Raw genomic sequence first — 72,089 nt, 5'->3', positions numbered from 1 at the left:
TTGATAATTGATTTATATCAAGGCTCATGAATAAAAAATTAATTGTTATATTAAGTATATTAAATATTGAATTGGTGGGGGACGTTTGGATTAAAATCATAATTAAAGAATGGATTTGTATTCATGTATAAATGTACTTTCAAATTCCTTTTCTAAACTTGGAAATGTAAACCAAGACTTTTGTATTTAAATTCAAATGGTAAATTTGACAAAACCAAAACATGTGTTTGCATTGTGTATTCTTTATGCTATTGTTTTAGATTTTGGGTTGACTAGTGTTGACCAGTATAGGACGTCTACTAGAAGCTTGGGGGTTATGTGATTGTGACATCATGATGATGGTTTAATCTCGATCTTTATAAACCCAACCATGGTTATGTGATGAAATGCTCTATGTATTTTTTGTAATTACTGATTGTTATAGTTGTGATTCTTATATATGAGACACTTGACTTAACCATTATTTTTGGTCATCGATCAGTTTACCTTGGTTATTTTCTAGTCGCCATGATGGGACTATGATGTGGATTTATTCTTGATGATGTCATGATGTGACATGTTTAACTCAACCATTTTTGGAGTCTTCGATCAGTTTGATTGAGATATATTTTGGTTATTGAGAACCATTGGATACTTTGATTATCAGTGATACTTCAGTTGCCAATAGAGAGCTATTGTGTTCATGATTTTCTATGGAAGTTTGCTCATGGAGAATTGATGCTTTTATGCATATTTGATGATTTTATGGATTATCTTTTGTGATTTTGAGATTTATGAGTCCATCAGCATTAGGGTAGGATATTTGCATGTAGTGATGGGAAGTGGCTTGCAGTGTGGGCCGAGGCCCTAAGAGGCTGCCAGGGTAACTCGTTGTAAGTTGGATTAATAAGTGATAACATTCACACCTAATACTAACTGAATGAACCTAAAAAGATAAGTGTTTTGTTCTCACCCATGCCTTGAGTGCTTGTACAGGCTAGGATGGGAGTAGTGAGACGCATGGTTGCGACCTTGCATTCCGTAGTATGCCTCGTCAGTATGAGAGGATACTAGTGGCTGCATGAAATTAGTATGGACCCGTGGAGTTTAGCTAACTGCCATGGTAACTTGTACGTGATAATTGCGATGACACTTTCCTGCTTGCATAGTAGGTTCCTACATGTCATTGTATGCCTCTGGCAATTAGATGTCAGGTTTTGTGTGATGGAACCTTTGAGTTAGTATACTTTTAGGATTCCTAAACTTATAGAGATTTGTGCTATGTGATTTTGATAGCTTGTTTGGGACTTGAGATTATCTCCTCAGCACGGTGGGAGTGGACCACTTAGGTACCACGTGGTCGAGTGGTAGTGTATTTTCCACTCTTATCATTTTGAGATTTATTGAGAGATCATGGCTGTTGTGTTCTTCATGATGGTGGATATGTATCCTTTTTCATTGATGATTAGCATATGTTAGATGATGTTATCTTATGTTTTTATGTGCATGTTAGATTACTTTCTACATATGATGTTGTATATATTAGGAGTGACATTCCTATTATGTTAGTACTAATGATCTCTTCGGTGATTTGGAATGTTACGCATGAAGGGATGGCTAGGATACACGATGGTCTAATGATGCTATTAATGGTTGGGAGGAACCGTGCACTTAGTTTATTATGTTTGATCTTTATGATGGATGTATATGACTTCTATGATGATGTAACATGTATATCATGTGTTTATCTTTACTTTGATGTATCATGGATTAGAATAGGATGATGTAACTTATTCTATGCATGTATATTCTTTTGAGCTTTTCATACCCTTTGACATGTACAGTGGATGATTGAGTATTTGAAATGTAATGTATAAACATGAACTTATCATTATTATTTCAGGTGGATGTTGTACTAGATGGATTCATGTATGTTAGATGTTAGTAGATGTAAACCAACATTAAGGGATCTTTAAATAATGTAATCTGTTATGTATGTTATGTTTACTTTCGGATGGATATTGCTATTGCTTCTGTTATTGTGCATTAGTTATATGTGGTATTTACTTTCATGGAAAAAAAAATAAACACTGCTAAACTTAGTGAAATTCTAGGTTAATTCTTTGGATCCCTTGGTGGGGCATTACAAATTAAAAACCTTTTATATTGGAAAATAATCCATTTTCTGAATTTATCAAAATAATGCCTAGTTTTGAATGTCCTTTTCAGTTATCTTTTATATTATTTTATTTACTCAAATTGTATTCATGAATATAAATGATAAATATGTATTTAAATATATATCAGTCATATAGCTGTGTATTTTTTATTTTTTATTTTTTAAAAAAATTTTCTAATGTACATATGTTATATTTTTAATTTAAAAAATTAATAAAGTTATTTTCTTTCATGGTTCTTATAGGGGTGGGTTTCAAGGACTCATACCCCTACGGTGAGGCAATTTTTTTGGAACCAAATATATGAAAATTCGAAAAGGATGAAACATATTAAATTTTATTTGTATCTTAGGATTAATGTTTGATTTAATGTAGACTTGTGATTTTGTTTACCTAGATTCATGATAGATAATTTGTCTTTGAAAGCAATGTTAACCATTATTTTACATTTGTATTAAAATTTGAAAACAAAAAATTATAACTTGGAAACAATAACAAAATTAGTGATATTTCTATATAATGTCATTAAGACAGAAAAAATAGAAGAATTAAAAATTTTTAAATAAATATTGATTATTTATACTTTTAAAATAATAATAAATTATTTCAAAAAATATTTTTTATCATCAATTATACTGTCATTGGCTCATTTAATGTATACAACTATTATGGAAAATAATTTTTTGGTTAAATAATATTGGAAAAATATTTACATATATATATGTATATATATATATATATATATATATATATATATATATATATATATATATATATATATATATATATATATATATATATATATATATATATATATATATATATATATATATATATATATATATATATATATATATATATATATATAAGAACTTCAATTATATATTCAAGGTTTTGGCATCAAAGTATAAAAATCAATGTGTAATAGCTTTTTACTAACTTCTCATCCATTCACCAATATTTAACCAAACAATAATTTACAAAACAACTATTACTTATATTTGTATATGAACAATAAATGAGAATGCATTGTAAAAAATTAATAATTTTAAATGAACAACTGAATTGCACCTATTAAATATAATTTCTTTTTTTTTTAATTAGTAAAATGACAAAGCCATATATATTGAATAAAATAGAATAGAATAGTTTATTCATTCAAATGGGAACTAGTAGAAAAGGAGAAGAAAATCATCATTCTTCCATGAGACATAATTCCTATACATGAATACAAAAGTAAACGAGGCATACCCCAATTATCTTAATCTTTTATGAAGGTTTCTATCACATTCCTTTTAGTATTAGAAAGTTGTTCCTTCCTTTACATTTTTACATAATTTAAGATCCCTTTTTTGGCCTTTGCAAGTCTACTTTGTCATATATTTTATTTTCACATCGAGAAGTAAATTCTATTAGATAAGATCTTACTTTAAGTTTTCTTTTGTAGCTTAAAAAAAACCTTGAATATTTTCATGTTAGCATTAGTACTAAAAACCAATAAATATAGTATAGGTGTTGTAATTTTACTTGCAAGTTTTGTTTATAGTTTATTGGGATTACTATAGTAAATATATTTCTTGTTTTATTACTAGCATCCTTATCTTGGACTATTATTTAAAATTTAGTTAGGTCTTTCTTTCTTTTTCCTTTTTCTAAGGTATTAATTTGTAGGTTTGAATTCCATGGATATTTTAATTCTAGATGTCAATTTAATTCATATTACATAAGTTTGTATTGGTTAGGTACTAGTCTTTCTCAAATTCATTGAACAAGCTTATTTATTAGTTGATGTTTTTTATTTTTTATTTTTCCATAGATGACTCAAAATATTGTTATTATAATCTCTTCAAGTTTATCCTCTAAAATTATATATAATTATATCCTATTATTAAGCCACTAGTTGGTTGTGTGTTTTTTCCTTTAAACATTTAGATTTATTCTAGCATCCCCTCCAGTGTCCAATTTTTTTCAATGAATCAATTGTCTTAAATATAAGTTTTACTTTAGACAAGAGCCTACAACTCAACTATAAATTGTGAGTGTGTCATTGTCGAGGTCTTGGGTTTGAGTATACTCTAGCTTAATCTTAACAATAATAATAAATAATCTAGACTTCGATTGATTACAATCAAATATATAAGCTTTGATTTATTAAATTTTCCTTTACTGATTTTAAAATCTATCTTGAGTTACTAAATCAAATTTGGTTTTACCTTAATTTTGGATATATATATATAAATAGGATTTATTGTCTTTTTTCAAAAAAATCATTTGAATTAATTATTTCTATTTGACATGATTTTTATCTTCTTTCCATTTATTCTAAAAATTGATTCAAGTATGTTTTCCTTGGATAGGATTTTTCAATCTTAATGCTACTTCCCTATTTCACTTCTAATATGATAAGAGAATAACCATGAAAAAATACAAGTTTGAAGATGGACTTGAATTAGGACTTAAAATTAGTTTCAACATATTACTAATATGTGTTAATGGTTGATTAAAAGCTCTAGAAAGGAATGCTAACTAATGTCAATGTTTATCATTAGGTTTTCTAAAAAATGATTTATTACATTTTATCTTAATTTTAGATTATGTGTAAGAATTTAAATCATTGGAAAATTTTGTACAATATATAGAGGTTCTCAATTATCTTAATTTCCAAGTGCTATACATATAATTCTAACTACATAATTATAGAAATCCTTATAAACTTTAGAATGCTACTATGAACATCATTTTTATTAATCATCTCATATCTTCCTTTAAATTTTAATAGTAATGTATCTTTATTTAGTCATCTGACATTGTCAGGGGAGATGTTGATTCATCATTTTCTTGCTCTCTTGCAATACATTGGCTTAGTAATTTCAACATGCTAACATCCAATGTAGAGTTACTATAATAGGCTTAAACCTCATCTTTTTCTAGATATATGTCCATCCAATTGCTACTACTACTAGGTGAAATGTGAAAAAATATTAATAGATAGGCAAGATTTATTTTGATAATAGGGAACCATTTCACCAATCTACTAGAATAAAAGGATGAAATAAAAGGATACGATGGAATAAGCACCCTTTTATCAATGGGAACATCATATTTCAATGGTCTATAAATATATATATCATTTTGAATGCACATAATTACTTTGTCAATATCTCGTAAGCATTCATGCTTGAATAATTATTTACATAGATTTGAAATATAAGGTTTATCTTGTTTAAGTAAACAAGTCATTTCCACAAACATGGTAGCAATGTCATTAAGGACTCTATACTAGTTAGTATTGTTTATGAATTCCTTGCCTAATTTTTTTTAAACTTCCCTCTTAATTTGATAATAAGTGTTTTGCAATATCAAGGAGAGATGCGTATTTGGGTTTCTCAATTTAAGAATTACAATGGTTATTAACCATTACCCCTATTAATATCTTATTTTAATTTCTCATCTATCTTAGTTTTAAGGGTGTCATTTTTAACTCTTTACTTTGAGAGAAAGTTGAACAACCCAATTCAATTATTATGAAAATCATGGATTCCAAAAGTTAAAAAATATTATTATTTTTAAAACAAAAAGTTAAAATATTACGCAATAGATATGGAAACCAATATTAAGATTTCTATATTACAAGAGGAAGCCATAATAGATAGAATACTTTCCCTTTTATTAATATGGTGTAGATTAAAAAAAATTTATAATCTATCCAAGGTATTCACAAAAAGATCATGTATTACTAAGTGTTAGAGGTATATACAAGACTAAAGTGGAAATGATCTATCAATGCAGCATAGAGGACAAACTTAAATCAAACATAAAATAGAAATGTGCTAGGCTATGGTCTATTATAATACAAAATGGCATAGCCCATAGTCAATATCATCGAGACAAGACTAAATTCCTAATAGCAGAGTGCTCAAACTAATCTATAACTAATATATATGTCAATACAACTATCATAAGAGTATTACAAAGAGACTAATACAAAATTAATTTTTCATAAATATCATCATGTAATCTTTTCCTCCTTTACATCAAATTCCAACAACCTAGATAGGAGAAAAAATATTTTTTTTTTCTTTCTAGATTTGTTGACGTTGGGGAGATAGAACTCCAACTTTCTTAGATTAGAAAAATCTACCTCTAACTCTGCATGGAACCAAAGAATCTAACATAGTTGAAGAGATAGACCTTCTTCTAGTCTTCTACTATGTTCTACAATCTTAGAAAGAATTGGATGTTCACATTCATCTTTGACCATGCACCATTGAATTACTTGAGGTCCATCATCTGAAAATGGGATGTCTAAGAACCTTGGCTTGAAGAAGGCTGGTACGATTCTTTGTCATATAATCTCCCACAAAAAAATTCAAAATCCATATAAATACTAAAAATAGCTTTCTCAAGACTATCCAACCAAGTTTTGGTAAACAATTTATTGCAGAGGGAGATTATATCCCACTGACTTAGCATTGCTCTAGCCATACAAGCAATAAGGGTTCCAATAATTGAACTATTAGTATGCCCAAGTGAATTCATTGTTAAATACATTTTCACCTATAGCCCTACTCATTGCAAACCTAGTCATATCATCTACATGGTTAAATAATCTATTCCATCTCTTAGGTTTAACAAATCTCTAAAATCCATAGTTCTGTCTTCAAAGGCAAGGACAAAAGTAACAATATATTCCATGCTAAAACCAAGTAGGGTGCTAACAAAGGTAGATAGACTAATAGGGGACTAGAGTGCGAAAGATTCTACTAACTTAGAGAGATGAACGAAAGGGTTCAGAAGATGGCAAAGAAAATACAAAGGATTAAGATACCTAAAAAATAATAATTCATAGTTAAATCTAAGAGGGGCAATATCCTAGTGGAGGAAATATTGGTAATGATATAGAGATGGTTATTTTGAATGGTTGAAAGTTCATTTTCATTTCTTGACTCAATATAATCAACTCTTTACCAACTACTAGATTTGAAATAGTATTAGTCATTGAATGTTGAGATAGAATTGCTTATAGTCATTTTTTTATATCCATCTTTTATTTCTACATATTCCATATTTTCTTAATAGGAATATATCATCCAATGTTCTCTAAGAATCAACCTACCATACTTATAATATGTATCTCATCTTCTCTAGACTTGATACTATGTTGATATCTTCTTAACCCATTCTCATTTCTTAATAAAACAAATTCACATGATTGATTGATTAGGAACATAGAGTAAAGTAAAAATGAAGTAGAAATCTTGGTTAGTTAAAGAGGAAAATGGTTATTCTTAGGTTGGGTAAATTTATTATCCTCAAACCACTAGTTGAATTTTGTAAAGGAAGTATAAATAGAGATAAACTCTGGAAGATGAAAAAGATCTCGAGGACTAATAAGACTCTAGGTTGACTTAAGTAAAATATCCTTACCATTCACTCCCATATTAGCTAGTTGATATACTTATTTATTATGCTCTTGGTATATATGTTGTATTTTTGTCTCCTCGAACTTATCTATGAGAGTAAGGATGTTTCCCAATTTTGAGTTGATTTTCCAATTATAGGCATTTTGTTTTCTTATTGCATTTAAGATTATGTTGGAGTGCCCTATACTTAAACTATCTTTCTTATGCCAAGGTCCAAACTTAGATTAAGTCCCTCTATTAGGGCCTCTATTTCTTCTATATTTTTCAGTTCAATTCCTAATGGTTTGGTGCATTTTGCAATCTAATATTTAGTTTATGAGTGAACAATCCATCTTAGCCCTACTTTACAAAGGTTTCCTTTTGATGCTCCATTGAAGCTCAATTTGATCTATCCTAGATTTTAATGATGTTTTTGAAATTTTTTGTTATATATTTGTTCAATTCTATAAATGGTCCTTCTTAATTGATTGTGTTTCTAAGATTATTATTCATAACTTTTGTAACGCTTGCTTCTACTTTGTTGAGAAAGGAGGAGATAGTCATTTCATATTCCTTTAATTCTTTTGTCAATTTTCTGCCATATTTCCCATAAGACTATAGAACAGGCAATGTTCTATAATTTACTATATACATTCTTATTTCCTAAATTAGGCTAGCTATCTAAATGAGTCTTTTGATTTTTAGGTAGATTTATGATCTAATTGAGTTTTTTACATAGCTAGTTTCATCTTTCCTTCGTAAAGGAGTATTGATATAATAAATGTTCTATGTATAGTTTGAGTCTTTTTTCCATAGGGGGCACCTTGAAGGGCCTTAAAATCCTATTGTTGTAAACCTATCCACTATAATTATTCTTTTTGGTGTCACAGCTAGGAAAAATATGTATGCCTTAGGAAAACATATCAAATCCCAACATAACTTAAGGGGTGTGTTTATCTTTTTCCATCTTTGGGAGTTTATTATGAGGTCATATTCTTTTTTAATGTTGTAAATCCCATCCTTGAAAGCTCCCCAAATTAGTTTATCTTTTTTTTTTTTGTGATTGGTTTGTCTCTACCTAAGAAATTTTTTAAGGCTCTTTTTCTTGATTATTTAAATTGATTCCTTCTACTAATTTCCATATCTAGTATTCTTTACCCTCTTCTTTGTATGTTTCTTATCTTGACACATGTAAATGCCCCAAAAATTTACAAGTGTATGATTAATATTGTTTAGAAGATTATCATTATCATGGGTAGGAAGTCCATATGATCAATTTCCCCATAATAGGGCTTCCTCTCCTTTTCCTCTCCAATTTTTCATTTTTTTGTCTATTCTTTCTTGGATGTTACTCCAGGCTTTAGATCCCTTGGCACTTTTTCCAAGATGGATTCTAGATACTTAAAAGGGAAGAAGCCTTTCCTATAGCCCATAATATTACAAACATCATCTTCCAAGTTTATAGGTGTGTTTAAAAATAATATTTTTCACTTCTCAATGTTGATCATTTAACTTGATGCTTCCATATAAGTCTATATTATTGATTTATAATTTCTATCTTCTTATGTTGACCTTTCCCCAGCTAGAATTATGCTATTTTTGAATTGTTGATGTGTTATATTAGAGATTTTATTTTGTTATAGTTATTCCTATAATATTTCTTTCTTCTTGTATTTTTTAACTTATGTACCAAAATTTTCACCCATGATGATGATCAGAGGAGGTTAGATGAGATCCCCTTGTCTAATTCCTCTAGATATGTTGAAGAATCTTTGTAGAGATCCATTTATGAGAACATATATTTTAGGGGTGGTGGTAGAGGTGAAGATATGGTTTATCCATTGACATGATAAACTAAAAGCTTCTAGTGTCTTACACACAAATCTACTCTACTTTATATACTTTTTGAATATCTAATTTCATAAGAATACATTCTTCTTTATTATTTTGAGTAGGTTGAATTTTTTTTCGGATGATAATAATCCCATCTATGATAGATCTACCTAGAACAAGACCAATATTCTCTTTTGATATAAGTTTTGTGAGAATATTTTTTAGTTTATTGTCTAGTGCTTTTGATTAAATTTTATATATTGTGTTGCAACGTGAAATTGGTCAAAAGTTCCCAAGTTCCTCAGGATTAATGTTAGAAAGGCATGATTAATTTTTCTTGAAAGTGATCCTAAATTTCTTGACACTTCTATAGGTTTCCAAAGGCCAAATCATAATATATCACAATAATTTTGGAAAAAGAAAGCTTGGAAGCTATCTAGGCTAGGAGATTTATCTAGATTAAGGCTGAATAATGATTTCTTGATTTAGATTCTATTTTTAAAGGATTTTTTAGTAATTTCTTATCCTTGGGTGTCACTTAATGTTTAGTAATTTTTTATCCATGGCTGTGATTATTTTTGAGATAACTTACCATTTCTTCCTATGCACTTAGATTAGAGATTTCATAGTTGTTTACAATATTCTTATTAAAATCTACAACCACTTGGATTTTTTTTTGTGGATTCTTCTTTGTAATTTCCTTCCTTATTTTTTTTTTAGTAATTGTATTAAAAAAAAAATTTACTCGTGTTTTTATGGAGACACTTTGTGTTACAATGCCCTCCAACTAGCCAAGTCTCTCTCCTCTTTTGTTTCCAAAATTTTTCTTTCTTGGCTAGTATATTTTCTTGTTTATCTAATAATTCTCTTTTTTAATATTATTTTGATTATGCAATCCTTTTTTAACTATTTCTTGATTTATTTTCTTTAGTTCTTCTTCATTTTCTAATCTATCTATAAATATATTATTGATATGTTCCTTATTTCATGATATTTTCTTTAGGAAAGTTTAATTTGGACACAAAAAATTACATTTTGGACCCTTCAAAACTACTTTATTGCCACCATTGTTTGATGTTCCTCATAATTTTTTTAATCTAAAAACTACACATTTTCTCATTTGAAAGGGTTTCTAGTTGGCTTTTGTTCTTCTTCAAAATCTACTCTAGGTGGAAAGGGATCTAATCCAGCGTTTGGAACTATTGTTTAGTGGAATTTTTCATTCTGATATCTTAGATAACTTTTGAAAATATTTCTTTCTATCCAATATGGAATATTACATAAGCCTGTACTTCTATTGTTCCATGTATATATTTCATTGCTTGGTGAGACATCTATTATACCATTCTTTTCAAACCACTCTCTAAAGTCTTCTATTACTCGTGTTATCATTTGGGATCTGCCATACTTGTCTCCTCCAATACAGGAGTTGTCTATGTGATTGATTTCAATAATGCACTAATTTCATTCCATTTATCTCTCTTTTCTATAGTTAGAATGGGCCCATATACATTCATGAGGGTCAATTGAATATTGGTTGTGAAATTTTTAACTCTTTTCCCCATCTAATTATTATTGGTGATTGATTTGGTAAATTTTATTTTCCATGGATTCCATACAATAAAAATACCTCCCAATGCTCAATTATGTTCTACTAGTTCTATGTAAAAATTTCCCAATTTCTTTCCTGTTTAAATTCCTTTTTGTTAATTTAATTTGGACTCTTTGATTAAGATTAATTCACAATAAAACATGGATAAATTATAATTTAATAAGAGCTTCTAGCTAGGGGCATTTAGTCTCCTAGAATTCCATGTTGTTATCTTCATTACTCAGTAGAAAGGAACTTCCCCTTACCTACATTAGAATTTTTTTTATTCTTCTTTTGGTTCTTTTCTTTTCTAATGACTAGTCTATATTCAATAAGAGTACTTCCTCCTCACTTCATTTTTTTATTTCCACATATCTGACCCTCTATACCATCATGGCTATTTGAAATGCCTAAATTATCTATGTGGTTACTAGAATTTTTAATGCGGATGGATATTGGTTAATCTCGTATGGCCTATTCATCCTTCTCCAACTCTTGCAATGTATGAAACCCCAAATTCTTCCCATGAGTATCTTTTCTCTGTCTCATTCCCTCTCTTTTCCCCTTTGTCTATACTATTTTGTTTATCTACTGGTCTTGTTTCCATAAGCCTACTCATACATGTCTACCTACATTGGAATAAGAGATCCCCTATTTCTCTCTTGCTTACTATTAGTTTCTAAGTTTGGAACTCTCTCTAACTCCTCAAATGTGTCTTTCTCAATCTTGAGGAGGAAATTCTTGGTAAAATTTCCCTCATTCTACAAGGATGAATTCTCGAGGATGAATTGCAAGGATTTCCAAATACCCTAGGGGAATAAGATAGTTAGAGTGATGAGTAAAAAAATGAATTATAATTTATCATTGATGAGTCATGATACGAAGGTAAAATTTATGAGATATTACAAGGCACCATCATTATTATAATCTTTAGGGGGTGATAAAGGATATCATGAAGGAAGTTGATTTTTTTCTAAAGTTATATCAATATGATAAATTTGTTTCAACTGGTGTGTTTCACCATTAGCTTCAACCTTCAAAGATCAACCCACCTAATACTAAATTTGATGATGAATTAATGAGGATATTTGGTGAGGATCTTCCTTCCAACTTTGAAGTGTGTAGAATGTTAGAATAACCACCAATGTTCTCCTTCAAGATTTATCACATAACTTAACCACCTACTATGTTCTATAACTCTATAGGTTGTATTAGACATTGATAGGTTGATCTTCTGGCACAAGGAAAACTCTAGCTTACAACAAGTGGTATTAGAGAATGTTCATTGGTATGAATATCCTAAGGTAATGTAAGGAGGGGGGTTGAAACTTTCCCCTCTAAGATTTTTGACATGGATTAACCACCTCCTGTGATCTATAAGTCTAGTGGTTATATCTAGCATTGATACATCAATCTTTAGGTGTAATGATAACTCTATCCTATAACATAAGATTAATGAGATTCTTCGTAAAGAATGACAAGTATTTCCTAAAGCTAAATATGTATAAAATCCTACAAGAAGAGAAATTGAAGAACAACTTAGGTTGGTTCTATGGTGGGACTTTTCATTTGATCAACATGGGGAAATATTTGATGGATAAATTTTTAGGAAATCCTTTATTTTGAGAATGCACTTAATGATGCACACAAAGATGCATGGTTTTTGTTATATAGAAAATTAAATCCTCTAATTGAAATAATAAATGTGCTTGATCACAATATGCATCCCTCCTTGACCATACAATCAAAAAATAGAGAATTCACCATTAATTACAACAACCTGAAGTTTGCTTCTAAAGTTTTAAAAGAAAAAAAATTATTATTTCTATTATGGAGGCTTGGAAAAGAAAAATTACATTTGGATTGACCATAGACCACACAAATTGCATCAACTATTTATCTTACATGATAATATTTCTGAGTTGAAGTTTGAGGTATATAATCTTTTTGGAGTATAGGGATAAATTTGTGAAATTGAGAACTATCATTGAAGTCATTTTTCTCTTCAACATCTTGAGAAACCATGTTTGATAAAGTGTTTACATTAGTTTGTTCTATGTCACCACTTTAGAATTCTTGGATGTAATTGGAGTACATTTTACCTTAACCATTTGGTTCAAGAGGCTTAGATTAGGTTTCCTTTTCAAATTGGTTAGAGTAGCTATCTTCTTGTTGAGCCAGCAAGTTTATTTTCTTGAAGTAATTTTACTTGAGCTTTGTTTGAGTGGAATTTTAGTTTCTTGGCTTAGTTTTCAATAGGGATTCAGTATTTAGGTTATTCTTGAGTCATTTGACCCAAGTTTTCTTTTCCTGATAGTAGTTTCTTAGATTTCTTTAGTTTGGGAGTCTTGATTGGTTAGTCAAGTTTAGAGGGATACCAAATTTGTGAGAAAGGTAGGGTGTTAGAAAACACACTTTGGTGTTTCTCCCAGTGGATTTGTTTGTTATATTTCTTGGATTCATAATAACTTTGTCTTGAACAAACCTACATTAATACTAAATTTGGATTTAATGTATTCATTGGGCTTGAGTATCTAAGTCTTTCAGTTATAATTTTTTACTTAAACTTAATTTGACCCTTGGTTTGCATCATGCACTTTCCTAAGTCACACTTGATTTCAACCATAGTCCTAAGTCCCTGGTGATTTTTTTTTGATGAATAGTTACCTTTTCTATTAATAAAATATACTCAGTTTACAATTCACAAAAAAAGGGGCCAGGGGATACAAGACTACCTCGTGAAAGAGTTCAATTGGATGAAGCTAGACTAAAAACATGGCTATAGCCAGAATTAGAAACTATTCATATAAAAAAAACATATAAGGCATCCTCAAGCTACCAAAGTAGTGCTAGCCAAGGGTGGTAGATCATCTTTATCTTGAAAACCCCAATCATCATTAGGATTGGGTGGTAGGTTGGGAATAGTCCAACCATCATCACTAGTAGTAGCAATAGTGGTAGCCTCCACATCTTTAACCTCTAGCCATAGAACTGAAATCACCATGTCTAGGCAAGGCAACTTCCCTGAGTGTGCATAATGGGAAGCAAGAGGAGGAGCTAGGGACCAACCAGTACCACCATGGGGTGGGGAAGCTAAGTAATGCCTCCATCCGTCATCACCACCACTATGAGAGTGGTGGAGGGAAGCCTAGGAGTGTGAGGTGTACAAGTGGCTGCTAGAGGAGAGGTGCTAAGGATAGTGGCTGTGGGGTGTTGAGGTCTTTGATGAGGCATCTAGAGGAACTTTTCTGTCAGTACAAGGAGCATTGCTCTAGTGATTGAGCAACTCCTATAGGTGAGCATCTTTGAGTGCAACTTTATTAGCTTGCACCTAAATCTACATAATTACATTATTACAAATGCATGCCTTAGCATACATAGTAATGTTAATACCCAAAAAATTGTGTGAAAAGAACAATATTACTATCTTTCCATAGAGAAAAGAGGATCTCCAGCCTGAAGGTATGCTAAATCTAGGTGAACTTCTGAGGAAATCTGAGAAAGTCACCCAATAAAATCATATGCCAAGAGAAAGACTTAGGTCTAAATGGCTTGAAAAAATCATGAATCCAATGCCAATAATTTTGAGCATGCTTGCCTAACCAAAAAAATGCAAGAAAGACTCTGGTTTTCCACAAAAAAGGTGTCTAGGGTAAAGAACCCTAATGTGTTTGAGCCAAGGCACTAGGGGAAGACCTTGGGAGGCCGGGCACCAAGAAAAATGTGCAATATTGGGTTTAGTTATAGAATTCCATATGGTGTCAAAGCATTTTCTCCATTGAGAAAGGGAAGATTGCAAATGCCATTTGTGGTTTAGCATATCCACCATGGGAAGATGAGGCGAAAGCCATCTGTAGCCCAAACTTGGCTTATAATTAGAAAAATGAGTGGTAGGAAACTACCTCCAATCAAGCCACCAAGGGTGAATAGACTAAATCACCACTTTATGAACTAAGTGCTGGAGATGAATTCTAGAATTGCCTCTTGAATCTAGGGATTAATAGCCTCCCAAGCTTTCTAGATGCTCTTGATGACGAAGGATCCCTGAATGACCATAGGATCATGCATAATGAGAAAGGTTTGGAAACCAATACCCTTCCAAGAAAGCCTATTGACAGGGAAGCTAGAAGAAATGCGATGTCGAACTAGAATCTTCCAAGCTTCATCTCCTGCGAGAGCCCTAATAATCCATTTTGCACAAAGAGAAAGGCATTTTCTCTAAGTGGAAAGTGAGCCAAGACCACCAAACTCTTTTGGGAGACAACAAAAATCCCAGGCCACTCTATGAAAGCCATGGTGATTAGAACTAGAGGCCTAGAGAAAATCCCTAAGCAATATTTCCAGCTTCATGTAAGAAGCTTTGGATGGAGCCCAATAGGAGGAGTAATATACATGATTGGCCACAAGAATCTTAGAGTAGATCTAGAATTTTCCTGTGAGGGAGAGTTGCTTTGTTATCCAACAATCGAGCTTTTTTCTAATCTTAGTGAGCACAACATTCCAAATTTTCATAGGCAACACCTGGAATACAAAAGGAATGCCAAGAAAGTGGAAGATTTCTCCATGAGTAGTCCATTTTCACTCAAACTAGCTAACCCAAGGTGGAGCTAGCAAAAATGACTAGCAGAAGTAGAGTATTTTATGCCATTGAATAGCAGAACCAAAAGCTTGACAAAAGGTGTCTAGGCAACTTAAAGCATTATTGTTGTTTTCTTCATCCTCTAAAAGAGTGAGAAAAGAATCATTAGTGAAGTGTCCATTGACTAGTTGGGAGGATGATTCAAGCAAGGAAATGTCATGAACTAGTCCTGAGGACATAGAATGCATAGGTAAATATCCAAAACCTTCTACAGCAAGGACACAAAGTGTAGGAGCTAGTGGAAAACCTTGTCTGATGGAATGAAAAAGACCAAAAGCCTTTGATTGCAAAGTGTTTATGGTAATGCAAGAATTAGCATCCCCAAAGAGCATCTCCATGGATGGGAGGAAGTTGGGGCCAAAACCAAAAGCTTGGAGCATATATCCAAACAGAAGGGCCATTTAATGCGATCATAGGCTTTAGCAAAATCTATCTTTTAAAAGATGACCTTCTAGTTGGACTTGTGAGCCCATTCTATTCCCTCCTAGATAGCAATGATGTATCGAGAATGTATCTAGACTTGATGAATCAAATTTTCTCTAGTCACACAATTAAGAGCAACATATGCCTAATTTTGAGAGAGAGTGCCTTGGCAATGATCTTGTAGGACACATTTAGAAGGGTAATGGGTATCCAATTACATATATCCTCTGCATCACAAACTTTAGGTATGAATTTGATATTTCCTTTTTTTATAATGGCTCCTAAGCTTTTAGAGTCATAGGCTTCAAGATAAACTTTGTGTAGATCAGGACCTATATGCTCCCAGAGGTGTTTGTAGAATTCACAAGGGAACCCATCACACCCAAGGGACTTGTCATCCACCATCGAGTAGAATGCCTATTTAAGGTCTTAGAGGGAAAGAATTTGCTCATAGAAAGAATGTTGCTCAGCTGCTAGATGGTTTGGAGTAACATAAATACAATTTCTAAGAGCTTCCTCCTGAGCAACCAAATTTTTGTGTGAAGCAAACACGTTCTCATAGTGAACAACAAATGCTTGCAAGATGGTGAGGAGACTAGAAAAAACAAAATTTCCTTGTTTGATTTTTTTAATCCCAACATTGGTATGATGAGCATGAAGATCCTAAAAAAATTCCTTCGAGCCTATGTCGCCAATCTCCAACTAGTGGAGATGGGCTTTGATTTGGGCTCCCTGCACAACATAATTATTAGTAATTTGTTTGTCATGGTGAAGCTTGGCAAGCTGAATTTGCAATTCCACATCAAAGGGATTGAGGGTGAGGGCCTTAGAGGGTTTTTTGAGGGCAAGCATGCTGGCTTCATATGATATTTTATAGAACATAGCCAATTGTTGCCCATAAATGTGCAAGAACTGAGCAGTTCTAGTAATGGCATCATTCCACCATTAAATTCAACCCCTTTGAGAATGTGAAGATGGCTCCAAGTTCCAAATACGTAGGATGTGCAAAATGGTGGAAGCATGCATCAAAATAGATGTGGTGATGAAGAACTAAGACTTGGCCACCTTTGGCATAGTTTTGTGCCAAGAAATGACAAAATAAATGGGATAGTGGTTTGATAATGTCACATCTGGTAGGGGAATGTTAGGCAAATCTTTATCCTTAGAAAAAGAGAAAAAAGATTGTGCAGTGATCATAGCATAATCAAGGCATTTTAATATGTGGTCAAAGTTAGATCGAAATTTGGACCAAGTGTGTTAAACCCCACTTAGTATTGGGATCAAAAAGCCCCAATTTATTGTGCATGTAATGCTAGGCTTGTCTTTCCCTAGCTATCTAGCAAAAAGGTAGAATGCCATCTTTGTTAGAGACCACTTCAACCATATTAAAGTCCCCACACATAACACATCTGGGATCTTTCCACAACATCATTGGAAGCATAAACATTAATGACTTGAAAAGAATGATTGTTAATGGAAAGAAAAAGCCAAATAATTCTATGTGTAGGGTTAGAACCATGCAAAATAATAGCAGAATGCAGGTGAGGTGATAGGGGAGTAACTACACCACCTTAGCCAACTTTGTGCTAGGAAGGAAACATCATGCCATCTTGTCAAATTACGCGGCATTCCAAAGCAAGCATGAAACCAAAAAAATTAACTTCTTTTGGACAGAGAAAATCTAAATTACCAAGTCTATGACGGACATCTCGAACATAGTACTTTCTGGGTAGGTCTATGAGACCTTGAACATTCCATGATAGGAAGTTCATGAGAAATCTTCCATATCATCTTTGTCCTCAAGAGAGGAGTAGCTATTTTGCAAGAAGTTAGAAACATGGTTGAAGTCAAATGGAGAACCCTCTAGACTTACAACTCAACATTTCACCTCTGGTATCTCTGCATGTCCAGCAGGACTGCGAGAATGTTGTGTCATTGGTGGTGCTATGGAAGAGTCAACCATAGGAGTTTGCATCCTAGCCAAGGTAGAAACCTTGGCAATTACCTTAATCCCCTGTGAGCTAGCAGGGTTTGAAACCTGCCAAACTCAAGAAGCAGGTCCTTTGTCTGTTGCTTCCATCCCTACATTGGCCAGAATTGATGCACCTGTAGGGATAGGAGGAATCATGATGACCACACCATAGGACTGCTTGGGGGGCAAGGGATTTGAGGGAGCCTTGCCCTTACATGCAACAATAACCCATTTTTCTTTTTTCCCTTCGGCCTATTTGACAGGCACCACTTTAGGTGTGGGCTTGACCCTAGGCATAGCATGAGGGTAGTCATTGATCTTGTGCTCCATGGACTGGCAACTATAATAGGTTTTGGGGGAGGTTCAAGTAAAGAACCTTCTAAGAGAAGGTTTTAGTCCCAATCTAAATTTCCACATAATCCTTGAGATCCTTGGAAAGATCCACCTCTACATAAATGTGTCATTCTGAGCAAGCATTGAAGAATTTCTTAGGCTCCTTGGTGATAACTTTGCCAAGGGCTTTGGCAATAAACTCAATGAAAGGCTAGCATGATAGGGGTAAACCTGGGAACTCAACCCATATAGGAACCCTAAGCTTTTTATCATTTGAGACTGTGAAGTCTCATGACCATTTTTGAAATACAAGGAAGAATGCACAAACCATGGTCCATTGTTAAAGACCGTGTCTACTTGTGAGGGGTTAGCGAAGAAAAAAAAAAAACCTTTGGTCAGGTTTTGCACAATGTCAAGGCAGACTCCATGAGGATTCTAGCTCTTCTTAACCCTTTCTCGGAGCATAGCTTCAAGGGGAGTCCTACCCAAAAAATAACAAAAACTTAACCTATTAAGGTGTGTTGTTCTAACCAATCACATGCAGCTTCAAATTATTGCAAAGGAAGGATAATGTTAGGATTACCTCATGAAAAAACATTGGGACAAACTTGCGCCGACATTTGTTCTATGGAGGCACCATGGCAGACTGAAGCAGCAATGTGAAGACTAGAAACAACTGGTTCACCACTAGCTGAAGCCATTATATCCTAGCCTAGAAAAATCTCTTAGTAAATGTGGAGTGACAAGTGGAGCTAATAGAGGGAAAGTTCAGATGAAAAGCTATACACAAAAAACTAAAAGATCGCATGAAGCAAGAAACCCTAGCAGATCAAAGAAAACCCCATTCTACAAAATTTTAACAAGCCCCCCTGGTGATTTTAACTTTTTTTTTGATGTATTTTCATAAGTCCCTACTTGTTTCCACTTTATGTTTGATTATTTTTCCAAAGCCCCTAGCTATTTCCACATTTTAATTGATGGTTTACCTTAATTTTATAGTGGTTTCCACCTTTTTGTTTGATGGTTTTTCCTACATGTGTAGTTGCTTATAGTCCATTATTAACAAGAGATCTCAATTACAAAACCACCTACCTCTCCTTAAGTACAATGGATGTTTCAAAATTTCAAAATTTATTGTGAGATTGTGAAACATGATCAAATTTCAAAGATTTGATAACACCAAATAATTTGTAAATAAAAGAGAAAAAAAAAAAAAAAAACTCAAAGAGAGAGAAGTTGATAAAAAATCAAAAGAAAAATAAATTCAAAAATTCAAAAACTACAATAAAAATTATTTAAAATTGTGATGAGATCAAATTTTCCCTCGAGCTTACAAATAGTAGGTTTTAAATTGTGATGAGATCAAAATTTTCGTCGACTTTGCAAATAGTGGGTTTTAAATTAGCTGGAGATTAAATTTACCCTAACTTTCAAAAAAATGGTTTAATTTTAAAAATAAATAAATTGCTTCATGCACTATTGTGCTGAAATTATCCAAATCAGATTGGTTTTAACAAATATGAAATTAAAATAATAAGAAATAAATTATATATGCTAATAAAATAAATATTTTTCAATCAAACTCACATTGCCCAATTAAGTTATTTTTATTCGAATTAAGTGGCAAGTTTGTTATGATTTTCTATGTCTAATTGCAATTATTATTCAAAATTTTATTATAATTTACAAGTGGTGGTTTTTGTTGTAGGTTAAGACGATGAGGTAGCATAATGACATTATTTCTAATTGGTCCATGGTTGCCATCAAATTTTCCTATTGTTCTATTAGGCGGTGGCTTCTTCCATAAGTGTTCTCTTGTTATTGGCCCAAGTATCATTGATCATTATCAAATTCTTATGGATTTGAGTGTAGTGCCTGCCCTCGTTCACATTTTTCTAGATACATTGTTGTTACCATGGTTGAACTTTATTAGACTAGCATTGTTTTGAGACTATCAGATATTGTGCTAAGGATCCAGTTTATATTTGATGAGATTACTTAGACTCTACATTTCATGGATGCCTGATGATTATTACATTGCTTTCAGTTATTGATGATGATTAGATTAGATGGTTATTATCACATGTGTTTTCTTATGGATACTTACCCCATACTTGCATGTGTATGGTGTGCATGTTTGTTCTTTTATTGTATGGCATTTATGATGTGGTTAAGAAAGGGAGTCATAGTCACCTGCTACTCAGGATCTACATGATGCACCACTTCCTGCCATTGCTTGTTTAGATTAGCATATATATATATGGTATGTACATGCATGGTTTTTATGCAGTTTGCAAGTACTGGGTATCGAGTTCGCTGAATTAAGTGGCAAGTTTGTTATGATTTTCTATGTCTAATTGCAATTATTATTCAAAATTTTATTATAATTTACAAGTGGTGGTTTTTGTTGTAGGTTAAGATGATGAGGTAGCATAATGACATTATTTCTAATTGGTCCATGGTTGCCATCAAATTTTCCTATTGTTCTATTAGGCGGTGGCTTCTTCCATAAGTGTTCTCTTGTTATTGGCCCAAGTATCATTGATCATTATCAAATTCTTATGGATTTGAGTGTAGTGCCTGCCCTTGTTCACATTTTTCTAGATACATTGTTGTTACCATAGTTGAACTTTATTAGACTAGCATTGTTTTGAGACTATTAGATATTGTGCTAAGGATCCAATTTATATTTGATGAGATTACTTAGACTCTACATTTCATGGATGCCTGATGATTATTACATTGCTTTCAGTTATCGATGATGATTAGATTAGATGGTTATTATCACATGTGTTTTCTTATGGATACTTACCCCATACTTGCATGTGTATGGTGTGCATGTTTGTTCTTTTATTGTATGGCATTTATGATGTGGTTAAGGAAGGGAGTCATAGTCACCTGCTACTCAGGATCTACATGATGCACCACTTCCTGCCATTGCTTGTTTAGATTAGCATATATATATATGGTATGTACATGCATGGTTTTTATGCAGTTTGCAAGTACTGGGTATCGAGTTCGCTGAATCGCCAGGATGAGCGTACCCTATTGCACTATCTCAATTGTAAGAGAGGGGAGATAAATTCTTAAGTCCAAATCCTAAACCCTTAAACCATTTATCCTAGAAAGGTAGGACAAGTATTAGAGATATTTTACCTTCTAAATTTGTTGGATGACATAATTCATGATTTTTAACCTTTTAGACTGATTTTGTATGGATTGTTCTATGATGGGTTTTCATATTTTATCTTGGAGGTCTATGGTGAATTTTCTATTAATTAAGTCATTAAATTAAAAGATTTAATGAATGATTTAATTATTTTGGAAGATTAAAATAATGTGATGATATTTTGATATTTTATTTTCAATTAATTAAATGGGGAATTAATTTAGAAAAAGAATTAAATAAAAGAAATTAAAATTAATAATAATAATAATAAAATAATAAATAAATAATAATAATAGAATTAATAAAAGAATTAAAATAAAAGTTATAAGTCTACCTAGGAGTAAATGCACCTCTTGATTGCAACTATGTCAACAACATAGGAGTTAGCCCACAAATTAAGCACATTGCGTCTACAACCTTGTGACTCATCTAGAAGGTTGGAAAAGACACATGCTTAGTTCTCAACACCTTCTAGTTGTTTCTAGAGACATTCTAGGTGCTTCCTGAGAGTTCTTTATATTTAGGCACTCTTACAAGCTCGAAGAGTGTGTTTGGAGGACCCAGGAATGTTGGAGAAGGAAGGAGCTTGCTCTGCGAAATTCTAAGGAGAAGTGATTTAGCATCAGTGTCTAGGTAGACACTTGTGATTTTGGCTTATGATATTTCGCTTCTTACACTTCCTGTCTTCTTTGTCTCTTCTGAATGCTTTTTCTGAGGATTTCTTGTGTTGAATATCTTGGTTGTATGCATTCTTGTTATGGGTAGTTAAATTCTATTTGAGGAAATTATGGGACTAGGGTTTTTAGATGCTATGGACAAACCTATTTAAAATAATTGATGGGTAAATTTTGAGAACAATTATTTTATAGGGAAATTCTTAAATTATAAATTTAGAAAGCCCTTCTTGTTTAAAAATTATGTATATGTTTCTTTAAAAAAAAAATACATATATGTTACAAATCTGCACACACACACACACACACACACATAATTTTGTAGCATTTATTAAAAAAATATGCAAACATATATACATACATACATACATACACATATACATATACATATACATATACATATATGTGTGTGTGTGTGTGTGTGTGTGTGTGTGTATAGATGTATATATGTGGCATTTATTAAGAAAAATTGCAAACATAAATATATATATACATACATACATACATACATACATACATACATACATATACATATATACATACATATATATATATATATATGTATATATATGTATATATATCTATATATATCTATATATACATATATATACATATATACATATATATACATATATACATATATACATATATACATATATCTATATATACATATATATACATATATACATATATATGCATGTTTATTTTTAAAAATGCTAGTTGTTGTTTTTGAAATGTGTCACAGAGAAAATGATTAAAATAAAATCGTTTTAATAAAAGAGAAATTCTAATGTGCATTTATTAAAACATTTTTTGAAAATGTTTTTAAAAGAAAAAAAAAAATTGAAATTTTGGGGGCCGATGAACCCGCGCCCCTGTATTCACTGCCTCGCAGGGTACCTGACATCGCAGGTACTGTGACGACAGAGGGTATCATGTACCCGCTATCACCCCAGGCCCTGCGATAGAAGGGTGCCGCATACGGTGACAACAGTTATATATGTATTGTGTTTTTTTTAAATTTTTTTTTACATTATATGTTATAAATCATTTTTAAAAAAAGATTTCATTTATTATAATGTTATTTATATATTGTTGAATATTAATAATTATATATTATTAAATATATATTATTATATAATATTAAATATTATATAATATTAATTAATATAGTTATTATAAAATTTTATTAATAGTTTATTCTTTTTATAATAATTAATCATTTATATTATTTGAATAATATAAATCTGATTTAGTCGGATTTAAATGAAGAATAAATATATGTGGATGAATCATATTGTTTACATTGAATTTTCTTCGTGTCTTAATGGAATGATGGGGGTCTATTTCAAATATCATATACTCTTAGAAACTTTTTGAAATATGGACTTAATGGGTTATGGGGAAAACACTTTTATCTATCAAACAAATGCATGGGTTAGGTAAAATGTGCAAATTTTTCCACTTGAAATCTAAATTTGAAAACTAAAACTGAGACCTCCAAACTTAATTCAACTATGCAATTTTAGTGAACCAAAACATGTGGTTGCATTTTATGTTTTCTCTATGCTACTTGTTTTGGGTTTTTGGGTTGACTAGTTTGTTGACCAGTTATAGGACGTCTACCAGAGGCTTGGAGGTTATGATTTTGATGACAGGATGATGTCCTTTGATCTCGATCTTTTTAAAACCCAACCATGGTTATGTGATGGCATGCTCTATGGTGTGTGTAGTTTATTGATTGATATTGTTCTCAGCCTTCGTGTGTAAGCTATGATTTATGTAACCTTTTTATGAGATATCAATCAGTTGTATTTGGATTACTTTCAAGTCACTTTGGAGGAATTGAATTGTTTATCTGATCTTGATGATGTCATGTTGTGACATGTTTTGACTCAACCAATTTGGAGTCTTTGATCAATATTACTTTGAGATAGTTTTTGGTTGCTTGTTGGGAACCAATGATTATTGTGATTATCAGTGATACCTTCAGTTGCCAATAGAGAACTGTTGTAGTCATGATTATCTATGGATGCTTTTCTTTTGCTCATGTAGATTTGATGCTCTGATTATGGATTATTCTTTTGGTATTTTTCCAGTCGCTTGTATAGGACTATGGTGATTTTTTTATTTATGATTCCATGAGCTTAGAGTAGGTTCTCTACTTGTAGTGTTGGGAAGTCACTTGCAAAGGGGGCTAGGGCCCGAAGTGGCTCCTAGGGTAACTCATTGTAAGTTGTTTTAATAAGTGAAAACATTACATCTAATACTGACTTAAATGAACCTAATAAGATAATTATTTTTTCTCACCCATGCCTCAAGTGCAAGTATAGAATAGGATGGGAGTAGGCAGAATGCTTGGTTGCGACCTTGTATTCCATAGTATGGCTCGTCTGTATGAGAGGATACTAGTGGCCGCATACTAATCACTAGGGGGGCAGGGTCTATTGGGAGACTACCAAGGTAACTCTAGCATGATCTATGCCATGACACTTTCCAGCTTACATAGTAGGTTTTCTACATGTCCTTGTTGTGCCTTTGGGATTAGTTGTCATTTTGTGGTTGGAACCTTTGAGTTAGTATACTTTTAGGATTCCTAGACTTAGAGAGTATTTGTGCTATATGATTTGATAGCCTATTTGGAATTTGAGATTATCTCCTCAGCATGGTGGGAGTGGACCATTTAGGTTCCATGTGGTTGGGTGGTAGTGTTTTTTCATTCTTACCATTTGAGATCCATTTGAGACACTATGGCTGATGCATTCTTTGTTGGCATCTATCTTCATTCTGTTAATGGATTATGATGGTGGACACGTATCCTTACATTGATGATCTGCATATGTTAGATGATGTTATCTTATGCTTTACTTTGCATGTTAGATTTCTTTTCTACATATGATGTAGTATGTTTTAGGAGTGACATTCCTACCTTGATTATACTGATGATCTCTTTGGTGATTTGGGATGTTACACACAGAGGGATGGCTAGGGCCCATAATGGTCTAATGATGCTATTTACGGTTGGGAGGAACCATGCACTTAGTTAGTTATGTTTGTGATTTATGGTTATCTATTATGATGGATGTTTATATCTTTTATTATGATGTATCATGTATGACATGTGGTATTATTTACTTTATTTCATCATGGACTAGAATTATAATGAAGATGTATTTTATTTTCACACATGTATATTCTTTTAAGCCCTTCATACCCTGTGGCATGTACAACGAATGTTTGAGCATTCAAAAATGTAATATATGAACATTAGACTTTTCATTATTATTTTATGTGGATGTAGTATTAGATGAAATAATTAATATTAGTTGATTTAGATGTAATTCAACATTAAGGGATCCATGAAGAATGAAACCTGTTATGTATGTTTATGTTTACTTTCAGTCAAATGATGTTATTGCTTTTTCTACTATGTTATGAATGGTTTTACTTTCATGTTTCAAAAAAAAAAAAGCTACCATACTTAGAGAAACTTTGGGTTAATTCTTTGGATCCCTTGGCGAGGCGTTACATTTGGTATTAGAGCCCGAGTTTCTACATTGGGAGCTCAGGGTTATTTTGAACAAAACAAGGACTTTGAACTATCATGTATATCTCTTTCAAATTCAAAACTAGGTGAACTAAAATAGAACTTAAACTATTACTTGCATATGCAGCACTTAGCTTTCAAAACTGAAAATTATACTTAAACTTAAACATAGGCAAAACTAAAAATTGAACTTAGTCTATTTGCAAAACATGTGTCTTTTTGTTGTAATAGTATTTCATATTTGGGATATTGTTGTAGGATGGTATCTGGGATTAGGTCTTTTGTTAGAGGCCGTGGTAGAGGTCATGGAAGAGGCTATGGTCATGGTAGAGCTATCAGTGTCCATGAGTCTATCCGCGTTGGATCTGCTTATGAAGAGAGCAAAGGAGAGCACACTAGTGAGTAGCAGGAAGAGAGTCATAGAGGTGACCAAGCTGAGTTTGAGGTGGTTAACTTGAGACAAATGATGCAAACCATTCTTGATTGCCTACCTCCTATTCATGATCAGCATAAAGTACATCAGTCAGAACAAGAGCATAGACCTAGGTCTAGGAGCCCTCAGAGGGATCAACAGAGATCCATTGTATCTACTCAGATGAAGGACCTTTCAAGATCCAAGGCAAAGCCCTTTAGCAGGCAGGGTTTTTGATATGTGACCGAACAATGGCTTATCACCCTTGATAGGATTTTTTCCATGTAGGACTTTGATAGTAATGTTAAGGCAAGATTTTCCATTACCAACTTGGAGAATTTTGGGGCCACTTGGTGGACAATTGAGGAAAAGAAGCTGGGTATAGATATGAGCAGTGTCATGTGGGAGCTATTCTTAGAGAGTTTTGGCGAATGATTCCTACTAGAGGAATGGAAGTAGCAAAGGGTAGACGAGTTCCATAATCTTAGGCAGTATTCTATGACTATGATAGAGTACGAGTGCAAATTCTATGAGCTCATGTCTTTTTTGGGATTCAGTGACAACTTGGCTCAGTTGAAACAACACTTTATTAGAGGTTTGAACAATTGTATAATTGGGGGTGTCAAGGTATTTGAGCCTAAAGCCCTCAAGGATGCGATACGATGATCCATTATTGTTGAACAAAGTGTCAACCTTGGTTAGGGAGGTTTTGTGGGAGCGCCTGTAGCATCAGGATCTAAAGCCAACTATAACTCAAGAGGAAATAGGAAGCCTTCTTTTCTAAGGGGAAATAGTATTGGCATCAGTCTTTGTAGACACAGTAGTAGACGGGATCATACCCTCAAGTTCAAGGTGGTGGCGAAGGTTCTAACTCCAAGAACAACCGCAATGCTCAACACAATAAATGAAATCAGCACAATAGGCTAGCTCAGAGCAGTCAGTCTTTTGTTAGAAGGAATAGCTGTCAGCAGTCAAATGCACCACCTTTAGGGAGAGGATCTGGTAGAAGTATAGGATGTTTTACATGAGGGCAGGTTGGACATTTTGTAGCTCATTGTCCACAGTAAGTACCTCAGTATTCAAGCCCTAGGCCAACAACATCAGACCCTGCGGTTGGAGATGCAGGTAGAGCTCATAGAGTGTTTGCAAGGGTAGATCACTATCAGGTAGATTATCAAGGAACAATGGTTGAAATCATAAGAGCTATTCGAGGTACACCTCTTTCAGTGTTGTTTGATTCAGGAGCTATAGATTCATTTATTTCTCTATCTATAGTTGCTAAGTGTAAGCTGGATGCAGTGAAGCAAGATCATGGTTGGCAAGTGGAACTAGCCTCAGGCATTAAGGTCTCCACAGATTTTATAGTTCATAAGTGTGGGCTTAGCATAGGCAAGTTGATATTTTAGTTGACCTTCAGGTCATACCTCTTGGTTCCTACAATGTGGTTTTTGGTATGGACTGGCTTGGATCTCATAGAGCTAGTATAGATTGCAGGAAAAAGATTATATTGTGTCAGGATGACCAAGGTAATGATGTGAAGATATTTGGGATACCAAGGCCTATATCTCTACAAATAATTTCTGCTATGCAATTGAAGTGGAGTTTCTATAAGGGATGTCAAATATTTGCAGTTATGGTAAATGAGCTTGATGAGAAAGATCTTGTGAGGAAGACTTTAGATTGCCTGATTTTACAGGAGTACGCAGATGTCTTCCCAAGCGAGATTCCAGTTATGCCTCTAAAAAGGGACATCAATTTTAGTATTGACCTTGTTCTTGGAGCGGAGCCTAACTCTAAAGCTCCTTATTGTATGACTATACATGAATTGGGTAAGTTGCATCTTCAACTAGAGGAAATTTTGGCCAAAGGGAGTATTCAACCTAGTGTATCACCATGGGGAGCTCCAGTGCTCTTTGTGAAAAAGAAAGATGGTTCCTTGCACCTTTGTATTGATTACAGATAGTTGAATAAGGTGAAAATAAAGAACAGGTATCCTCTACCTAGGATTGATGACTTATTTGATCAGATCAAGGGAGCTACAGTATTCTCCAAGATCGACCTTAAGTTAGGATACCACTAGCTTCACATTAAGAAAGCCAACATTCACAAGACAGCCTTTTGAACTCGCTATGGGCATTATGAGTTCACAGTATAGTACCTTTTGGGCTAACTAATGCTCCATTAGTTTTCATGAGTTTGATGAATGGAGTGTTTTGATCTTATCTTGATAGGTTTGTACTTGTGTTTCTTGATGATATATTGATATATTCTAAGTCTCAGAAGGAGCATGACGAACACCTGCGATTGGTTTTATAGTGCTTGAGAGAAAATCACCTTTATGCCAATGCAGTTAAGTGTGAATTCTTCAAACCAAAGATTCAGTATTTAGGGCATGTCATTTCCAATGATGGTATTTCTATAGACCTTGCAAAGATCTAGGTAATAGTAGATTGTCCTACACCAACTAATGTGTCAGAGATTCATAGTTTCATGGGTCTAGCTAGTTATTATCACAGATTTGTCCAAAACTTCTCTATTATAGTGCATCCTATCACTTCCCTTCAGAGGAAAGAAAATAAGTTTATATGGACAAAGAAATGTGAGGAAGCATTTTGGAAGCTCAAGGAGCTTTTGACTAGTGCACCAATCTTAGCAGTACCCGATCTAGAGGGTGATTTCATGGTGTGTATAGATGCTTCCCTTGAAGGGATTGGAGTGATTTAGATGTAGAATGGATGGGTGGTTGCGTATGAATCATGCAAGCTCAAGGATCATGAGCTAAATTATCCTACACATGATCTTGAGTTAGCAGCATTAGTTCATGCTTTGACAAGGTGGAGACATTTCTTGTTGGGGCACAGATTCGAACTACATAGTGATCATCTTAGTCTTCAATACATTTTCATGCAGCCTAATTTGAATGCTCACCAAAGGTGATGGATGGAATTTCTATGTGAGTATGAATTCGAGGTAAAGTACATTCAAAGAAAAGAGAATGTGGTGGTAGATTCTTTGAGTCACAGGAGACATGTGATATCATCTATGGCTCTTAGTCTTGATTTCAGGTGTCAGATTCTTCAGGCACTTCCTACAGATTCTTGGTACTAGGAAGTGTGCAAAGAAATAGATTTAGGAAGACCTTTGAAGGGTAAGTTTGCAAGCTATTTATGAGAGTTAGATGGTCTTTTGAGACTTTCAAGAAGGATTTATGTGCCGTTATTGGATGTGCTTTGCACCTTGATCCTAGCAGAAGCCCATTGTACACCTTACTCAGCACATCCAAGTGTCAAGAAGATGCATACTGATTTGCGACGTTTGTTCTATTGGTCTAGGATGAAGTGAGACATTGTATATTATGTGGCTAGGTGTCTTAAGTGTTAGAGAGTTAAGGCAAAACACCAGCACCTGATAGGACTTTTGCAACCAAATCTCATTCCTTCATGGAAGTGGGACATCATCTCTATTGACTTCATAGTAGGACTACCCATGACTACTCGTCATCATGATGCTATCATGGTCACTATTGATCAGTTGACTAAGGTGGCACATTTTTCACCAATCAGGTCTTCTTACATAGTAGCTTTTATAGCTAATGTCTTTATGCATGACATCATGAGAGTACATGGTATTCCTCGAAAGATCATTTCGGATAGGGATCCTATATTCACATCTGCATTCTAGACATCATTGCAACATGAGCTTGGAGCACAATTGAATTTCAGTTTGGCATATCACCTTGAGAAAGATGGTCAGATAGAGAGAGAGTGAATCAGCTTCTAGAAGATATGTTAAGGATGTATGTGATGGATGGGCAGACACATTGGGAGGACTATCTCTACCTAGTGGAGTTTGCTTACAACAACATGTATCACAGTTCTATTGGCATGGCACCATTTTAGGCTTTATATGGATGTCCTTGTTGTACACCCTTCAGTTGGGACAGTCTTGAGGATCGCATCTTGTTGGGTCCTAAGATGCTTCGTGATATGGAGCAACAGGGAGTGTGTATCCCTGAGCACTTGACTACAGTATAGGATAGGCATAAAAAGTATGTTGATGCACATAGGAAAAATAAGAAGTTTTCTATGGTAGATAAGGTTTTCTTGAGAGTTTCTCTACGAAAGAGTCTAATCCAATATGGAATGGGTTCAAAGCTAACACCTCACTTTGTGGAACCATTCGAGATTCTTGAGAGGATTGGCCCAGTTGCTTATCGCCTTGCTTTACCGCCCAACCTAGCTCGCATTAATGATGTTTTCCATGTTTCAGTACTTAGGTAGTATATCCCTAATGTTGTACATGTTCTTGATTGGAATGTGTTGTAGGTAGAGGATGGGCAGTTGGTTTTGGAGCCGGTTCATATTCTAGAGCAGCGGGAGTTGACCCTTGGGGGTCGAACCATAGAGCAAGTAAGGGTCCAATGGGACCCTACTGATGACTCTTAAGCTAGATGGGAGGATCCAGCTAGATTGTGAGAGTTATGTCCCTACTTGTTTATAAGCTTCCAGGAGTAAGATTATTCCTAAGGGGGGTGGATGTAGTGCCTACCCTCATTCACATTTTTCTAGATACATTGTTGTTATCATGGTTGAACTTTAGCAGGTTAGCATTTTTTTGAGACTATCAGATATTGTGCTAAGGATTCAATTTATATGTGATGAGATTACTTAGACTCTATATTTCATGGATGCATGATGATTATTACATTGCTTTTAGTTATTGATTATGATTAGATTAGATGGTTATTATTACATGTGTTTTCTTATGGATACTTACCCCATACTTGCATGTGTATGGTGTGCATGTTTGTTCTTTTATTGTATGGCATTTCTGATCTAGTTAAGGGAGTCGTAGTCACCTACTAGTCAAGATCTACACAATGCACCACTTCTTTCCATTTCCTGTTTAGCTTAGCATATATATATATGGTATGTACATGGATGGTTTTTATGCAGGTTACAGGTACCGAGTATTGACTTCCCTAAATTGCCAAGATGAGCATACCCTATCGCACTATCTCAATGGTAAGAGAGGGGAGATAAATTCTCAAGTCCAAATCCTAAACCCTTAGACCATTTGTCCTAGAAAGGTAGGAGAAGTATCCGAGATATTTTACCTTTCGAATGTGTTGGATGACATAATTTGTGATTTTTAACCCTTTAGACTGATTTTGTATGGATTGTTCTATGATGGGTTTTCATATTTTATCTTGGAGGTCTATGGTGAATTTTCTATTAATTAAGTCATTAAATTAAAAGATTTAATTATTTTGGAAGATTAATATAATGTTATGATATTTTGATATTTTGTTTTCAATTAATTAAATGTGCAATTAATTGAGAAAAAGAATTAAATAAAATAAATTAAAATTAATAATAATAATAATAAAAAGATAAATAAATAATAATAATAGAAATAATAAAAGAATTAAAATAAAAGTTATAAGTCTACCTAGGAGTAAACACTCCTCTTGATTGCACATATCTCAACAACATAGGAGTTAGTGCACAAATTAAGCACATGGTGTCTACAACCTTGTGACTCATCTAAAAGGTTGGAAAAGACTCGTGCTTAGTTGTCAACACCTTTAGGTTGTTTCTAGAGACATTCTACATGCTTCCTGAGAGTTCTTTACATTCATGCACTCCTAGAAGCTCGGGGAGCGTGTTTGGAGGACCCGAGAATGTTGGAGAAGGAAGGAGCTTGCTCTGCAGAATTATGAGGAGAACTGATTTAGCATTAGTGTGCAGGTAGACACTTGTGATTTTGGCTTATGATATTTCACTTCTTGCACTTCCTGTCTTCTTCGTGTCTTCTAAATGCTTTTTGAGGATTTCATGTGGTGAGTATCTTAGTTGTATGCATTCTTGTTATGGGTAGTTAAATTCTATTTGAGGAAACCTCATATGCGTAGATTTGAGGAAACTATGGGACTAGGGTTTTCAGATGCTATGGACAAACCTATTTAAAATAATTAATGGGTAAATTTTGAGAACAATTATTTTATAGAGAAATTCTTAAATTATAAATTTAGAAAGCCCTTCTTGTTTAAAATTTATGTATATGTTTCTTTAAAAAATATATATACATATATGTTACAAATCTCCATACATACATACATACATACATACATACATACATACATACATACATATATATATATATATATATATATATATATATATATATATATATATATAATGCGATAGCGTTTATTAAAAAAAATCTGCAAATATATATATATATATATACACACACACACATATATATACATATATATATATACATATACATATATATATATACATATACATATACATATACATATACATATACATATATATATATATATATACACACATATATATACATATATATATACATATACATATATATATATACATATATATACATATTCATATACATATACATATACATATACATATACATATATATATACATACATATATATACATATATATACATATACATACATACATACATACATACATACATACATACATATATATATATATATATATATATATATATATATATATATATGTATATATATATATATATATATATATATATATATATATATATATATACATGTTTGTTTTTAAAAATGCTAGTTGTTTTTTTTGAAAACGTTTAAAAAATTTAAATTGAAATTTTGGAGAGGGACGAACCCGTGCCCCCATATTCACTGTCTCGTAGGGTACTTGTCGTAACAGGTACTACGATGATAGAGGGTATGATGTACCCACTGTCGTAGTAGTCCCTGCGACAGCAGGGTCCTGTGTACCTCAATAGCAGTTATATATGTATTGTGTTTTGTTTAAACTTTTTTTTTATGTTATATGTTATAAATCATTTTTAAAAAAAGATTTCATTTATTATAATGTTATTTATGTATTGTTAAATATTAATTATTATATATTATTAAATATTAATTAATATATTTATTATAAAATTTTATTTATAGTTTATTCTTTTTTTAATAATTAATCATTTATATTATTTGAATAATATAAATTTAATTTAGTCGGATTTAAATGAAGAATAAATATATGTGGATGAATCGTAGTGTTTACATTGAATTTTCTTCGTGTCTTAATGGAACGATTAGGGTCTATTTCAAATATCATATACTCTTAGAAAATTTTTGAAATATGGACTTAATGGGTTATGGGGAAAACACTTTTATCTATCAAACAAATGCATGGGTTAGGTAAAATGTGCAAATTTCTCCACTTGAATCTAAATTTGAAAACGAAAACTGAGACCTCCAAACTTAATTCAACTATGTAATTTTAGCAAACCAAAACATGTGCTTGCATTTTGTGTTTTCTTTATGTTTCTTGATTTCAATTTTTGGGTTGACTAGTTTGTTGACCAATTATAGGATGTCTTCCAGAGGCTCAGGGGTTATGATTGTGATGACAAGATGATGTCTTTTGATCTCAATATTTTTAAAACCCAACCATGGTTATATGATGGCATGCTCTATGGTGTGTGTGGTTTATTGATTGATATTGTTCTCAACCTTCGTGTGTAAGCTGTGATTTATGTAACCCTTATATGAGATATCGATCAGTTGTATTTGGATTACTTTCCAGTCACTTTGAAGGAATTGAATTGTTTATCTGATCTTGATTTTGTCATGTTGTGACATGTTTTGACTCAACCAATTTGGAGTCTTTGATCAGTATTACTTTGAGATACTTTTTGGTTGCTTGTTGAGAACCAATGATTATTGTGATTATCAGTGATACCTTCAGTTGCCAATAGAGAACTGTTGTGGTCATGATTATCTATGGATGCTTTTCTTTTTCTCATGGAGATTTGATGCTCTAATTATGGATTATTCTTTTGGTATTTTTCTAGTCGCTTATATAGGACTATGATGATTTTGTGATTTATGATTCCATGAGCTTAGGGTAGGTTATCTACTTGTAGTGTCAGGAAGTGGCTTGCAATGGGGGTCGGGGCCCTAAGTGGCTGCCAAGGCAACTCATTGCAAGTTCTTTTAATAAGTGAAAACATTACACCTAATACTGACTTAAATGAACCTAATGAGATAATTGTTTGTTCTCACCCATGCCTCGAGTGCTAGTATAGACTAGGATTGGAGTAGGGAGAACGCTTGGTTGCAACCTTGCATTCCATAGTGTGCCTCATCTATATGAGAGGATACTAGTGGCCGCATAAGGATCACTAGGGGGCCAAGGTCTATTGGAACACTACCTCTAGCATGATCCGTACGATGACACTTTCCCACTTACATAGTAGGTTTTCTACAGTCCTTCTTATGCCTCTAGGATTAGATGTTGTTTTGTGGTTGGAACGTTTGAGTTAGTATACTTTTAGGATTCTTGGACTTAAAGAGTATTTGTGAAATATGATTTGATACCCTATTTGGGATTTGAGATTACCTCCTCAGGGCAGTGAGAGTGGACCATTTAGGTTCCACGCGATCGGGTGGTAGTGCTTTTTCACTCTTACTATTTGAGATTCGTTTGAGACATTGTGGCTGATGCATTCTTTGTTGGCATCTATCTTCATTCTGTTCATAGATTATGATGGTGGACATGTATCCTTACATTGATGATTTGCATATGTTAGATGATGTTATCTTATGCTTTACTTTGCATGTTAGATTTCTTTTCTGCATATGATGTAGTATGTTTTAGGAGTTACATTCCTACCTTGATTATACTGATGATCTCTTCGGTGATTTGGGATGTTATGCACGGAGGGATGGCTAGGGCCTACGATGGTCTAATGATGATATTTACGATTGGGAGGAACCGTGTACTTAGTTAGTTATGTTTGTGATTTATGGTTATCTATTACGATGGATGTTTATATCTTTTATGATGATGTATCATGTATGACATGTGGTATTATTTACTTTATTGCATCATGGACTCGAATTAGAATGAAGATGTATTTTATTTTTACACATGTATATTCTTTTAAGCCTTTCATACCCTGTGGTATGTACAACAGATGATTGAGCATTCAAAAATGTAATGTATGAACATTGGACTTTTCGTTATTATTTTATGTGGATGTAGTATTAGATGGAATCATTAATATTAGTTGATTTAGATGTAATTCAACGTGAAGGGATCCATGAAGAATGTAACTTGTTATGTATGTTTATGTTTACTTTCAGCTGAATGATGTTATTGCTTTCACTACTATGTTATGAATAGTTTTACATTCATGTTTCAAAAAAAAAAAAACTGCTACCATACTTAAAGAAACTTAGGGTTAACTCTTTGGATCCCTTGGCGGGGAATTACATTGAGTTTTCTTATTGGCCCAAGTGTCATTGATCCTTATCAAGTTGTTATGGATTTAAATTATTTTATTTGCCCTTGAAGACATTGTAATTTTTTCATTGGCTCAAAAGGTGGTTCTTAATTGTAATTTGGTGAGAATTTAATGCTTGTAGCAAGTGGTTATGAAACTATATTTGGGGTTATGTGTATTTATCTTGGCCCTTTATTTGAAATCAATCTTGATCATTCATGGTTTTGACCTCCCTATATAAACCCTCAACTCTCCAATTTGTAAAGGAGGAATTTTTAGAGAATTATTGATACTATAATACCAAATTTTCTATACTCTTCATTATATTGCCTTGCATGGTGAGTTATTGTAATCAAGATTGTATTAGTGGATGGTGATCCATATTTCCTAACTTAGTTTATGATTTTACTTCATCTTTTTAGAATTAGTTTAGCTATATGAAAGTATTATTGATGTTCACTTACATGACTCAAAAAAAATTGTGTGACTAAATTGTAATTGAATGTAAGGACACCTTGCACTATGATCCAATTAAAATACACAACTTCAATTGATGTTCTATATTTTGTTTGCATCTAGATCATGGGATTGGAGAGAGGACATTGAGGTGAAAATCATTTGTGCATTCCTTTGTAACTTGTACTAAATGAGTGGATTCGATGGCAAGATTGCATCTAGTAGAGTCCATGTTGATTCATTACTCCTTGCAATCCTAGTTAGAGGTAGAGTAAAAGTTTTAGCTGGAATTGAAGTGGAACTAGAACTTATATTTTTATTGCACATTCTAGAGATAAATCTTTGGAAGTACAAGAGTTGATATCCATTGTATGAATAGTGTAAGCTCCTTTGTGTTAAGAAACAAATCACATTATAAAACTAAATGAAGTCCATGATTAAGAAGGCACCGTGAAGTCATTTCATGATATTAATTTGTAATATTAACATGAGAGATGACCCTATATCAAGAGAGGATTTAATATTTGGTTTTTCTCCTTGAAACATTAATTATTTGGTTTTTTATGATGCAGTGGAGAAAAACTCACATCAACATAGTGGATTACACAATCCCATCTCTCATGACAATAAATGGAACACTTAAAATACATAGGATCTAGGAAATGCTTATAGAACTGAAACATGAGACTTCTTGAGAGATTTTTTAAAGCATTTCATTCATTATCATGAGAAATAGATTTGTGTAAACTAGCACTCATGAGATATGGGTCAATGAGTTTGACTCAAAAACTAGACGTTTGGATCTTGGAAGCTATCAAAATCTTTCAATACTATAAATTTGTTGATTTCAATATGTTACACTTTTTGAGGTTTAAAAGATTGAGAAGCCACTTGTTTACAAAATAGTACTCTGTGTAATGGCCCTCTAGAATATCAATATGCATAACATTCACCATGTACTTAGAAAATGTCTATAGGGTATTAGCATATGCATTCTCATAACACTTAACATATAAACAATCACCATGCAAAGTATAATCTATCATGATTTGCATAAACATCATAAGATATCCATCATACTAGAAAATTGTGTTATTGTAAGATTTTAACTTTTCAATAACTTTTAAAAATATAAGTGATGATCATTTCCAAGTAATCACTTCCCCATGATGTACATAGGGGATGGGCCCATTAAGGTAGTATACTCACAAGGTATACTCTTGAATTACACTCTTCTTGTTTGCTACAATTTATTAATCACCAAAGAATCCATCTCAGCATGGTTTACCCCTTCAAAATCAATATGACCAAGATCACCATAGGTTGACTAAATCATAACCTATATCTTCTTCTTTAGATAGATGAGCCAAACTCTTTATGAGTATCAAAGCATAATCCCTCTTTTCTTGCAATAACATTCTCAGAAAAGATCAAGGTAAATTACTCTTATAGTATGTAAAGGAATACAAAAATAGGATTACTACAAGAAGTAAATAAAGATAGTTCTCAAGATATAAGTCAAAATAATTATTTATCTTGTTATCTTGGAGTAAATATCCAATAACATCCTTCACAATGTAAATCCTTTATAGATATATGTGAAAGTCTTATTTGTAGTTTCTTCTAACATTTTCTCACTACCTAATTCTTATTATTTTTTACTTTATACTTCTTTTATATTTTTTCTCATCAATAGTTGCATATTTTGAATTTTTTAAAATCAAGATGCTTATCAAAAGATCAGCATTAATATATATTTAAATGTGCTTTTAATTTAACCACTTGGCCCATTAAGCAATTACATCTCTCCATTATTTCGCTTTCCTTGGATGATCTTTATGTGGGGGAAAATAAACTGACCTCTTAAGTAAAGTCATCTAATTCAATTATTATGTAATGTTAGATTTAATAAGCATTATATCCCTTATTCTTTTGAATGATGGACAACAATGTTCTTCTATTGTATTTATCATCCAATTTACATGGTCCATGCTTTATACATAGTCTTTAACTTACCCATTTCTTCTCTCTTAAAAGTGTGTTTGCTAGTGGTCTTTTCCTTTGTTTCTCACTTATGTATTTTCTCCTAGAGATCAACTTCACTTGGTTTTGGTAACTTATGAATGGAGTTTACTACGTATGAGGCATAATCTTCCAAAACTATTTCCCATATCCAAAGTCTCCTATTGTGCCTATAGAGTGTTCAGACTAAGTATAAATATATTAAAGTCTTCACATTATAATTAATTTCTTGCTAACTAGGGAAAGTTCATTTTTATCTTGATTTAGAAGCTGATTAATGTGCAAACTCAATGATGTGGAATGGAAAATATTTGACCAACATAATACCACTGTAGAAAGGATATGATGTGTCCAAGGATAAAATGATGCCTCCTCGTTTGTCCAATTTCTTCCTTATATTAGTGAAAATTTCATGATGATCCACCTCCCTCAGCTAATATGCTATAGTATCCTAAGGGAGATGATTACGGCTTTGACTATGTAAATTTTTGTGGGGTGATCTTGTATCTGATCTCTTTTTTGTGAATTTGTAACTAGTATATGTTGAGCTATTGTTTTGTGCAATGCTTAACAGTAGGAATCCTTTCAAACTCCTCTGTTGTAAAGCTAATCCAAAGATCAACTCCAAGGTTCCAAGTGATCTTGGGACCTACTAGAATCCACTCAATTGAATATAAATGTGTTTGTTCATGAGGAGGCCTTTGCTAGTTCGAACCAATTTTGGATCAAATGATTAATCTACTTTCTATTTCAAAATTAACCACAAAAGAGATATTTTTTTTTGGCATTTTATGTTTTTTAATGAATGCAATCTAAAAATGGAACTATATGAATTCCTAAATTAACCTAGGGTTAACAAAGAAAATAAAAAAGATAAGGTAACAAGAAGTTTAAACGAATAATATGAAAAGGAAATCATAACAGACATAAGCTATGGAAACATGTCTATGAATTAAGCTTTCAAAAACATTGGTAGGTAACCAATGAAAATAAGAGAAGCCCTTGATTCCACCAATTCAATCATCGATGAGAATTTAGTAACTATAAGATGTTTCACTTTTCATCAAATCACAAGGCCATAGAAAGTGCACTCATGTGAGACAAAAAGCTATGCAGGAACAATATGATGATCTCTTCTCGAACTAACTACGTTAGTAGAATTTGTAGACCCATAGTAGACACTAGAATTAAAAGATCACATAACTAGAAATAATGCAATAAACTTTTGCCTCAATTACATTCCATGAACATGCATCCACAAAATATAACACACTTTGGTAAGAATCACTACACTCCAAATGTGAGTACCAAAAGCATATATTATTGCACAATAATAGAAACAACCTGGAATACAAATTACAATCCTAAATTTATAAGAAATTCTCTCCTCAATTTGTGTTGAGAGTGAGAGATATCTTTATGCAAACATATTCTTCTAAACTACTAAAACAAATCTACTTATGTACAAACTGACTCTCTAAATGGTGCTATGTAGGATTCCACCCTTGTTTCTATCATTTAATGGGTACATGACCAGTTAGATGTCTTAAAACAAAAAAAAGCATGAGAAAATAAGAAGAAGAAAGTCATTAGATGATGTAGGAGTCTCTAAAGGTGCTAAAAATAGAAGCTCCACCTTCCCTGGATGTTGGTAAGACTTAAACTACAATCAAAATGCATTTTTGGTGCATGGAAAGCTCTAAATTTGGAATTGGAAGTTAATTTTCAGAGCACCTCTAAAGAAGCACACCTCAAAATAAGTGCAAATGCACATCTTTCTCACCAGGGCACTAGCACACCTTGAAAAAAAATTGTGCAAGGTACTAAATTCACTATAAAAAAGAAGTTCTTAGTTTTGAAAATGGTTTTTGGGTTTTGCTCAAATGGGGTTTTAGATCATAATTGCATACTTACTTTGGTCTTTTTGATGATTTATACTTGCTTTTTAGCCAAAAAAATTCATAGCCCTAAACTCCTTCTACTTCTAAAATCCCAAGGCACCTGTGTTGAGTCATGTCATTAATAGTTGCATAAGATGAAGAACCTCTTCTAGTTCATGTATCCAACGTCTGTATCTTTGATCTTTAGTATATTTTTTTTGATTCATTCTTCTATTCAATTCCCTGATTGTTCCTGGTTAGAGACAAAATGATATGAATTATCAAAAATGATCAAATGTTTGAAATTTTTTCATATATTTTTTACAAGTTTTCCTAGGAATTTTTAACTGGCTTTTTAAGAGGTTTTCTGCTCAAAATTTTGAGTTGAAACTTTTATTGGTCATTAAGGCTAGGTAGCTTAAGGCTCACTATTTTAGGGGCTAAAATTAGATTTTTAGTTCTTCTTTCCAACAATGTAAATGGTTTTGAATTCTAACCTCTAGGTCAAAAGTTATGACCCCGACAAGTTAATGATGCCTTTTTATCTGCACAAAGAAGCAAACATTAGTCAAGAAAGTTGAAAATACATAATTAAGACAAACCTTAATGATGACAAAAATACAACCTAGAAGTCTCAAGTACTAAAAAACATCAAAAAGCCTCAATTTAACCTTGATATGCAAAAAAGGGCACACTTGGTGCACCACAGAGGTGTGCTAGGTGCATGTATTTTACACATCCTTATCAAGGGTGTGCTAGATGATGGGTGTGCTAGATGTGCACCCTATCAAAACTTAGAGCACAAAGGGTGCACATTTAGCACACCTCACAAGGTACACTAAATGTGCACCCTTTATTCTCTTCAAGGGTTGCTTGAAGGTGTGCAACTATGCACCTTTAGGTGTAAAAGTACTTTTAAAGTTTTTAAATATTTTTTGAAGTTTTGAAGTTTTAAATGGTTTTGCATAGAAAAAAAGGTGCACAGTTGTGCACCTTTTTTTTGTTTAAAATGTCTCCCATTTTATTTTTTTTCAGTGAACTAGCACACCTAAGGAGGTGTGCTAAGTGCACATTTTTCTTTGGAAAAGATGACTTAGCCTGTCAGATGATAATTTCTGGAATATGGGTTTTCAAACCAGGACACAGATTTGACCATAAACACTAGATAAAACCCTAAAAGAGACTTAGACCCCAGATAAGGGATGTAGGAAGCTAAAAAATAAATTAGCGATTTCCCATTTCTAGGCAAAATGGGGTGTGCATTGTGAAACCACAACAAGATATTAATTTATTAATAAAAAGAGACTATTCATCAAGAAAAAAACATATATGAAATACATAAAGTACAGATCTCATTTAACACTTAGATGTATAAAAACAAGAAAACCTTAAAATTAGAAGAGATCAAAAGAAAACAATTCATCTATCTCCAACATTTTATATGTAAATATGAAACTTTAATATTTTAATTTTTAATTAATAAATAAAACTATTTATCAAAATAAACATAGAAAGTAGATCGAGGAAGAGATGACGTGTCATGGAGAGGACCATTGTTTTCACATTGTTCAAACATATATTGAAGTCAGCCTAGGTTCAAGGGAAATTACATTCCCTAACCACCAGTACAGCCTTTTGAACTTAAAAAACATTGGGTGAAAAATGGGCATAATTGTGCAATTTCTGACCCATTTGATAGCAACCTTCAACATTGAATATTTATGAGAAATATTGACACCGTGCGAATGCTTCTTGCATTTGTTCATAGTGAGAATTTTTTCATTACAACCAATGTCAAAAATCACTACTCTCACAGCCCACCATATCCATCCTTATTACGCTGAGAGGCGTTCTATACAATGGCAGCACAAATGCCCAGCACGAGAATATGCCAAGATTCCTATCAATAAAAAAGAATTGGGAGCAGTTACAAACTTCCAAATTAAATATTAAAAAAGAATTCCCGAAATAATAGCTGGCCGAAATAATAGGAAGCCAAATGGAGGCCGAAATAATAGGCCCGAAAAAGTAGGGCCCGAAAAAGTAGGACCCGAAAAAATAGGGCCCGAAAAATAGGGGCGAAATAATTTCAATATGATTTTTGTTTTTGTTAAATATAATTTTGCATGCACATTCATGCTTTTTTTTTGCGAGGAGTGAGGGAATTTGAAACAAATTCGTGGAATGTGAAGAGACGTCTGTTGGGGGATATGAGGAGCCTCTCAGAAGTTATAAAACCAAGGCTCCTCATTTCATTTTCATTTTATGTTTTTGCAGGAAGGAAGAGGTGGAGGTTATTGGAGGATTAGATTGGAGTTTTTGAATAGGAGTAAATTGAAGTTTTGGAGTAACATTTTTGCAGGTGAGATTTCTATTTTTTATTTACATTTTCATTTAGATTTAGATGTAGATGTAAATTGAAATTCAAAATTAGTTATAATATTCTACTTTGATTTAGATTTCAATTTTAATTAATTTCAATTTGGTTGGCTCTCCTCCACAACAAACAGTGTATTGTGTATTTAATGCGTGCATTGGAATGCAGATTATCAGCCTAATGGCCAATCTCCAGTTTCCTCCACAAGCAAACCAATCTCTGGAAAGATCCCTCTTCCGAACCGAAAGGATGTGGCAGATTTCTTTCCTCCCCGGCCTCTGAAAACAGAGGAAATTCCCAATATAGTTGTTGATTTTCGAAATGCTGCCAGGAATGCAATAGATGCAGGTATGTTTTTTTATTCTGATCTATCTTGGTTTGAAGAAGAGAATGTTCCTTTTGTTGACATAATTAGTCCTTTTACGAACAGGGTTTGATGGTGTTGAGATCCATGGGGCGCATGGGTACCTTGTGGACCAGTTCATGAAGGATAGTGTGAATGATTGAACAGATGGCTATGGCGAAACATTGAAGAATCGTTGCAGATTTGCACTTGAAGTTATGGAAGCAGTGGTGGAGGAAATCAGAGCAGAGCATGTGGGAATTCAGCTTTCTCCATTTTCGGATCATGCAGAAGCATATGACTCAAATCCAGAGGCACTGGGACTTCACATGGAAGAGGCTTTGAATAAATATAAGATATTGTGCGCTCATTTCTTTGAGCCCAAGATTGATAATTCGCAGACGACAATAGCGAGTGAAAAGAGCTTGATTCCCATAAGAACAACATTCAAGGGAACATTTTTGGCTACAGGGGGTTATGATCGGGATGATGGTAACGAAGCTATTTCCAGTGGCAAGGCAGATTTGATTGCTTATGGCCGACTATTCTTGCTAACTGATATTTCTATTGTATATTCTCATGCCCAGCACGAGAAGTTTTAATCTATATAGTTTATTTTGTGCGTTTAGTGCACAAAATAAAGAATGCATATGCAATCAATTTTTTTATCAATCTTTATGATAGCTTTTTTTAAAAAATAGAAAATAGAAATTATTCTTTTATGTATGTAGAAAAAAATTAGAAAGATTTTATGTATGTAAAAAATTAAAAGAATTCTATATACATCTAGATTTTTTGAAAAGAATTCTATTTACATCTAGATATTTTGATTGAAATAACCATAATGTAAAAACAAAATATAAAATAGAAATGTTAATATATGTATGTAGAAAAAATTAGAAAGATTGCATGCATCTAAAAAAATTCTATTTACATCTAGATTTTTTTAGAATGGAAAAAAATGGATAATAGAAATATCAGTTGCATGTTTGTAGAAATAAATTAGAAAAACATGTATCTAGAAATTAAAAAGATTCTATATGTGTCTAATTTTTAGATTTTACTTTATTCTAAACTAATTATTGATGGAAATATATTTTAAAAATATTTATGTAGTTTAAAGTTTAGATTTTAATTAATTTGTATGCAAATAGGAAAAAGAATAAATATTTTATATATATGTAGATTAATTTCTATTTTTAAAATTTACAAGTAAATGAGTACTTTATTCATTTAAAGTAAACAAGTTTTTAAGTAATATATTTTTATTTTAGAAATATATTAATCATAATGTTCATTTATTATTACTTATTTAATATACTTACTCTCAAATCTAAGACAATAGAAATGATATTTTATTAACTTTGAAATAGGGAAGTGTTAAGCAAGTTCGTTTACAAAAATACCAAAAATATATTTGGTCTTTGATCAAATTGGAGTTAATATTAGAAATATAAATATGATCATTAACAATTAAGCTAAATTCAGTTCAAAACAATAATATTATTTAAATTTAAATAAATCTTTTTGAAAAGAATTCTATTTACATCTACATATTTTGATTGAAATAACCATAATGTAAAAACAAAATATAAAATAGAAATGTTAATATATGTATGTAGAAAAAATTAGAAAGATTGCATGCATCTAAAAAAATTCTATTTACATCTAGATTTTTTTTAAATGGAAAAAAATGGATAATAGAAATATTAGTTGCATGTTTGTAGAAATAAATTAGAAAACCATGTATATAGAAATTAAAAAGATTCTATATGTGTCTAATTTTTAGATTTGACTTTATTCTAAACTATTTATTGATGGATATATATTTTAAAAATATTTATGTAGATTAAAGTTTAGATTTTAATTAATTTGTATGCAAATAGGAAAAAGAATAAATATTTTATATATATGTAGATTAATTTCTATTTTTAAAATTTACAAGGAAATGAGTACTTTATTCATTTAAAGTAAACAAGTTTTTAAGTAATATATTTTTATTTTAGAAATATATTAATCATAATGTTCATTTATTATTACTTATTTAATATACTTACTCTCAAATCTAAGACAATAGAAATGATATTTTATTAACTTTGAAATAGGGAAGTGTTAAGCAAGTTTGTTTACAAAAATACCAAAAATATATTTGGTCTTTGATCAAATTGGAGTTAATATTAGAAATATAAATATGATCATTAACAATTAAGCTAAATTCAATTCAAAACAATAATATTATTTAAATTTAAATAAAATAAGCCATGTTTACTTTGAAACATCAAACAACTAATTAACTAATACAATAATTAAAATAAATGAATCTATTATGACATAGAAAAATATTTTCGAAGTATAATTTCTTTGTTTTTGAATCAATATGAGTTTTTTTTTCTACTTGAAAAGATAAACCATCCTAATTGTCATCCTTAGTTAACCCTAACAACAACCCCTACCTTAGCCCTAGCCCCAACAATGAGGTACAATATAACTATAATCCAACATTAAACTATAATTATAGCACTAAAACATATCCCTATTGATATTCTAAACTCTAATCATAACGAAAAATCTTAGTCCAAACCATAATCTAAACCAAAAACCTACACACTAATATTGGTTTTAGTCCTAACCCTAAAATCTAACCCTTAACCATAATGTAAAAACAAACTCCAAAATATTGATCAAAATCCTAAGCCTACCTATATGGATAACCATGATATTAAACTCTAAATCCAGTCCCAAGGTCCTAACCATGGTGTAAACCTATAACCGAACTCTTAAAAAATTTACTAATCCCTGATTCTAATCACATTCCCAACTTTAAACTTGAACCATAAACCATAGTTGTAACCATAATCATAAACTTAAACAAAACCCTAACCCTAAAGGTACAATCATAAAATTAATAATAGCTTAGACCCTAATCCTAGCACAAACCACAATCATGACCAAATATAAATCTTCACCTTACCCCTAATCATAATTTCAATGTTAACCCTAACATTAGTTTCAATCCTACCATGATATGAACCCTAATATAGACTTCACCTTGATCCTCACCCTAATCTTAAGTCTAATTAAACCCTGACTAAAACCTAATCTAAATGATATATCTAACTATAATCCTAACTTTAATTATCATACAATCCAATGCTAACCCTCATGTATATTTAATCCCTAATCTTAACTCTAAATATTCTATAAACTCTAGAATTGACCTTGATTCTAACCATAACCCTAAAATCTAAATTGTAACCATAGCACAAAAGGTGGGGACCCCCACTACATGGCACAATTCTAGGTCTTGGAGCCTCGCGAAAGCACTACAGAGTGAGGAAATGTCAGAAAGGTGACATGTAGTAGCATGACGCAATTTTGGGCTTTAGCGCATTGCAGAAACAATGCAGCGTAAGGAGGCGCTCGAATGGAGACTCATGGAAAGAAGAGGAAAGACATTCATGTTGCTAGCAAAAAACTATGAAAAGAGATAACATGATGTCTTAACCTTCCACAAAAAATGCAAGGTTGATCCCAAGGGGGAATTTGGTTTCCCCAAAAATGAATGATGGTCATCGATGAAGGTCTTCCTCTCGAAATAGACGGCATAGATGCATCGTGAATCCTCACCAATGAAGGATTAAATCACAACCGTCGATGTAGATTCTCCCCTCAAAAAGGATGACTGAGATGCAACAAGGAAACTCCTCCCAATGAAGGATTAAGTCACATTCGTCGATCAAGATTGGCTTTATTTCCAATGGATGATTAAGATGTAGTGAAGAGATTCCTCCCAACAAACGAAGAAGATAGCACAAAAGGTGTGAACCCCCTCCATGTGGCACAATTTTGGGTCTCAAAGACTCATGAAAGAATTGTGGAGTGAGGAAATGTTGGAAAGGCAATGCGTGGTAGCATGATGCAATTTTGGGCTTCAGAGAATTGAAGAAACAATGTAGCATGACGATGCATTAGAATGGAGATGCATGGTAGCATCTTGTGCAATTCTAGGCTTTAGAGTGTTTCGAAGACACTAGCGTATAAAGAAAAGTTAGAATGGGAATGCATGGCAACATCTTGCACTTTTGGGAAGATGGGAAGATAGCTCGCGAAGAAATAAGAGTTATCGAATCTCGCAGCATGAATCAACCCAACCAAGAAAAAATGATCCAGCATGGTCAATGAAGAAATCGAGCCAACACAAAATGTTAGCCGCCAAATTTAGCGATGTTAACCCTCTGCAAAGAACCTATCCCATTTAAGGTCTCTCAGATCAGACATCAGTGATGGGTTGAATAGGGGGAAAAAATAGCACACAATGCCCTCCTAAATGAAATTCTAAATGTAACACTAATAACCATGGTCCTACTTCTTTCCCTAACCTTATCCATGAGCGTGGGAATATACATATTATTATATAGGGCACCTTATATAATAATAAATATAATCTAAAATCCCAACCCTTACTCCCCTCCTAAATATAACTGTGACCATAAGAAAACTTCTAAATATAACCCTTCCTCTAACTCTAGCCTTAACCATGAGCATAACCCTAGCCTTAACCATGAGCATAACTCTAACTCTAGATCTGACTCTACCATAATTGGACACTAACCCTAACCCTAACCTTAATTTTGATCCTAACTCAAACCCTAACCCTAACTCTAACCTTAACCTTGATTCAAACCTTAACCCTAACCCTAACCCTGGCCTTACTATAACCCTAACCCTAATCATAACCATAACCATAACTCTAACCCTAACCTTAACCATGGCCATAACTCTAACCCTAACCTTAACCATAAACATAACTCTAATCTGAACCTTAACCATAACTCTAATGATAACCATAACCATAATTCTATCCTTGACCTTAACCATAGCTCAAACCCTAACCCTAACTCCAACCCTAATCCTAATGCTAACCCTAACCCTAATTCTATCCCTGAGGTTAACATTAACTGTAATGTTAACTTTCTCCCTAACCATATATCTACGTATGACTATAACATTTTACATTACAATATCCCAAAAAAAAAATTTTTTTTATCTAAATTAAATTCCTTATATTAAATTAAAAGATATATTTGACTCAAACCCTATCCCTAACCCTATCCCCACTATAACCCTAACCATAACCATAATGATGACTCTAACCCTAACCTTAACCATGAGCATTACTCTAAAACTAACATTAACCATAAGCATAACTCTACCCCTAACTCTAACCCTAATTCTAACTCTACCATAATTGGATTCTAACCCTATCCCTAACCCTAACTATAAGCATAAGTCTGACCCTAGCCTTAACCATGAGCATAACTCTAACTTTGGATTTGACTCTACCATAATTGGACTCTAACCTTAACCCTAACCTTAATTTTGATCCTAACTCAAACCCTAACCCTTTAAACTCTAAGCTTAACCTTGACTCAAACCTTAACCCTAACCCTAACGTTAGCCTTACTATAACCCTAACACTAACCCTAATCATAACCATAACTCTAACCCTAACCTTAACCATGACCATAACATTAACCCTAACCTTAAGCATAAACATAACTCTAATCTAAACCATAACCATAACTCTAGCAATAACCATAACCATAACTCTATCCCTAACCTTAACCATAGCTCAAACCCTAACCCTAACTCCAACCCTAACTCTAATGCTAACCCTAACCCTAATTCTATCCCTAAGGTTAACATTAACTATAATGGTAATTTTGTCCCTAACCATATATCTATGTATGACTATAACATTTTACATTACAATATCCCAAAAATAAAAAATATATTTTTAATCTATATTAAACTCCTTATATTAAATTTTTAAAAATATTTTGAAGCATAATTTTATACTAACTTCATACAACTCTAATTAAAAATTAATTAACAATTTTATAGTAACCTTATCAAAATAAAAAATAAAAAGTAAATATTTTTCCTATTGCACCGCGACTGCCACTAGCTATATATACCTCTATATATATTACGGCGAGATTAATCGTTCTCGAGGCGCCTATTTTTATTTTCATTAATCCCAACTTCGATTAAAATAACTTTGGGATTAAATAAAAATAGGCGCCTCGAGAACGATTAATCTCGGCGTAATATATATAGAGGTATATATAGCTAGTGATATTTTTAGTGACATTTTAGTCGCGGAAAACGTGTAATAGGTTTTCTAAATTGCATCTTGCATACATGATTCATTTAAACTGTAAAATTGACAAAAATAAAATTGGGTAAAAAAGCAAACAAGCCATATATTACCTCTTTGGCACCTAGGTGTTTATATGTATTCATAGAGATGTTTCTTGTCCCATCCAGCAGATAACTAATTCTATCAAAACATTCATATCTTTATGGATACGCTTGAATCTTGTACGATCTTTGAATGCATAACTTGATCCATGCAAGCATAACATGTGTTGCTTTGTACAACTAATAAGTAAAAAAATTCAGTCTATCGTGTCATACTTTATTCATGATATTCTAGAATGGAATATTGGTACCAACACATGCATTTCACACTGCTCATGAGGGATATGTGAAAACATTACTGTTTCGAGAATTATAACACAAAACTACTGTGAGATAATGAGAAATACGACGTGTTTGTTCTTTCGCAGAGTAATACTATTATATAGTGGCATATTTATTCTCAAGGCATATTTTCATGTCCATTCGTGTAATCTTGCATTATTACAGTCTTCTTAGTTTATTCGCATCATAATTAGAAACTGAAGAACTCGTAGTCAAATTGATGCCTCTTACACTGCATCTTCCATGCGATTAGGTTTCTCCATTCTTAACGCTAACATTGCATATTCCATTAGATTAAGGCTCTTCGGCGCTACTGTTTCTGAAAAGATAATCGAAATGATACCAGGGGTTCCAAAATTGTACGTCCTGCCAAATTTTGATGTAACAAACTGTCGAAGTAGTGCAAGACTATGGGTTTCGTATCATCAAAATGCTGATATGCTGTGTATTTTGATTGATTTGGAAAACAAAGTCATCTGAATCTTTTTTGATTAATATGCCCAATTCATTTGTAGTTTCATTGATTGAAAGGTTCATTTCGAGTCGAAAAGTTATGAAAAAATGGACCCTCCAATCAATGGAACTAGAGATGAATAGGGTCTATTAATTAACAAAGATTTAGAGGACTTTGATATGCAAATAAATGAAAATACATAGCATATCGTCATGTCAATTGATGGATATGAAACTCATGGTTCTGTACTATTTGAGCAGCTTGACACACGAGAATTTCAGAGGTCATACAATTTTGGAGGTCTTGGTACCATTTTCATGGGTCTTTTTAAAAGGGAGAGGCTAATCTCCATCCAAAATGTAGTCAAACATTTTTTTTTTCAAATTCACGAAAATGTAGTAATTTATTTCTAATTTTTTTGTTGTTTTCAACTACGAGCTATGAAATCATGAAGATCAAATACTGAAATTTTCAAAAAAATCTATGACATTTTTTATTTTTTAAAAAATTAGTCAGATAGTTGCATCCTCTTCTAAAATAGTGGGCTTTGAAGAGCATTAATCACATTATCTATGCAATGTGAGTGGTAAAACTAAAGAACCCTAATCACATGGAAGAAATGACGTCATAGGATAAAAATGCGTCAATTTCACTAGGAGCTCTTTAGTTTCCAATTAATGTAAAAATGGAGGGACCTAATCACATGGAAGATCCAATGTGGCAGCTTTAGACACAACTAATTCTATACATTGTGAGACAAAGCTATCTTTGGGCATCTATGTTTCGCTAATGTATCCCCTACAAAACCAATGTCACACTAACACACTTCATTAAATAAGGAAAATTCAACAAGAGTCAAGGTCCTTTAAATATTGACCAGTCAACATTAATTCTCAATTATCATTAACTTTAAAAAAAATACATTTATCAGATACTAAATACAAGATACCAATATATCAAGATGGTTTAGATATGATGACCAAGTTGAAATAAGCTCTAGAATTTACTCAAGAAACATAAGGTTTAGACTATTATAGAAATGCTTTACCACCCTACCACAAAGTTGTTAAGTTTTCCCAAAATCTTTTCTAACATGAAAGATACTCTAACCAACATTGAGGAAGTCTAACCTAGTAATACCAAGAGAGATAATGGAACTTAGTGGTTAAAAGAAACTATGCCCATCGCGTAAAGAAATTGAAGCAACATTATTTCATTTTCCCATAGTACATTGATAATCATAATAACCATCATATTTCATAATTAAGTGCAAGGAACATCCAGCTATAAGGAAATCTAAATGCCCCATTTCAACAAAAAGAGGTAAATGATTAAAGTCATTTCAATGTGCCAACTCCACATAGGCATAAACTAAGCTATGCTTGCAGAAAAATAAATAAATGTTTGTATTAAATGTCATCTAGCATAGAATTTATCAAATTCAGGAATTAAACTAAATTCCAATGGAGTAGCTACATATGAGAGTTTCCATGACTTATTCTAGTTAAATACCCATTTCTCATAGAGAAAAATTGTGTGCAAGAATTTTAGAAATGAACAATCACAATCCACTATTGCATAGGAATACAGTAATATTTCACAAAAGAAGACATCACTATACACTATCACATAGGCAATATAATGTATAAGTAGTGTTCAAGGCCATATGCATTCTTTGCTTCAAACATATGTTATACATAGGTTTAGAGTATAAGTATAGGTAGGCAAAATATCAAAATACATCATATGAATGATCAAGATGATGAGAATTTATTCCCATGGGAAACAAATGTTCAATATTATTTATGTCATATCATAAGCACACAATTTGTATTTCATTTTGTAAGGCTACTAATGATAAAGTTGACTCAATTAATCAATATTTATGAGAAACACTATTCTAGAAGCAATATTATTACAAGTTACATTAAATGATCACCATGATAGAATAAAAAATACATTTTGCACTTATGCATCCTATTCAAATATTTATAATTTCAAGTAATTCCATGTCCTTTGAATTTGATCATAAGTTTCATAAGTTCATCCTTGAAAAGTTGTATAATCTAAGTGGTAATTGCACATTTCCAAGTATTCATTGATAATATGTGTGTTAGTTGAGGTAATTAGAATTATAAGCTATGGCTCTCTTAACATATTCATTACAATTTATTTCAATATGGGAAATGAATTGTAGGGGCCAACATTATCACCTTAAAATAGGGATTCATTTGGTGTCATTATTAATTTGTTTGCAATTTCTAACCTCACTAGTCCAATACTTCATATCTAATCATTCAAAGTGATAAGATGTTAAGAAACTTCCATTGAAAATGAGGATAAGATTACAATGAAATAGGTTATGTGAATCATACCTATAATTTAGTCAATGACCAAAATTATAGTAGTATTCTCATAATTGATAACTAGAGTTGCCTCTAATTTTCCATTTGATTGACAAACAACAAACAATCTATGTAGTTGAATTATGTTATTCCATTCAATTTCTTCAAACTAAATTATCATTAATCAATTAATAAGTATCTCTTTCTTATAACATAGGTGGATGATAATCACAAACAATAATGATTAGTTTTTCAATTCCATAAGGGGGGAATCTTGTAGCACTACATCTATTAAAGATAAATTATAGGGAGAATGGTAGTGAATCTTGGCTTGGAAGATTCAAGAATCAATAACCACCATTACATTGCAATTAATTAATTAACAATTAAAATACCACATGTATAAGAAAAGAAGAGTTGATATCTATCTTATCATGTTTTTTGTGAGAAAGATTAGATGCTTCATTTTAAACAAAAAATGCTCTAATTTAATGCAATCATCATGTTTACTATGGCATGATAGTAAATTGTAAAGCCTCATATCCTTTCAAATTTAGGTATTCTCACACATTTTGGTTGGTAAGAGTCAATTTTGTAAAGAGAGAAGGAAAGTAAATGATTTCAAGACCACTAAAGTGTAAAATTACACACAACTAAAGTATCTCAAAGTGTTTAGACCTACAAGACCTTTGCAAAGGATTTCATTGAGCTAGCATTAAACCAAGCCTATACATATTTATTCTCAAATAGCTTTAAGGTTCAACTATTTAGAACAAGGATTAATACAAATGCAATAAAGGGAACCTAGAAAGGTCCAACACTTGCCAAGTCTCTTTCTCCAATCTCTCTTCTAGACCTCCCATATTCAGCCTCGTCGAGTTCACTTTCTTTCCAAGTTTCATAACCATATTTTAATAAAGGAAACTCTTAAACTAGTATTGACCCAGTCCCCAATACCCAATAATGATAATAAAAAATTTCTCGAGTACATAATAAAATTTGTAATTTAAGATGTTGTAAGTTTCTAGTTTTTTTTTTCATTAATATTTATTTAAATTATTCCACATGCCAAGGAAATGAATCCACGTATCAAAGAAATTTTGAGTTATTTGGCATTCAATGAAATGAGTTGTGAAATCCCTCTATACATAGAAAATGCATGGTCCCAACGTAGATATGTAGGAAATTGTTGAAGTTGATGGTAGATCAATCCCATAGCTCCCAAGAATCACCTACATGGAAACACATGTCATATAAAGAGAGAAGCAAAAGCTATGGAGGCTACAATTCATAGATCCATATAGATGAGATATTCTTGATGAGCAAAAAAAGAAATTGCTATCATCAAAAGTGAATGAATAAATTACAAATAGAAATATTCCTTATAAAGGAGATCAAGGAATTTCCAAATCCACAGAGGAGACATTCTATTTTTTAGATTTTTCTTTAGGCACATCCCATTTAGTATTTTGTTTTTCTACATTCTGACGGATATCTTGTTTTTTGTAGGTTTGGGGATCAATTTTGTTGTTTTAGATGATTTTTCATGGGTTATATTATCTATCGTATTAGCCTTATTTCTCTTTTGATCTTTGTTGACATCCTTTTGTAATATTTCTGCAAACACACTGAGATAAAGTGTCACTCTATTATATTTTGGGATCTTGCACTTTTTTTTTTTTGTTGTACTTGCACTACAATATAAAGTGCCTTGGGGGGTTTCATGTTGGCCTTATTCTCCACATTCCTTTGTCAAGTCAGTTTTCCTTCCATGATACTAGCCTCATGATGTGTCGATGACCCATGCCATTATAGGTGTTTGTACTTCTTTTGCACTCTCAATTTTTTTATTTCTTCTTTCTATAGGAGATTTTACATTGAGTTTTAGTGTTTATGCATTACCTATCAACATTAGAGGGGGTTATGTTGGTTCTATTTCTTTATTGGTTTGATGGAGTGAGCTATCTATTATGTATTTGATCTTATATACTAGGCAATTGCAGTGACTAAATATCTATGCATTTTGGTGAGATGGATCAATTACCATATAGGTATTATTTCATTCTTATTCTTAGAGGACATCAAGATACCTTCCATCTTCAATTTATTATCTCTTTAGGCTTAGCCTTCTCTATCTAGTCATGTTCTATACAGTTGAGGTTTTTCAGATCAGCAATTTGGTAGTGTTTGTAGCTTCATGCTTTAGTAGTGTTCTTCGTAATCATCCCTTTGTTCCTATCTTCTCAAACATTTTATATCCATATATTTTTGAAGTAGGGATTTTACCATGTGGTTTTCTCTATTTCTCATCTTTACAGAGATTTAGTTGTGCTTGGTTACCTCTCACACCTTGTTGTCTAGACCCATATTTCCTTTTAGTAGAAGTTTCTAGGTTTATAGCTCCTCATGTTTATCTTAAGGTTGGTGTTAGAGTAATAAAATATTGCCTTATTAATTAAATCATTTTGATTTAATTATTAAATCACTTATTATCTCTAGTTTACTTAATCTAAACCTTATGCATATAATAATTAATTATTTTATTAATTATTATCAAGTAACATAGGTTTTACCTATTAGGGATTTGATCTCCTCTATAAGGATGATCTCTATTGTAGTTTATTCATTCACTTTTAATAATAGAAAATTCTCATTTTTCTCATCAAGAATGTCTCATCTCTGGATATGGGAAAACAAGCCTCCATAGCTTTTGCTTCTCTCTTTATATGACAGATGTTTACATACAAGTGATTCCTGGGAGTTGTGGGGTTGATTTTATATCAAATTCAATAGGAATCACAATCATATCCATAAAATTTTCAAAATTATGTATATTTTCATGATTAATAATATATTTTCCATTACATATAATAATGGATGCAATCACATTTAATTCTACCAACAATCTTGAATTTCAAGATACTAATAATGCATATTTGAAGTAAATAAATTATAGAGATCTAGAGAACATATATTTTAGTTAGGAACAATTATAAGAAACCATCTTAAATACATTTTATACTTGTGAGTGTGTGAGTTCCACATCTCTATGACAATATTCCCCCTTAATTTATGATGTGGCATTCCCTCTTTTGTATTATAGGAACAACACCAAAATATCTGTCCATCATATATCATAAATAAAATAAACACCTAAGAAATATCAAATCAAATACATCCTTACTTGAATGATCTTCAAAATTAAGTAACACCCTCATTTAAATTGTATGATGACACATGCATACTTGTACTTACAAGTATCACATGGATTTGACTCCACTAGTAGATACTTCATAACTACTTCCTACCATACTCATACACTCATAATACCTTTAGCTCATTCACATTGTCAATACCTCAAAGATAACTATACAACTGTAAATATCGAGAGTCAACATTTCTTCCCATAATTTTTTCTTAATTTCTCAACTTATCTTTTAATCATATCTAGATCATGCACAACAAAATAATTGGCCATATGTACCATCTAACATGTGGTACTCATTATGTGAGTAAGTGTCCACGTCAATAGTCAGTGTCCAAAAAATATTATAAGCTAATACAATCACATTACATCTATTTCATCAATCAAATCATCATGAAATATATGGCATCTACAATAACATCATCAATAGACTCATTAACATGTACTTATCATTATGCATACAAATTCTTCTAGAACTCAACATCTAGTGTACATCATTTAGCTCAAAATTAATGACATATCTCTAACCAATATGATAAGTAAATTAATGATATCAAGACCACATAGTCAAATGTATAAACCAACATTGACCCAAATTTCTACATGAATAGGTAATAATACTACATCCAAACAGAACATATTGACGAAAAGTCTAAGTCAAATTCATAATAACCAAGTCTATGTCAAACAACATATCAACTTAGAGTACAAAATAAATGACTCAAGATGACCAAATCGTCAATCATCAATCATCGAACAAGTTGACTAAATAAAATGAGTTAACAACTTTGTATAATGTAGAAGTCACATAAATGTTTGATCATCACATATACAAAGAACCAATGCAATATATTTTGAAAAATAAATAAAAGAGGGATCCATACATACCCTTTTTCATTCTCATTCGAAGGCCACATTTCCATACACTTTCCACATAGCCTAAAAAGGTCAAATCAAGTTAGTCAAAAGTTGACTATACATAGTTGAATCTTTAAGTAGATAAAATATCTTTTAATTAATAATGTGACTTCATTCTAGTTTCAAACTTATATGTCAAAATGATAGGTACAATAATAAATACATTTCATAAGAAAATTATTGACTAAAATGTCAAAAACAACATATAATCGCATGAATATGCCATTATTTAATATATTGTAGAAGTTGACCTACATGTCAAACTTCATTTCATCATATGTAAGAACCTTGTACTACTTAACAATTGATATATCATCAATTACAATAAATATGAAAATTGTCAAGGAAATGCATAGTTTAAATAGTCAACAACTATTTCATTAACCAAAAGAATAGATTAACACATAATTGTAAATTTAATAATGTAACACATGAAATTATCCAAAGATGTTGACCTACACATCATCCATCCATCCAAAGGTATGATTAATAAATACATCAAGTATAATATAAAGTATCATATTGCAATGAGCATTATAGAAAATGTTAACCTACATGTCAGGCATGGATAAATAAGAACATCATTCAAGTGAAATGACATCTACCATCTAATTTGTACCATTAAATAAATGAACTAGGTATGATCACCAATCACATGCAAGGATTAGTAAACCAAATTTTATCATTTTTGTGACCTAGGCCCTCAAGGCCATCTGATCACCACAATTTTCTTAGCCAACATATATGTAAAAGATATGATGTAAGGACTTCACAATATTAAATCATCGCGTAAAATATGATTGAGGTGTCTTCCTACCCAACCATGAAGCCTTACACATCCTTCGGATCCTACCTAACACATAGAATACCCAACCCTACAATTCGCAAATAATACAACAATACACTTCCTCAAAATCCTACCTAACACATAGAATTCCCAATCTTGCAATGTTTGCACAATACAATAGATATTTTCTTGGGATCCTATGTAACACATATAATTCCCAACCTAACAATTCCCAACAACAAAAAAAGGAAAAGGTATCTTGTACAACCATAAAACATAATACTTCCCACATATATCCAAGTCGCCATAATCATGGATGTGGTAAACAGATGAAACATGGGCAAGAATATCAAAAATATATATGCACATAGCTCTAGCCAAAGCATTTTTTAGTACTAGCATTACACTAGTAGATAGAGTGAAAAAGAAAAGTAGCACTTCTACCCCTCTTTCTCTATCCACATTCATCACCCATACCAAAAGGGAAGACTTCCAAAATAAAATAATTATGTGATAGGACAAATGACATTTCTTCATAATCTACTCCCTTATACATCTTATCAATCTTCTACACTAAATAGATGACATTACTTCAAACACGTGACTAGCATCTTTAAACACACACACCCTAGTCATCTCAAGATAAATAAATCTTGAAATCAACATTCATAAAGTCCAATTCAAAGTTCAAAAGGAGGGAACAAAACCAAATAAAATAAAAGTTGAAAACAATAAAAAATGATAGATCACCAAGAAATTGGGTGGCTAGGTGGTTATATGGACCATATAAATTTTAAATTTATCCCTTCATCGCTTTAAATTTTCTAAATATTGAAAGATCACATGATCAAATGAAAAGCAATTCTCACAAAATACAATGAATCACACTAGTCATCATAGGGAATATATTTTCCATGACACCTCCTATCCAAGGAGCACTAAGAACATAACCAAACTTCAAGAAACATGCAATACATCTTGACAATTACACATTTCTAAATGAATAATGGAGCACACAATACTTTTGCAAAGAAAATCCATGTTGTTCCTACTTATTAGGTACTAGGTTAATCAATGAATCATAAAAAAGTAAAAAAAAAATCTTGCACCACATGTGCATTACATAATATTTACACAATAAAAGACATTTTTCTTCTCTATCACAAGCTAAGTATTGATTCTGTAGGCACTCATAGCCTAGTGCAAAAGTGAGCCATCATTTGACTATCTCAATAGTTGATAAACATTCACACCCTTCTTGCATAAACATGAAAAGAAATAAATACTTTAGGTATAATACAACAATATACATATTATACCATCCCATAATTTAAATCAAAATATAGTCATAACCATATGAGGTGCACAAAATTCTAATCATTTCTATAAAAAATATCATTTTAGAAATTATTAAAAGAATGCAAGGTAAGCTCAAAATCATGGCATACCAAAGGATCAACCTATCCTTACATTGCAAAGTAATCATAATTTGGAGACACAATAGGAAATCCATGTCATCAACTCATACACCATAAGTTATGCTAGTTGATTTGTAATGGTGTATCTAGTATAGTGAACTCAAATCCCTAGTGTGGAACCTAGCTTTAATACCATATGTAAGGACTACACCTACAAAACCAATGCCATGTCAGCACTCTCCATAAAATGCAAAAAATTCAATGAGAGTCAAGGTCCTTTGAATATTGATTATTTAATGTTATTTCTCAATTATCATTAAATTTAAAACATATACATTTTCCAGATACCAGATGCCAAAATACCAAAATGGTTTGGACATGATGACCAAGCTTAAATAAGCTCCAAAACCTACTCAAGATACATAAGAGTGTGAATATTGTAGGATTTCTTTGCCAGCTACAAAAAAAAATTTAATCCTTTCTAGAATCTTTCTTGACATGAAGGTTACCTAGCCTGACATTGAAGAATTATAACTTGATAATACCAAGAGAGATAATGGAACTTACTAGTTAAAAGAAATCATGCCCATCTCATAAAGAAACTTAAGACACATTCTTTCATTTTTTGAAAGTGCATTGATAATCATAATAACCACCATATTTCGTAACAAAGTGCAAGGAACATCCAACCACAAGGAAATATAAATGCCTCATTTTAAGAAAAAGAATTAAATGAATACAATCATTTCAATGTGCTAACTCCTCATAGGCATAAACTGAGATATGGTTGCAAAAAATAAAAATGTATGCATTAAACATCATAGACCATAGAATTTATCAAATTCAATAATTTAAAAAAATCCCAATGAACTATCTACTTTTTGAAATTTCCATGACTTATTCCAATTAAATACCCATTTCCCTTAGAGAAAAAGTGTCATAATGCACCAACTTTTGGTGTGCAATAATTTTAGAAAGGAATAATAATAATCCACTATTGCATGGGAATATGTCTAATCTTTTAGAGAATAATACATCACTATACACTATTACATAGGAAAGATAACATAAAAGTAATGTTCAAGGCCATATGCATCCAGTCCTCCCAAGAAAGGCTATTCATAGGTTTACAATATAAGTACATGCAAAAAAAATATCAAAAATGCCTCATGTCAATGATTAAGATGGTGGGAAAAAAATGTTCAATATTATATACATCATCATTTAATCACATAATTCATCTTGTATTTTCCAAGGCTACTGATGATGAATTTGACTCAATTAATCAATAATTATGACCAACACTATTCTAGAAGCAACACTATTACAAGTAAAATTAAATGATCATCACGATAGAAAGAAAATACATTTTTCACTTAAAATTCCTATTCAAAAATTTATAATTCAATGTAATACCAGAACTATCTATTGAATTGACTCTTAAGTTTCATACATTCATCGTTCAAAAGTTGCATAGTCTAAGTGGTAAATTTGTGTTCACAAAAATTCATTGATAGTACACATGCTACTAGAGGTAATTAGAAATATAAGTTATGACCCTGTCAGCATATTCATTACAATTTCTTTGAATAGAGGAAAGGAATTTTAGGAGCTAACCATTACCACCTTAAAATAGGGATTCTACTAGTTCAATTACAGGCCTGTTTGGGATTTCTAACATCATTGGTCCAATGCTTCATACCTACTCATTCTAAGGGATATGATATGAATGCTTTCATTTATATCATAGTAATAAATTATATAACTAATTCATTGGTTTAAAGTGATTAGATGGTAACAAACTTCCAATGAAAACAAGGATAAGACTACAATGAAAGAGGTTATTTGAACTACCCCTATAATATATTCAATGACCAAGATTCTTGTAGTATTCTCTAAATTTATAACTAGAATTTCCTCTAATTTTCCATTTGAATTACAGAATTTTTTTTTTTTGTGTAGTCCAATTATTTCATTCCATTCAATATTTTCAAACTAGCTTTGCATTAATCAAGAAATAAGTGTTTCTCCCTTAAGAATTTGGTGGATGACAATAGAAAATAATAATGATCAATTTTTTGATTCTATAGGCTGAAATTTTATATCACTATAGTCATTCAAAGATAAATTATAGGCAGGATGGTAGTGAATCTTGGCAAGGAAGATTCAAGAATTGATATCCATGAGGATTGGTACCTAGTTAATTAATTACAACCAAAATGTCATACATGCTTAACAAAATGAGAGTTGATATCTATCTTGCAGTAGCTTTTGTGAGAAAGATTGGATACTTCATTTTAAACAAAAAATTCTGTAATTTAAGCCTGACAAATTATTCATCAATTGCCATGATTTAATGAATTCATCATGTTTACTATAGCATGGTAGTAAATTGTAAAATCTCATATCCTTTCAACTTTAGGAATTCTCACACATTATGGTTTGTAAGAATAAATTTTGTATAGAGAGAAGGAAAAGACATGCTTGCAAGACAGTTCAAGTACAAAATTACATGCAGCTAATGTATCTCAAAACATTTAGATATACAAGACCCTTGTAGAGGATTTCATTGAGCTATTATTAAACCAAGCATATACATATTTATTATCAAATACCACTAAAGCTCAACTATTTAGCACGAGGATTAATACAAATGAAAAAAGGGAAACATGGAAAGGTTTGATAGTTGTCACAAAAAATTCCCAAATCTCTCTTGCATCCCTCTAATATTCAACTGCCTCAAATTCTTGTGTCTTTCCAAGTTTCATAACCATATTTTAATAAAGGAAATCCATAATATACAACTAACACAGGCCCGAATACCCAATAATGATAATTTTATTTTCTCCAATACATAACTAAATTGATAACATAAGATGATGGAAGTTTCTAGGTTTTATGCTCATATATATATATATATATATATATATATATATATATATATATATATATATATATATATATATATATATATATATATATATATATATATATATATATATATAAAATTTCACATGTTAAGGAAATGAATCCATGTATCAAAGAAATTATGAGTTATTTAACATTTGATAAAATGGGTTGTGACAGGATGAGTAATAGTACAATACACTTAAAGTTAGAAAAAGGAAACCTAAATAGATTTATGTGTTGTGGTAGTACAAATATAAAGTAGTGGCAAATATATTACCTAAGAAATGAACTTGCATTGTTATCAAAGCTCACATAGAGGTATTGGAAGTATTAAAAATAACAAGTTTTCCAAAATTGAGAGAATCATAGACGAAGGTCCTCGACATCAGATCAAAATACATAATGTTAATTTGGCCTATTCCAAGTGATGGATTTGTCTCATTTAAGGATATACACATATTATAAGGATGTACAAGGTCAATTTGGCTCAAAAGTGTCCAACCCATAAAATCTAGGTTTTTGTGGAAGTGTATACGTATTAAAAAAGAACACATTTCTTTGCTTATTTATCTTTTCTTAGAACAACTCAACCAAAAGAATTTTTTGTGCTCAAATTCATGTTGATATTCTAGTCATACTTATTATTAGTGTCATACACTTGTTTAGATTATGAGTTCATACCAAGCTTATTGCACAGTTAATAGTATTAACCAAGTATTTCACTTGTTACTGAGTTCTATAGTTGCTACTAAGTCCTTTGGACAAATTCCAGTGTATGTTGAGTAGTTACAACTATTGTGAAGATCAGTAATGTAAATTGAACATCTCAGTTTATACTGAGTTTACTAGTGCAAACCAAGTTGTGCAATGGTTACCGAGTTTGTAGTTAATGTGATGTGAGTCCAATGTTGACCGAGATACTCATTTTATACTAAGCTTGAGGTGATAGTGCTTACCGAGCTATGTAGTGATAAACAAGTGATTCAGTTTATATGAGGACTTTCATAGTATTCCTTGAGTCCCAGGTGTAGACCAAGTTTAAGACTACTTGGACGTGATCAATATGGACCAAGATTCTACATCTACCAAGTGCATGATGATGTAGAGTAGTGACAATAGATGCTGAGTATCAGAACCTCACTGAATCAGTCTTCAGAGCCCAAGTTTCTACACTTTGGCTAACTTTGTAATATTTTGTGTCAATTTTGTAATTATGTAATTAGATTGATATATATGTAATGTGTTGTATCACATCCAATTTATGTATGGAATTGAAGAGGAAGTAATGTAATCATTATAAAAAAGTATAAGTGCAAATTACAAAGGCTACAATAGGATAAGGAGAAGAAAATATTCATATGTCATAGCAAGGTGATTTATACACTTAAGGGAATCTCATTTAGTAAAACCAAGTTGGAAATCAAAGATTAGCTACTGGTTCATCCTAACAGGTTAGTCAATCAAATGCTTTAAGAAGGTAGACCTAATAGTCTTACATAAATCTCCTTACCAAGTGCATACTTTATTGTATGCTCATAAATCCTTTCACAAGGTGGACCTAGCCATCCTTATTGCTACTAATCAGATAGATCATCAGAAGTGATCAATCTAAGCCTTAATTGACCAACTTTATACTATAGTACTAAAGATTGTGGGTATTGTCCCCACCCTAGTTTTACTTTCTATTTGGAAGGTTTCTAGGTCACCAAATCTTTTTGTCGAAGTGTTATGTATGCTTTCATGTTTTCTAAGTTTCTCATGCATTGAGTCATATAATTAATTAACCACTAATTGGATTGAAATTTTTAGAAGTTACCAATTCACTCTTCCCATCTTAGTAGCTTAGCTTGTTATAATATTTCCAACAATTGGTATCAAAGCTTTATGGTTCTTAGAGAAAAGTTTAATATCTTGAGCAAAGATCAAAGGCCATGGAGATATTTAGACTTGACAAGGCTATTGACAATGAGAAGCTAGATATGGAAATGGCTATTGCCTAATTCAAGAAACCAAAGGAGAAACTCTTTCTATCTCTAAAAAGAAGAAAAGATCTTGCAATTTAAATGAATTATAATCTCTATATTGAAGAAAGAATTGAACACCTTCATTCAACCAATCTAGATGAAGCCAATGAAGCGGTCAAGGAACTCTTAGAAAAGGATGGTTCACTATAAGAAGAAGTAAGAAAACTAAGAAGGGAGTAAGAAATTCAGTCAGTAAGATTATGTGAAGTTATGGAAGAGAAAAAGAAGACAAGAGAAGAGATAGAAGGAAAGAACAATGAAATCCAACACCTTTCCCTATAGCAAGTACACTTAATTGATCAGCTCACCAATGTAAATGAAGAAATCATGAACCTAAGATTAGAGAATGAAAGATTGTAGAATGATCTAAACTCTAAAAGGAAAAACAATGAAAGAATGATGACATCCAAAGAAGACATGAATCAATTGAATGAGATAAATCTCTATAGACAAAAAGGAAAAGTAGGAGCTGGATATGCATAAGAAGGAGAATCATCTAAGCAAGGAGCTCAAAAGAATCAAAGACCTACTTGCAATCACTATGGTAAGATAGGTCATACTTTAAACAAATGTTGGAGCAATGGGAAAGAAAAATTCAATGGAAAATGTTACAATTATAATTAACATAGTCTTAGAGAAAATGAATGCAAAGAGAAGCCAAGATTTGAAGGCAAATGTCACAAATGTAACAAGCATGGGCACAAATCATCAAAATGTAAAACAAAGAAAATAAATCTAGTAGAACAAATTGTGAAAGATATATTTAGTTCAGACTATAACACTTGGTGCAGATGTCATTACTATGGAGAATTTGGACACATTAGAATGAATTGTGTAAAGCATCATTTGAGGAAAAGAGATACTACTAAAAGCTGTTCATTTGCACTAAACTTTGTCATCTTGCCAAGAATTGCATGAACACTACAAGAATTGAAGATGAAAAGAAGGCAAACTCTAATAACATCAGAAAATAAATGAGAAAGCAATGGGTTCCAAAGTCTACCAAGAATACAAGTCCAAGAAATGATGAACAATTCACTCAAGAATTGGGTGACTACACATTTCTACTTGATCTCTCAAAGAAGTACTATAATTGTGATACTAAATGAGACATCAAAGATCTATTCTAGTTGGTAGGATGAAAGATCCAAACTAGCATACATGATGCAAAAGGGGTCATCAAGTAATAAATAAGATTTATTACTAGGAAAGTTTGAGTTACTATCTTACCAAACAAGGATGAATTAAAAACTCTACCGAGCAAGGTCAAAAGTAATCGAGATGTGTATGGTCACCGAGTCATGAAGACTTCACTGAGTGCTCAATAAAAGGAAGTGGATTATAGTCTATCAGTTTGATCTAACATTCATACCAAGCATGTATGGCAATATTTTGATAAAAGGAATGAAATTGAAGTTATTTTAAACATGAAATTTTTAAGAGCTATTACACAATGTGATCTCCAAAGGAATTCAAGTGATTTGAGTGAATTGTTGAAAAAACCTTCAAATTCTCTCAAACCCTACTAAGTGAATATGGCATCCAACAACAAAAAGGTAAATCGAGGTTCATACATGTTAGTTGATGGTGTGGAATGGAAGGCACTAGAATTCAAGCTCACTCCTACAATCACTAAAACCCTAGATCTAAGTGGAGCATAGTTTCAAATCCCTTCCAAGGTAATTTTAATTAGTGTCATCTATTCTCATTTCAAATGTGTGATTCAAGAAATTGGTACAATAGAGATGGATGAAACCCTAGAATGCTTATGTGTGAGTGGCATTTTGAAAGCCAAACATCAACATCTTGAGGTTAAAGGATTAACCCATATTGCTCACATGCCCCATGAATTCTAAGTGAAATGGATTAGGCCTATTCTTAGTCAAATTCATAATGTACCATTATGGTTGGAGCAACCAATTTTGATCATGAAGAAGATGATTTACAAGATCACCAGTCTCCCATGTTGGCAAAACCTAAGATGACCAAAACCCTAGGTCAAGGTTAACTAGAGAAGAAAACTTTAGCAAAGTGAGATGGAAGAGGTATGAAAATAAGCAACATAACTGATATGGAATTGAAGTTTGACATTCATATCATTGCAAACAAAATATATAGTTCAAGTAGGATGAACAATGTGTCATGTAAAGAAATTGACTTGGCATACAAAGTCATCAAGAACAACCTTTCTCTTGACCTTGCAGAGCTATAGTTGAAACAATTCAACAAGAACATGGAGAGCATTAGAACATCAAAGAAAAATCCATGTAATTTTGGCTCTTTTTTGACATGCTTATTATTTTATATTTAGAAATTCTTCCCTTCGAAAGGCATTGTTGTATGGAGAAAAGATGTGCCTGTACACTATCAAATTAATGAGAACATTGTTGAGATGGGTGAAAATTATAATAGTATTATGGATAGTTATTTTGATGATTTCAAGGAAAAAATGAATAATAGATTCAAAATCCCCAAGAAACTAGTTGAGGATTATAAGGATGATATATGCTTTATGGTAGATAGTGATAAAGTATACATTTAGGCAGTTAGGCCTAGAATTGCATGGGTGTAACCTCTTGGATATGAGGTTAATATTGTTGAAACTAAAGATATCATTGAGGCACTAATTAATGATCCTATTTATCCTAAGGCATCCTATCTTGGTACATATGATGAAGCCAAGGCCAAGATAGAACTAGAGATAAAACTCCCACAGGTGGTAAATAAAGGCAAGAAAAGAATTTCCAAACTGAAAACAAGTTTTACTCTTTTATTAACCTAGGGAAAAGGTGAGGATCAAGAAGTAGAGCATGAGGAAAAATCAAATGAGGAATAGCCACTAAAGAAAAAGGGAAAGGTAATCATTATCAAGCCTACTAAGCCATCCACTACAATTTTCACTGGGAGATCCTCTAGGAAGAAAGTATACAAGGAAGGAGAAGACATAATATTCAAGAAACCTCCACCCACCTTCTGGGATATATTGAAGGATTTACAATGAGGGTTTAACATAACCAAATTCAAGGCATTGAAGTATGAGGCCATGACTAAAGTAGAATAGAAGTAGATCAAAGATCTAGTGATGGATAAAATGGGTAAGTAGAAATACTCACCTAATCAACTTACACATCAGATTCCTAGTATTTTGATGGATAAGATTAAGCCAAGATGGGAATTTGCAAAGCAAACTACTAAAGATATATATGTGAAAACTCTAAAGTGGCTTATGCCAAGTCTAAATAACACGGAAGTGAAGGAATCCATGAAGAAGAATGAAGAAAAGCTAATCTTGAAAGTCAACACTTAGCTTGTATTGATGAAAAACATAGAGCATGTTGTGAAGAATTCAACAAATACATGGAAGAATGTATATCTTCTTCATAAATTAGGTGATTTTCCAGTCACCATAATTGACAAAGATGATGATGATTATGATAAAGAAGAAAATGATGAAGAGGAAAATATGAAGAGATAACACATTTTGATAACATTGATAATAGAGAGGAACATGAGCAAGAGGCTACCAAGGAAGAAACTCAGGATATAGAGGAAATCAACCTAGTTAAGATTGTTGCAGTGGTTATAGCATCACTTCCTCATTCTCCAAGCAAAGTATTGATAATATTAAGCATAAAGATAACCTCTATAGGATTGATTGTGTCCAGCATTCCAAGCATAACCAGCCAATCAATCTTGGCACCAATACAACTCAGCACATCGTTGACTAAATTATGAAGTACTTCATCTACTGAGCTCAAGACTCTTCCCTCTTCAATTGTGATTAAGACATTAGTTTTGGACATAATAGGTTTGGATACATCAATTTTTGCTTTAACAGGTACTCCAACTACAATAAGTGCAATATCAATTTTAATAGCAAGCCCCACTATTTCTACTATTATTTCCATTCCAAGTACACAAGCAATAACTGCAAGGAAAGTTGAGACCAAGCCTCAACCAAGCACAAATTTCTTGAGAAAAGGTAAAGAAAAGGAGGAGGGTGTTGATCTTGATGAGGAAATTGTGATTCCAAATTGGGATATTTCAAAACTTACTCCTGATCAAATACAAACCTTTGGAGAACTACTCAAAAAGAAATCCAAACAAGAAAAGATGAGAGAGGAAAGAGATAAAGAATTCAAAATCATTGAGGATGCCAAGAATATTTTGGCAAAGGCTATAGGAATAGAGATTGAGTCTTCTTAGCTTGTTTTGTTTCAGTTGGTAGAAGCAGTCCAAAAATATAATGAGGATCTAGATGGAGATGATAAATTCCTATAGAAAGTAGAGAAAAAGTTTGAAAATAAAGTTTTTGAGCACATTGCTCCAAAAATTGCCATTTACCAGGTAGAATTATCTACTATTTTGGGTTCTCTAGAAACTTCTTGTACAAATGTAACTCTACTTTTTGGTAAACTATATGATATTCCAAGTATTACTATAGAAATAAAGGACAAATTTTCCAAGATTGATGAAGATCTCAAAGCAGGTGCTTAGCAATTACAACTTGATCTAAGTTCAAGCTCTAGACATTTCAAGAAGATCATATTTTTGGCAGATATGTAGGCTAAATTGCTTAAAGAAGAAGCAATAATAAGGTCTACATTGGTAGATTTCTAGAATATGGTACTCCCCAATATGGATGCACAACAAAATCATATTACTTATTCAAAAACTCGCATCCATGATAATAATTTCTCTATTATAGACCATATGATTGAAATTTCAATAGAAGTGTAGGTGGCATTGCACACAAGTAGGGTCTTGCAAGAGATCTGGGACAAGACTTTGGCAATCATATTCAAGGTACATTCAGATTTCTTGTCTCATTTTGGCATTACTATGTAAATATATATAATATAATTCTTTGGCATTAATGTCAAAAACTAGGAGAAGATATTGGAAAAGATATTGGAGATGTTATAGGACATAAAAAGGAAAATATATAAGATGATATAAAAGGGAGAAAGATGTAAAAAGATAGGGGGAGAAAATTGTAAGAAAGTGTAAAGAAACATTGTATGTATAGTATATTGTATAGCATTACCATGTACAAAAATGTATCCTTTACAAAAATAATTTTGAAAAATCTCAAAAATAGTATACTCTACTGAGTTGGAGATATAAGGTAATGGATAATTTAGTTTTGACTAATAAGTATTTTGTAACTAATGCCAAAGGGGGAGATTGTTGACATTCCAGTCATGTTTCTTATTAGTGACATACACTTATTCATATTGTGAGCTTATAACAAGCTTATTGCATAGTTAACAATATTAACCATGCATTTTAGTTGTTACCAAGTTTTGTAGTTGCTACCAAGTCCTTTGGACAAATTCTAGTGTATGCCAAGTAGTTACAACTATTGTGAAGATCAACAGTGTAAACCAAGCATCTTAGTTTATGCCAAGTTTACCAGTGAAAACCAAGTTATGCAATGGTTACCAAGTTTGTAGTTAATGTAATGTGAGTCCAATATTGATTGAGCTACTTAGTGTTAACCAAGTGACTCAATTTATACTGAGCTTGAGGTGATAATGTTTACAAAGATATGCAATGGTAAACAAGTGATTTGGTTTATATGATGAGTTTCACAGTATTTGCCAAGTCACTAGTGCAAACCAAGTTCAAGACTACTTGGAAGTGATCAGTTGATAATGCCAAGAAATGATAGTAGATGTCATGTATCAGAACCTCACCAAGTTAGTCTTTAGAGACTAAATTTCTATGTTTGGACGACTTGGTAATATTTTGTGTAAACTTAAATTGTGGCCGACTTTGTAATTATGTAATTGGATTGACATATACATAATATATTGTATCACATCCAATGTATGTATTGAATCAAAGAGGAAGTAATTTAATCATTATAAATGAGCACAAGTGAAAATTACAAAGGTTACAATAGTATAAGGAGCAAAAAACATTCATTTATCATAGCAAGGTGATTTGTACACTCAAGGGAATCTCATTTAGCAAATCAAGTTGTGGATCAAAGATCAGCTACTGCTTCATCCTTATAGGTGGATCAGTCAAATCTTTTAACAAAGTAGACATAATAGTCTTATGTAAAACTCCTTGTTGGGTGCATACTTTATTGTATATTTGTAAATCCTTTCACAAGGTGGACCTAGTAGTCCTTATTACTCCTAACTAGAAAAATCATTAGAAGTGATCAATATAAGCCTTAATTGCCCAACTTTATACTATAGTACTAAAGCTCATGGGTATCATCCCCACCATAGTTTAATAGTGTTCTATTTGGAAGGTTTTTGGGTCACCAAATATCTATGTCAAAGTGTTATGTATGCTTACATGTTTTCTATGTTTCTCATGCATGAAGTTAGATAAGAATTTATATAAAGGATTAATTGCTAATTGGATTGAAAGTTTTAGAAGTTACTAATTCACCCCTTCCCTCTTAGTAACTTATCTTTTTATAATATTTCCAACCATTCAAATATTCTATTTATATGTACTGTGAGTTGAAATTTAATAAAAAAACATAATTCTAGTTTGGTGGATATGATGTGATTTGAATAGAAGTGGTATTAACCTCTAAACACTATTCTATTTATTCCAATGGATAATGACATAATTAGTTATTCTTTTACTATTATATCTACATATTATCATTTCAAAACATGGGCTTCTTAGCATCATTCCATCTGTAAAAGAGTCCCTTGTTCACTTGCGTGCTTCCCTTTCCTAGTGAATTGATTATGTCCATCTTCTTTACCCAAAAATCATTGCTAGCTTATAATAATCTTGGCTTAGTTTATGTTTTTGCCTAATCATTCCTTTATGTTTTCTCTTAGATCTTATAAAACATCATCCTTCTCTATAAAATTTTGAAATTTTTTTTTACCTACATTAGACGCACTCCACTCATTCCCCCTTGGCCTAGATCTTCACCCTCCACTGCTCCTACAATGGTGAGCAATTTTTTCCCACTATGCTCTAACATCAACAATTCCACTTTGTTCTATGATATGATTGATGGATCTAGACAAATTGCAGTATTGAATGCTTAAATAAAATCAAATTTTAACGGAAGTCTTATTACATGCATACATAAGTGAAATTATGCATCAAAACTTAAGAATTTAAGGTGAAATAAACAGAATTGAGAGAGAAGAAGATAGAGAGTGCAAACAAAGTTTGATTTTGGAGTTCGCCACAAATGTGACTACGTCTTCGGGTCGGCTCCAATAGAGTACGACCGATCCTATTATTCTCCAAAATCAATTACAAATGCACCAAGACTTATTCCCTTAAACACATCAGCATAACATGCCCTCGACATGCAGAATAGTCTTCAAAAATCTCCTAAACATTCTCCTATTCTCACCACTTGAATGTCTTTCCAAAGCCTACTACCCCCATTTTATACATCAAATTTAGAAAAAAATGGGCTAAAAAAATTAACAAACATAATCCCCTATTTTGATTACATATTTTCGAATTTGCCCCTTTTACCATTATTTTGTTATGATCTCATACCAAAATTAAGGGTTTGTTTTCAACAAATACCCTTATTTAGATAAGATTGGACGAATCTGTTATGCATAGATAACAACTCTTCCCCTAATATTGTATGTACCATAGATAGCCCATTGGTTGGCCTTAGTTTTAGGAGGCCAATGGTTAGGAGTTCAACTCCCATTATCTCATTCTTTTAATTTGAATTAAATAACCATTTTAATTTGAATTTGAATGTTTTCCCTCTCTTTATGATTTTGTGATGTCATGATGACATCATCAAAATCCATACTTTTACCTAAATTTGAAACCATCATAACTTTTACATCCAATCTTCGTTCTTGATGAAATGAACGCCATTGGAAAGCTTTTGATGAGCTCTTTTATTTGAAATCCATGGTCAAATACTTTTGAGATGATTAATTTTTCACCCTTTTACGGCCTCTAGTCTCGATTTGACCAAACTTTGACCAAACATAACTTGCACGAACAGAATCCTTTTCACTCCATTCAAGTTGTGTTGGAATTAGGATGCTGAGATCTTTCTAATGGTGCAAAAAATTGGAGATTTGAAGACACTTCTATTTTCACTAAAAATATCCACCGGATCAAGCCTCCCCATTGAAGACCTTTTGGACCTCCAAAAGTGACATTTACTCTGACATAAAGTGAGGACTTGGCCTCCCCACTTGTCCTGTATCATCTATACATCTGAATACCTGGCTCACAAGAACAATAAAGACTACAACAACATTGTTGATCATAAACATTATTCTATCATTTCCATAAGCATCTACGTTAATTGTCGTAGCCACTACCCAAAAAACATTGACTAGCATCAAGCTGAACAATAATGCAAAAATGAAGGAGAATAAGTCAACAACATATTGATCCTTAGCAACAGAAACATTTTTACCCAAGGAACCATCAATGCTTTCAATCATCATTCCCTCATGTTGTTTTGTGGGTGCATCCTGCAACATCTGACCCTAGTTAGCTACACCAAGTTCAGGTGTAGAACCACATATACTAACAGACATAAGAGTTAACTCTTTACTTGCATTAATTACCCTCTTTAGCTGCCTCGTGTTTGCAAAAGAATGACCAGTCTTAATCCTGTGAGAATGTACAATATAATGAATGTCATGTTTAAATAAGTGATCATGATTCTTTTCCCTGTAGAAAATTGCTTTTCTGTCGTAAAGATAAGGGCTACCAAGCACTATCCCACATTTATCTAGTGGAACCACATCAAATTGTACTTCATCCAAAAATTTACTAGTGATTGTGAATCTTAAGGTGCATTGTCTTGTTACTTGCAACTTATCATTTTCACAAATCCAGCCTAGTGGATAAGGTTTCTTATGTAATGTGGTTTTCAATCCCAAGTTTCTTACAATACTTTCAAAAATCAAGTTCACTTGAGAACCACTATCTATGAGTGCAT

General features: G+C 32.2%; 1 protein-coding gene across 1 annotated transcript; it reads left to right on the top strand.

Moving 5' to 3' along the window:
• The first annotated feature begins 42,552 nt into the window (after positions 1–42,552).
• Positions 42,553–49,579, top strand: LOC149528668 (putative 12-oxophytodienoate reductase 11). Its single transcript, XM_089808062.1, has 4 exons — positions 42,553–42,558; positions 42,641–42,674; positions 42,722–43,045; positions 49,353–49,579. The coding sequence occupies exons 1-4, from the start codon at positions 42,553–42,555 to the stop codon at positions 49,577–49,579; spliced, it is 591 nt and encodes a 196-aa protein (XP_089664188.1).
• The last annotated feature ends 22,510 nt before the right edge of the window (positions 49,580–72,089 follow it).

This window comes from Cupressus sempervirens, chromosome 11 (assembly GCF_028749045.1).
Source record: "Cupressus sempervirens isolate cs-2001-9-10 chromosome 11, ASM2874904v1, whole genome shotgun sequence".
NCBI lineage: Eukaryota > Viridiplantae > Streptophyta > Pinopsida > Cupressales > Cupressaceae > Cupressus > Cupressus sempervirens.
This window is presented reverse-complemented; position numbering and strand designations above follow the sequence as displayed.

Bases quoted from the DNA above. Each gene is read 5' to 3' on its own strand.
- LOC149528668 (XM_089808062.1), top strand. The intron at 42,675-42,721 runs GTACCTTGTGGA...ATGATTGAACAG, and splicing joins GAGATCCATGGGGCGCATGG to ATGGCTATGGCGAAACATTG. The intron at 43,046-49,352 runs GTAACGAAGCTA...CCATGCGATTAG, and splicing joins GGGTTATGATCGGGATGATG to GTTTCTCCATTCTTAACGCT.